Source organism: Wolffia australiana, chromosome 5 (genome assembly GCF_029677425.1).
Source record: "Wolffia australiana isolate 7733 chromosome 5, ASM2967742v1".
Taxonomy (NCBI): Eukaryota; Viridiplantae; Streptophyta; class Magnoliopsida; order Alismatales; family Araceae; genus Wolffia; species Wolffia australiana.
Genome location: NC_135839.1, coordinates 1,887,209 through 1,945,534, shown reverse-complemented (window position 1 = coordinate 1,945,534; position 58,326 = coordinate 1,887,209). Strand labels below are relative to the sequence as shown.

Below are 58,326 nucleotides of genomic sequence, written 5' to 3'. Positions count from 1 at the left end.
GGCCACCTCAGGCTGCCCGCCCAGGGCTGCCCAAGGGCGGCCCAGGCCGCCCGCCCAGGACCGCCCGCGCAGGGCTGCCCAAGGCCGCCCGCCCATGGCCTCCTAGGGCCGCCCGCCTAGGGCTGCCCCAGGCCGCCCACGTAGGCCGCCAGCCGCCACGCAGGCCGCCAAGGCCGCCCAGGCCGCCCGCCCAAGGTCGCCCTAGGCTGCCCCAGACTGCCCGCCTAGGGCAGCCCTAGGCCACCCCAAGTCGCCTGCCCAGGGATCCCCCCAGGTCGCCCGCCTAGGGTCGCCCTAGGCCATCCGCCCCAAGGCCGCCCGCGCACGCCGCATGCCCATCACCCGCGCTTCTAGACGCCCTTGAAGCTTCTTACTGCGGCGCATACCGTTTAGGTTTCGGGGTGCTGCCCTGAACCCTGCAAGGGGGCGACTCCACCCTTGACCCCTCCCAACTGATCGCGCAATTGGATCTGTGACACCCTGTCGTAGCGCACATCAATTATCCCACCAACGACGCCCCACGCCCACGCACTCTGGCCACTAAAGCACGGAACGTCTCATTGCTAGGGCCGCTCAATGCCCGGAATGTCCAGATCTTCTCGTCCAGTGGGCCGGCCAACCCCCGGAATCGTCCAGTCTCGTCACAAATCAGAATTCCCCGCAGCCTCTTCACGCACTACGGTGCCGAGGTATGCCTGAACTCTTTGGTGTCGCCGTGTTCTTCGTCCAATATTCCGCGAGAATTCTCCACCGCCAACAGATTTGATTTGATTTGGAATTCCCAAAATCTCTCTCCTTCGTGAGTTTTCCTCGTGACGTGAATTCGTGTATTGGATTTGGTGCTTCGGCATCATCGCGGTGGTTGAAGACAGTACTCCCGCCCTCGACGAGGAACGGGGCTGCACCACCAGCATTTCATCGGTATTAAGCTCCGAATTCGATCGTGTGGATTTCTGTGGTCTGTTTTATCCATCCTACCAAACCCCTCAGCACCCTCCTTCCGTCGTTGTCCCATCCCTCCTCAGTCGCCCTTGTTCACCCTAGCTGTCCTGCATCACGCTCTCTATACGCCCATGTGTCGTCCACTCAGTGGACGGTGATGCCTAGCAATCCAATTCCATTCTTTGGAGTCCATGCATCTACGGTGAGTGACACTCGGGCCACATTCTCCCAGAGCTTCCTCACATCATGTTTCATTCGGCCATGCATTTGGATGGTCTACTTTTTTATGACATTTGCACTTGGAGGATCCAAGTCGATAAGCGTCGCGTAACGCCACATATCCTTGAAGGCGACATTGTCAACAATGCTCCAGGGTGAATCAGTCAGGCATACGAATCGTGCAATGAAATTCTTCATCTCATCTAGAGTGTGCTCTATAATCGGCCCACGTCGGCTAGGCTCTCCCTGTTGTTTGCTCTGCATTCTGTTAGCGATGTGTGGCTGGCCAGGGTCTTCAAGGGCTTCGCCCTTCAGTTCCTCCTGATGAGCTGGATGGGAGGATTTGAAATGTCACCAAAATACGTTGGTGCTTTTGTCGGCTTGCCTCTTTATTGGTTTCCTCTTACTGTGCGGGTTCAATTCCCGGCACATTAAGCATGTCTAGTATCCATCTTCCATCTGTTCGAAGTAGTCAATGATGACTGAGCGATTCGAACAAGGCATGAGAAGTTCCCGCCTCCGTACGTTGGGGGCCTACAGCTCCTGACCCAGATCTTTCTTGGGTTGGGTCGTTGCCTCCGGGGGGGTTCATGTTTCTGAAGTCATAATTTAGTAAGCTAAAATTCAGCACAACAGCATCACATGATGCCAAACTGCAATTTAAACTATGAATTACGTAACGGATGCAATGAATACGACAATTTAATAAATAGGGAATCAAAAGAGAATGGAATATATAGATAAAGGAAGAATGATAGACATAAAAGCAAGAATTATTGAGTCAACGAGCATGAGATTGAGGTGCGAGGAAGAATGCAGAATTATAGAATTAAAGAAGGGGGGAGAGAACGTAAGAGATGCTGAGCGAGGGAGGGTGAGAATCCTACTGTACGTTAGAAGGAGAGAGAGAAACGAGATGGGAGATGTAGAGGTAGAGAGTTATAGATGGTGAGAAAAGAGAGAGGGAGAGTTGGAGGTTGGAACCACTAATTAGAGAGCGATGGGTAGAGGAAGAAATTAAAGAAGAAGAAGAAGAGAAAAACAAGGACGAGAGAAATGAAGGGAATAAAAACGTAGAATAGAAAGATAAAGAAGAAGAAGAAGAGAAAAAAAGGGTAGAAGAGGAAGAAGACAAAAAAAACAAAGAAGGGAAAAAAGAGTGAGAGGAAAAAGAAGAGAATAAAACTGTAGAATAGGAAAATGAAGAAGATGAAGAAGAGAAAAAAAAAGGAGAAGAAGAATTTGGAGAAGAAGGGAAGAAAAGGGTGGAGGAAGAGATTAAAGAAGAAGAAGTAGAGAAAAACGATGGAGAGAAAAAAGAAAATAATAATTAGGACGTTGAATAGGAAAATCAAGAAGAAGAGAACGTAAGAGATGCTGAGCGAGGGAGGGTGAGAATCCTACTGTACGTTAGAAGGAGAGAGAGAAACGAGATGGGAGATGTAGAGGTAGAGAGTTATAGATGGTGAGAAAAGAGAGAGGGAGAGTTGGAGGTTGGAACCACTAATTAGAGAGCGATGGGTAGAGGAAGAAATTAAAGAAGAAGAAGAAGAGAAAAACAAGGACGAGAGAAATGAAGGGAATAAAAACGTAGAATAGAAAGATAAAGAAGAAGAAGAAGAGAAAAAAAGGGTAGAAGAGGAAGAAGACAAAAAAAACAAAGAAGGGAAAAAAGAGTGAGAGGAAAAAGAAGAGAATAAAACTGTAGAATAGGAAAATGAAGAAGATGAAGAAGAGAAAAAAAAAGGAGAAGAAGAATTTGGAGAAGAAGGGAAGAAAAGGGTGGAGGAAGAGATTAAAGAAGAAGAAGTAGAGAAAAACGATGGAGAGAAAAAAGAAAATAATAATTAGGACGTTGAATAGGAAAATCAAGAAGAAGAGAACGTAAGAGATGCTGAGCGAGGGAGGGTGAGAATCCTACTGTACGTTAGAAGGAGAGAGAGAAACGAGATGGGAGATGTAGAGGTAGAGAGTTATAGATGGTGAGAAAAGAGAGAGGGAGAGTTGGAGGTTGGAACCACTAATTAGAGAGCGATGGGTAGAGGAAGAAATTAAAGAAGAAGAAGAAGAGAAAAACAAGGACGAGAGAAATGAAGGGAATAAAAACGTAGAATAGAAAGATAAAGAAGAAGAAGAAGAGAAAAAAAGGGTAGAAGAGGAAGAAGACAAAAAAAACAAAGAAGGGAAAAAAGAGTGAGAGGAAAAAGAAGAGAATAAAACTGTAGAATAGGAAAATGAAGAAGATGAAGAAGAGAAAAAAAAAAGGAGAAGAAGAATATGGAGAAGAAGGGAAGAAAAGGGTGGAGGAAGAGATTAAAGAAGAAGAAGAAGAGAAAAACGATGGAGAGAAAAAAGAAAATAATAATTAGGACGTTGAATAGGAAAATAAAGAAGAAGAAGAAGAGAAAAAAACAAAAAAGAAGAAAAAAAAAACAGGCATAAGAGAAAAAAAAGAAGAGAAAGCCGAGGAAGAGAAAGAAGAAGAGAATAAAACGGTAGAATAGGAAATTAAAGAAGAAGAGAAAGAGAAAAAAAGAAGAGGAAGATAAACTAATAGGCATAAGAGAAGAAACAAGAAGAAGAAGAATATGGAGAAGAAGGGAAGGAGACAAAAAAAACAAAGAAGAAAAAAACGAGGAAGAGAAAAGAGAACAGAATAAAAAGGGAGAATAGGAAAATGAAGAAGAAGAAGATGAGAAAAGAAGAAGAAGACGATAAATTAATGGGCATAAGAGAAGAAACAAGAAGAATAGGAAAGTAAATAAGAAGAATACTGGGAAATTGACGGGGTGAGATAGAAGGTGAACAAGATAAAAAGAGAGAAGGATTTAGAGAAACAATCAGAGAGTAAGAGAGACTGGGAGAGGCTCAGAATTAGAGATAAAAAGATAAAAGGAACCGGAGAGTGGGATAATTGCTGGAGAGAAAGAATTCCATTGGAATGGAATGAGAGAAAGAGAGAGTGACAGAGTGAGAGAGAGAGTATGAACGAGTAAAAACTTGGGAGACAGAATTAGGGACTAAGAGAGAATGAAAGAAGAGAGGGACACTTGGAGATAAAAACATGGAAAGAATCAGAGAGTGAGATAGAATCAGGGGAGAGAGGAAGAAATAGAGAAAGAATTCAACTTGAATGGAATGAGAGAAAAGGTGAGTGACAGAGTGAGAGAGAGGGTGGAAGAGAGAGAATTGAGAGAAATAATTAGGGAGTAAGAGAGAATGAGAGAAGGGAGGGAGACTTATAGAGATAGAAATATAAAGAGGAACAGAGAATGCGATATAATTTGACAAGAAAGGGAGAATTAGAGAAAGAATTACACTGGAATTGGATGAGAGAAAGGGAGAGTCACAGAGTGAGAGAAAGATCGACAGAAAGAAAAATGAGAGAAAGAATTAAAGAATTAATCAGAGAGTAGGAGAGATGAGAGAAGAAAGGAAGAGTTGGAGATTAGAAGATAGAAAGAAACAGAGATTGAGATGGAATGAGAGAAGAGGATGAGAATTAGAGAAAGAATTACAGTGAAATGGAATTTGAGAAGGGAGGGTGACATAGTGAGTGAGAGGGTGAACGAGAGAAAAAGGAGAGTAAGAATGAGAGAGTAAGAGAGAATAAGGAAAGAAAAGGAAGAGCTTGAAGTAAAAACATAAAAAGAATCGGAGAGTGAGTTAGAATTAAAGGAGAAAGGAAGAACTTAAAAAAGAAATCCACTGAAATGGAATGAGAGAAAGGGAGACTGGGAAATTGAATATGCATTTGCCATGGTATAAATTCAATATCAATAGCGAAGAAAGAAAAATCAAAAGCAATACAAAGAGACATCTGAGAGACAAGAAAAGCAAGAAAATCAAAAGAACGCAATAAATATCAGAAGAGATAAGAAGACATACCTCTGTAGCCGCAGCTGTCAGTCGCCACAGTCCGCCTCCGCCGTCCTTCGTCGTCCTCCGCCGTCCTCTGCCGTCCTCCGCAGTCTAAGCTCTGAGCCTCTGACCGAATGACCGTGTATTTTCGATTCAAAAATTTTGAATCGAAAGTACACGGTCAACCTAACGAAACTTAGGAAATAGCTCACATCCGATGTGGATATCGATTTTCGATATCCACATCCGATATCCGATACCGGCATCTGCCCCCTTGAGACGGAGACGGATGCCGAATCGGGACGGATATCGGTACCGGATATCGACACTGTAGCAGCCAATATCCGATACCGATATCCAGTATCCGGATATCGGAAAAACCTGATACTGGAAATTGCCTTTCTGGTATCCGGTACAGCATCCGTCCCCATACCGGCATCCGGTACCGGTATCGGGACGGGCGAACACTAGTCATCGATGACCACTAAGTCACGGTAAGAGGGACTTGGGAATGCCACAAGGCTCCTAATGATCCGGACGTTGGGATGAAGGTCAATGGTGCAAGCACGAATATTGCTGCTAGTGCATGCACCCTTGACGGATCCAAGCAAGGATGTACCGACAAAAACCCATCCCTCGGAGCAATAACTCTATCTACTTCTATCCTAGCCTAGACATGGCGACGCAATCAAGAGGTATTGACAAAAATAAAGAACGTGTAAGGTGGGTAACTGTGAAGTAACGATAGGTCAAAACCTGGATGATCGAGTTGAAAGTAGGGGGAAAGCCTAGCAGGCGGCCTGACAGCGTTAAGCGTTGATGGGTGGCGCAACAGCGCTGGCGGTGCGACGATCCAAACAGCCCCTCTACTTCAGCCCACTCAACAAAAAGCCCACAACCAACCACCCACCACACACACTCTCTCTCTCCTCTCTCTCTACTCCATAGCCCTACTATCCATCTCTCTCTCTCTACCTTCTCTCCTCCTCTTCTTAAAAAAACAGCCCCTCTACTTCAGCCCACTCACCAAAATGCCCACAACCCATCACAACCGTCTCTCTCTCTCTCTCTCTCTCTCCTCGCTCTACTCCATAGCCCTAATAGCCATCTCTCTCTCTACCTTCTCTCCTCTTCTTCTTCAAAAGAAAAACAAACCCTAAACTTGAGCCCACTCACCAAAAAGCCCACAACCCATCACACCCCTCTCTCTCTCTCTCTTCCATAGCCCTAATAGCCATCTCTCTCTCTCTACCTTCTCTCCTCTTCTTCTTCAAAAGAAAAACAAACCCTCACCCAAAAAGCCCACAACCCATCACACCCACTTCTCTCTACTCCATAGCCCTAAATAGCCGTCTCTCTCCCCCTCTCGCTACCCCCCTTGTCTCTACCCTTCTCTTCCTCTTCAATCCAGCCGCTTCCCCCATCGTCTTCCTCCCCGACCCAGACCCAGATCGCCCTCCCAAAACCCTAGCGCCGCCGCCCATCGCCATCGCCATCGCCATCGCCATGGCCTTCGAGGTCCGCTCCGTCCCCTTCAACCCGGACGGCTGGGGCCCCCCCGACTCCCCCTCCTCCCTCCCCTTCTCCCCCCCCTTCTCCTCCTCCTCCTTCTCCCGCTTCGACAAGCTCGGCCGCATCGCCGACTGGACCCGCAACCCCCCTCCTTCCTCCTCCCCCTCCCCCCGCCCGGGCTCCCTCTTCGACGACCCCTCCTCCGCCATGGCCGCCGACGACGACCCCTCCTTCCGCCTCGTCGACGCCAAGCCCCCCCCGCGCCCCAAATTCGGCCCCCGCTGGCGCTTCCAGCAGCGCCCCCAACTCCCCCAACGCCGCGACGAAGAGGTCGAAGCCCGCAAGCGCGAGGCCGACAAGGACCGCGCCCGCCGCGACCGCCTCTACCAGCTCTCCCGCTCCTCCGCCTTCCCCCACGGCGGCCCCCTCAACAACCCCCGCCGCGACGGCCCCGCCTTCAAATCCTCGGTCGAAATCCAGCCCGAATGGACCCTCCTCGACCAGATCCCCTTCTCCACCTTCTCCAAGCTCTCCTTCGCCGTCCCCGACACCCCAGAAGACCTCCTCCTCTCCGGCGCCCTCCAATTCTACGATCGCGCCTTCGACCGCCTCAACCCCAAGAGCGAGCGCCGCCTCGAGCGCTTCAAGCCCCGCACCTTCTTCAAGCCCACCACCACAGACGACCCCGTCATCCGCCGACTCGCCAACGCCGACGCCGCCGCCGTCTTCGCCACCGACTCCATCCTCGCCGCCCTCATGTGCGCCCCCCGCAGCGTCTACTCGTGGGACATGGTCGTGCAGCGCGTCGGCAACAAGCTCTTCTTCGACAAGCGCGACGGCTCCCAGCTGGACCTCCCCCCCGTCAACGAGTCGTCGCCGGAGCCGCTGCCGGAGACGAAGGACGACGTCAATTCCGCCGCCTCCCTCGCCCTCGAGGCCGCCCACATCAACCAGTTCTTCGCCCAGCAGGTGCTCGCTCGCGGCGCCGCCGCCGCCCGCGTCGAATTCGACGAGCCGAGCCCGTTCCCGGACGACGCCGCCGCCGCCGTCGCGTACCGGTACCGCCGATGGAAGCTCGCCGACGACCTCTGCCTCGTCGCCCGCTGCGAGGTCCACGCCGCGGCGGAGAGCAAGGGGCAGCGCTCGTTCGTCACGCTCAACGCGCTCAACGAGTTCGACCCGAAGCTCGCCGGCGGCGTCGACTGGCGGCAGAAGCTCGAGACGCAGAGGGGCGCCGTGCTCGCCAACGAGCTCAAGAACAACGCCAACAAGCTGGCCCGGTGGACGGCGCAGGCGCTGCTCGCCGGCGCCGACATGATGAAGCTCGGCTTCGTCTCGAGGGTGCACCCCAGGGACCCCTTCAACCACGCCATCCTCGGCGTCGCCGGGTACAAGCCGAGGGAGTTCGCGGCGCAGATCAATCTCAACACACTCAACATGTGGGGAATTGTCAAGTCAATTGTGGACCTGTGCATGAAGCTGGGGGAGGGCAAGTATGTGCTGGTGAAGGACCCTGTCAAGCCTCAGGTCAGGATCTACGAGGTGCCCCCGGACGCGTTCGAGAACGATTATGCCGAGGAGCCGCTGCCCGAGGACGAGCAGGTCCAGCCCATTGCGGCGGAGGACGCCGCCGCCGCCGCCGCCAAGGAGGACGAAGACGAAGGCTTAACCGCCGCCGCCGAGGTCAAGGACAATGCTGCAATCAAGGACGAAGCCCCCGCCGCCGCCGCGGCCATCTAAGAGTCTGGCTCTTCTCCTTACACCTGATCATAATCATCATCATCATCATCATCATCATCATCATCATCATCTTTATTGTGTTCTTCATCATCAGTACCATCTGCTAATATCATCATCATCATCAGCATCAGCATCTTCATCTTTTGAGAGGTGGAATTGGTAGGTGAATTTGCTTGGGTTTTGATTATTTTGTTTTGTGCATGTTGTGTTCATGGTTTCTGTCTGGGGAGTGAAGAAGGGTTTTTAGTTGTAGTGTTGGGAGGCAAGGATTTGAAGGGTTTCTGTTTGGAACACATCCATATAGATTAAAGAACAATCTATTTTCAGAGTCTCTCATGGAATGGATGTGATTTAGAAATTCACTAGTAGCATGCTGCAGATGGAAGAAAATTTTATTGACAGAGTTGCTCTGGGAATTAATGTGATTTAGGAGAACTTCACATGCAGCAAGCACTGAATGAGAGAAAACATTTAGCTTCAGGGTTGCGGGTGAAATTAATGCGATAGCTGTACATTACATTTAGTGTGATTCTGCTCTTTAAATCATCAAGTATTTACGGGAGAAATTTTGACAATCAGATTTGCGCATGGAATTTTATTGAGTTTTTAAAATTGACAGGCACCAAGGATTCTCAATTTCATGAGGAAAGTATGTACATAGGTATTATTATGTGTAACATAAAAAAACGATTATCAGGGTTGAACATGAAAATAACGATTATCAAGATTTTTATACAAGAAAAGTTGATTGTCGCTGTTAAACATGGAACTAATGAGATTAATCTGGGTTGGAAGAGCATTCTTTAAATTCTCGGCAATGGGAAAGTAGGAAAAAGAAGAAGATAAAATCCTTGTCATTTAATGAGTTACTGAGAAATGTTTTGGACTAACATGCATACTGGTCTGATTCAATCTCCAAAATATCTTAGATGAGATTTGCATTGTACCCTTTGTCCAAGTTTTCTTTCTTAAAGAGCCTATTGCATGAAAATTTCTTTATTTCCATTCGCTTTGTGTAATATTACAATGCTCGAATAAACCAAATTACATAACCTGAAGAAGATTTCATGCTTAACGCATAATCGTGGTTGTTGTTCTTAAAGTTACTTGCTTATATCTTTCTGATGCAGCTGAAATTCAGTTTTATTTTAAAAACTGCATTAGGATTTCCTCAGAGGACCTAAAAAAATATTAGAATCAATTGATTTTTAAGTTTCCTATTTTTAATTTATTAGTAATTATAACTTTCTTTTTTTTGAATGAAGTAACAATAACTTTCTCTTCATCATTAAGAGAATAATTTTGTTCATATTTAGAGTGGTTGATTTGCTTGTTGAGTCTGCTTGGCTTTTAATTTTATTTCATGCTTGGTGTGTTCTTCGTTTCTCATTGGGGAATAAATAAGGGTTTTAACTTGGAGCTAGGGATAAATTATACAGGATTAATGGTTGGGAAAGGAAATATTAAATATGCGAGGGGGTTTATCATGTTCAAGGTGCGAAGAGAATTCACAGATTTCAAGATATTTATGAAAAATATGGAAGTATTTTTGTTCTTACTTACACATTGAAGTAATTTGATTTAGGAATTCACAGGCATCAAGATATTTATGAAAGAAAAACTATTTTCAGAGTTTCAAACATAATTCATGTTATTTAGGAATTCATAGGCATCAAGGTGTATGTTGAAGGTTGATTTATATTTTTTAGAGTTTCCCATGGAATTGGAACAATTCAGATTTAAAGTTGTCTTATATAAAATAAAACTAAATTTCAGAATTGCCAATGGAGTTAATGGCAGCTGAATATTTGCCTCCATCAAGCTAAATAGTTATATCATCAATTTCACATGTAATTTTTGTGATTTAGCTATCTACAGGGATCAATCAATTTGAATAATGGAAAGATACCTCTGACACTTAGACATTAGGTGTAATCATCTATAAATTTTTTATCCACATTATGTGGATACATAGAGAGGATGGACATCCCGACGGCTTACTGATGCAATGAACCAATAAAGCATAGATAGGATCCGTGCACAGGTGATGCGATGTTTGTGGTTTGAAGATCCATCTTGACTTTAGTCCAACCAGGGTAAATCATTAAATGTACAATGAATTTTATTTCAACTATAATTGCTTAAGTTAGAGATCATTGTCTTTATTCCTAGGAAGATAATTGTTTTTTGACAATACACTCAATGGGTCGACCTTTGACTTAGGACATTGAGAAATCAAGACATAAAAAGATTTCATTCGAGCAGCCATATCGTCTGAAAAATAAATTTATCGCTATATATTGTCTACTTTCAGAAAAAAATTAACAAAAATACATAGAGAGAATCACATTTGGTTGATATCACATTTTGTGCGAATTTGGAGGGTTTAAAATTGAAGTAAAATAAATATTTTTCAGATGACTGGTGGAGTTTCAGAGAGAAATCGGTTAAATTCATGGAAACAACCAATACACTGAGATCAATGGCATCAAGGTATATCTTGAAGATTGATTTATATTTTTGTTGAGTTTCCCATGGAATTGGAAGTATTCAAATTTCTAGTCATCTTATGTAAAATAAATCTAGATTTTCAGGATTGTCCATGGGATTAAGTTCTATGGAATTTCACATCCATTAAGCTAAATATTGTGAATTCCATGGAAATTATTGTGGTCTAGGTATCAATAAACATGCATAAGGGGAAATGTATCTCTAATATTTAGTCATTAGATGTAATGTGATTTTCACAGCAACAAATATGAATATTAAAATTTGATGGTTTGGGTTTCTCATGAAATTATTACGACTGGAAATCCTTCTATTTATAACTATTATATGAAGAAAGCACACATATATACATGTTAATAAAATTATATTTTCAGGGTTTAGCATGCATTGAAGTATTTTAGATAGTCATATATGTCAAATTTTATATAGAAGAAAATATTCTGAGGTATTTTAGGAGATTTTAGATTCTCTTGTGAAAAAAATGATAGTTTTTATGAGGTATTTTGGGAGATTTTAGATCCATATGAACCCCTATAAAAATATACTATTATGTGACAAATTTTCATACTTAATTTAAACTTTTAAAAATGAACTATGACTCGAAAGTAAGAGTCAAAATGCCCCGATTTAGCCTGATCGATAGTTCAACGCTTGACAAATGTATAAGATCATGTCTTCCTAATTTATACTTTATGAAACTTAGGACGAAACAAAAAAAACCACATTTTGGAATTATAAATGCCAATTCTGTCATTCTCATAAAGGGTGATATTCCGAATTTTTATCATCTTTTAACTTTGGTAATAATAGCAAATCTACATGTATTTTTTAGTTTCAATGAATAATAACAAAGAAAGTATGCATTTAACTTAAACTTTATCGCCCAAAATGTACATCATTTATGTTTCGTTACCTATTTTGTAAGATAGTTCAGTGAAGGTCTCGTCAATTGTTAATTCAACAAGAATAAGAACATAACATCTATATCATTTTATGACTTACTAAGTATGATATGGAATCACATTCTTTGTGTTCACAATTAATCTCCAAAACAAGAGATGATATGTGTATAGAATATTTTGTTCACAATTAGTGAGTTATATTTTCAAAATCCCACTGTATGAAAAGATGTTACTGTGCATTTGGTTTTTGATATTACTATAATGAACATTTAAAGAGTTTTTCAATTCCATATATTAAAGAGTTCATATGTTAGGCATACACACGATACTAAAGAGTTCATATTTTCCAAACAACCTTAAATTATTTATTTTTTTCAAAAAAACAAACTAAGGAATTAATCTTAATCAACCAAGGAATGCTGGTGATTAATAAATGGGAATTTTGATATTTTAATTAATTATAGATAGAATGTATATGATTGTTGAATATTCTTAATGGAATTTTTGGTAATCACATATATTTTTGGTTTAATTAATTTCTCTTGCAGTCCAATAAATCATGGATAATAAGTCATTTTAGACACCATAACAAAATTTATGTTCTCTAGATAGTTCAGGATCATCTATAATTTTTTCATCCACATCATCTGAGCAACAAATTTATTTGATGAATAATGATCTGAGACCGTATCAACATAACTGAATGATACTTTTTGGACCCGCATAAAATCCTGGCACAATATGACAAATATATTTGGTCAGTTAATCATATACATGTTTATAATATAAGGTGAATTTTTCATGTTCACATTACATGATTGCGACAAAGTACTTTTAAAGGTAGAAAATTTCGTGGCAACTTAATAAAGCATTTTGAGAATCATCTTATACAAGTAGTCCCTTAATACTTTCACCATGAAAAGGACATACATAATAAACTACTCCAATAAATTTGTATCAACATAAGGATAATAACCTTATATTTTCAGTCTAAAAACTGGTTATTAAATGACTAGGTTGCAGCATTAAAATCATAGCAAAGTGAGTTCTGATAAGTACATGGAGTCAAGTATTAAGTGAATTATTTACCTTCCAATGTATTTAAAGTAAGAAATATCACCTTTGAATTTTAAGGCTTTGGTGAGGTTCCACTTGCTCCATTTTATTGCTCATGTGAGATAAGGTCATTCCACCTTGTATCCTTCGGCAGATAAAAGAACTCAAAATTTTACCTTTGAAATAAGTGCCTCAACAATGCTTTATGCTTTTGACTTGTTTGAAAAATAAGTATTTAGTATCCCATATTACTTCACAACATCATTGGTATATATTTGTTGGGTGGGTTGTTGCCTATTCTTTGTCGGATTTAACTTCTCACACAACACGATGTTACATCCAATATATATATTTCTTATAAATCCAAGGAAAGGGATAATTCTTTCTTATGATTTATTTTGAAAAATATTTCAAAATATATTCATGACAAAAACTTACATTCATTAGTCATTACTTGTATTTTTTGCATACCTTGTGTGAATTTTTATTTGTATTCATATTTAATCAAAATTTAAATTTGATCACTACTAATTATATGATTTTATCTGATTCTCTTTGTTAAAAAAGCCTAAAAACAGTTCAGTCAAAAGTCGTGGCGCAAAAAAATGATTCCCTATTTCTGCTTGGAGATGGTCCAGTCTCTTTCCTTTCCGACGTTGATTCTATAAAGAAAAAGACAGAACCTGTACTTCTTTATATCTTTTTAAACTTGTATTTTACATTATAATGTGCTTATTGATACACTCTTTTCCAATTGAAATTACATTTTCTCCAAAATATTTTGGTTTTAATTTTTTGGGTAAAGAAACTCATCATCATTGGCTTTTTGGTTGTTGTCTCCCTTCAAAAATACCATAAAGAGTTGCTAAGGCATATTTTAGTAAATATTTCCCTTTCGAAACTTTGAGAATGGAAAAACATAATGATCTCCCTATCATTAATCGTAGAAATTCCCTCTTGATCTATGTATATGATTTATTGGGAAGGAAGTAGCAAGGTATGATAATTTAATTAATACGGTGTATCAGTTATTATTGTGATAAATTTATTAATTTTATTGAATAAATTATACTAATACTGATGATCTCCAAACAAAGTATAACATCTGATTTTACCTTCATAATTATAATTTAATTAAATAATTAAGAATAAAAAATATAGGTTTGCCATATTTCACCAGTAAATACTAACGTATCTGTAAGATACAGTGATGCCAATATTATTACTATGAAAATGACCATTATTTTATTGAATAAAGTACTAATTAAACTGATGACCTTCATAGAAAATATCACTTCTGCTTTACCTTCATAATTCTATCTTCACTTGAGGTTTACCTTCTGATATTCATTAAGGAATTAAGAATAAGGCATAGAAGTTTGGTATATATCATCAGTAAATGCTAGTGTTTCTGTAAGATAACTTTCCCACTGTAAGTTTCTCTACTATATTCCTTCATAGTGATATTACCCATTTATCCCTCACCCCAAAAATGCTACTTGATTCCTACCTATAAAGCCTAAACTTAGTTCCCCTGTTTGAAATTCCTGCCCTTTTCCATCACACTCACTAAAAACTCCAAAGTGTCAGGGATAGCTTCCTATTTTTGGGCCATATCCAAGAACACCAACACCCAACCTTTCACTGCATGTCAAATAAAAGAACATCATATGCATGCACCATATATTCATATAATTCCCACCCCATCATTCTCTCCTCTCTTTTTAAACCAGCAAGGACAGGGCAAAAAGAAGAACTGAGTGATCAGTAGGAGCTACCAGCATCACATGCAAAGTCAGATAGAGAGGCAAAGGAGTCATGAGATGGTGGTGAGCTGTCATGGACCTCATCTAGCATCTTCGCCACGTCAGCCATCGTCGGCCGCTGCTCCGGCGCCGTCGTCGTGCACGCCATCGCAATCTGGAGCACTGCCACTAGCTCCTCCTCTATATCCTTGTGCTTCATCAGGTCCAAGTCAAACACCTCTGATGTCCACTCCTCCCTCACCACTGACTGCACCCATTGCGGCAGCTCTGGTGATTCTGCCGTCACCAATTTCCCAGTTAGCAGCTCCAGAAGCAGCACTCCAAACGAGAAAACATCGGCCTCGTGAGAAGTCGCCGCCTTTCGGGGTTCAGCCACCGCCAATTCTGGTGCTCTGTAGCCATTGCCCCTGGCAGTGGCTGCGACGACACTACCAATGAGCGCCACCAGGCCAAATTCTGCCACTCGGGCAGCGCCGGAGTCGTCAATGAGGATGTTGGAGGACTTAATGTTGCCATGGGCGAGCTTCGGCGATAGGCATTGCTCATGGATGTAAGCCAGGCCCTTGGCGGCGCCTGTTGCTATTTTTAGCCGTGTAGCCCAGTCCAGTGGCGTCCTCCCCGGAGCTCTGTTCCCTGCTCAAACACAAGTAATAGTTTATTCATAAGTAAATCTGGTCAAGAATAGGGACAGCAGCTTATACTTAACAATGTCTAAATTAATGATTTAAATAAACTCAAAATTGCGGGCATCAGCGTATGATAAACAATGGCACTGGTTATTTTCCAACTGAGGTGTTTTGAGTCTTAAAAGCAATTGGGAGACTACGGGGGACAGTTTGTCAGACAAAGTAAATAAATGTGCCCAACTATAATAACGAGTGGAAATAAAAATGAGAGTTTGTGCCAGGGATATGAACGCAAAATTGTAACATTATGGAACTCAAAAGCCAACACAAGAACCAAAACACTTGTTTCCGAATGAATCAAAAGTGTGCGGGTATGCTCAACGATAGTAGTAATAGGTGATTGGAGAATGTAAGAATGATGGCTTGTAAACAAAAGGGTTGATAGAATGAACAGTGAAATGTAAGCATTTAAATATTACTTAAACGGCACACGCTCCAAATGTCCTAAAATAAAATAAACTAAAACTGGAAAAACTGTAGGAAAGGGAATGAACGAAAACTTCCAGGAAACATAATCGCAAAACAATATCTGGCTAGTTCAGGATAGTATTTGGCATTTCAAACAAATTGAGGTATGATAGGATCCTCGATAGGATCCTAAACCTATCTAGGGGTAGTTTCGTCATTTAGCCCACAGGGGCATTTTAGACATTTGCTATTATGTATTTCCCTTTAAATAGGGATGCCCTCTCTTTAGGAGGGCAGCCAAGAAGAAAGAAGAAGTCGCTTGTCTCCCCTCTCCTCCTCACCGTATCTTCAGCCGGCTCGTCCTCGGCCGATCCCTACCCCCTCTGCTCGGCCGTCCCCCGACCATTCCCGTTACTCTTATCTACCCCGGGAACTTCTACCTTACCTTGTCCTCCAACCTCCTCCCGATACGAACCTAGATCAAGGTTCGTATCAAGGTACTAAAAAAAAATTGCTCATCTCGGTAATTTATAACCAAGTAATTCAGGAAAATGATTCACGAATCCATAAACGAGATCTGGAAGTTAAAGATGAGATCTCAGTCCAACCAAATAAACGTACGGAATTTATAATCACAAGTTTTTTCACAATCAATAAATTTATCAGGAAACGAGATCTGACAGGTTCATCTGCCAGTCCAAAAAAATAAAGATCTGTATTATTGTTCATCTGGATACTTTATTGTAAAAAAATTAGGAAAATAAGTTATTCACGGGGAAATGAGATCTGGATATTTCAGGATTATATTTGTCAGATCAAACAAATTAATCTACATGATCATAATTGTTCATCAACCGATGCGGTCTGCTGAATTTATAAGAAAAAAATTCGGGGGAAAATAAAATTTTATTTGTCTAGTCCAAACCAATGAAGTCACTGAATCATCATAAAAATAAACGAATGCAGGAAATAAATTATTGATCGTGAAACAAACAAATTAAGCAAGGATTTAGTCCGCCAATCCAAACAAATTAAGCGACTAAATCATAATTGTTCATCAGCCAACGCGACTAGGCTAACTAAAATAAATACTAATGTCTTCAGTCTAAATAAAAGCACTTTCAATCCTAATTATGCATCGGGTATCACTGTAATTATAATTTTGGGAAAATGAGTAGAGTAATCAATAACTGAGATCTGGTTTTTTCACGATTAAATTGGTAAGACCAAAAAACCTTTTTACAAAAAAATTGAAAAAAATAAAACATCATAAACTTAACAGGGAAACCGAATAAAATAATCAGATACTGAGATCTGCCTTATCGAAGATTAAATAGGTCAGCTCAAACAAATCAGGAAATCTAAATTCGGGGAAATATTTTAGAAAATCAGATTTTTGTGCGATCTCCCCTGTTTTCCTTCAAAGACAAGTTCCGAAGAAAAATTACAAAAAATTGATAGAAATAAAACTGAATTGGGAAAATGAACAAACTAATCAGCAACTCAGACCAAAATCATTCAAGAACAAATCCATCAGCTCAAACAAATCAGTAACTCCAAATTCCGGAAAAACACTTCATATAACATTGATAAAAATAAATCAACAGACACTGAATTGGGAAAACGAACAAACTAATCAGTAACGGAGATTAGGCTCAATAGAGATTAAACCCATCCGCTCAAAGAAATCAGAAACTCAATATCCGGGAAAATACATTTCGCAAACCTTCAATAAAAATAAATCATCAGAAACTGAATTGGGAAAATGAACAAACAAATTTGAAACTGAAACCTAAATTATTCAAGATCAACTCAAACAAATCAGAAACTCAAAATCCGGGAAAAAACACTTCCATAAAACTTCAATAAAAACAAATCATAACATGCCGAATTGAAAAAATGAACAAACAAAAAAGCAACTTAGCCAAAAATCATTCAAGATCAAACCCATCAACTCAAAAAAATCAGAAACTCTAAATCCGGGGAAAAACGCTTCATAAAACTTGCATAAAAACAAAACATAACAAACCGAATTGGAAAAATGAACAAACAGATCAGCAACTTAACCCAAAATCATTCAGGATCAAACCCACCAACTCAAGCAAATCAGAAACTCAAAATCCGGGGAAAAACACTTCATAAAACTTGCATAAAAACAAATCATAACCAACCGAATAGGAAAAATGAACAAACAAATTAGCAACTTAGCCCAAAATCATTCAAGATCAAACCCACCAACTCAAGCAAATCAGAAAACTCAAATCCAGGAAAGAAAAGCACTTCCATAAAACATCAATAAAAACAATTCATTACAAACCAAATAGGAAAAAAGAACAATCAATCCGGCCACTTAGCCCAAAATCATTCAAGATCAAACCCATCAACTCACTCAAATCAGAAAACCCGAAACCCAGGCAAAAAAAAAACACATCACAAAACGTCACCAATAACAAATAACCACAAACTTCCCCCCCAAAAAAAAGAAAAAAAAAACCGATTCAACTCACCGTGAAGCAGCGAGAAGAGACTGCCCCCAGGCATGTAATCATACACCAGCAACTTCTCGTCACGTGCGCAATAATAAGCCCGCAGACTTACCACGTGCGCATTCCTCACTCTTCCCACCGCCGCCATCACGTGCTCAAATTCCCTTCCGCCGCTGCCGCCGCCGCCGCCAGCGCCGCCAACTGCCGCCTCGCGCAGCCTTTTAACTGCTACGGTGGCATCTTCCATAACGGCCTTGTACGTCGTTCCGTACACCCCCTTGCCCAGCATAACCGCCGACGCCCTCAACAACTCCTCCAGCTCGAACCGCCGCGTCCCCGCCGCCACCACCATCCTGCCGGCGGCGCCGCCACCGTACGGCCCAACGCCGTACGGACTCGACGAGTACACGATCTTCTCCCCTTCTAGAAGCTTCGACCCCGCCGCCGCCTTCCGCCAAAAGCACCAGAACGCCGCCACCGCCGCCGCCGCCGCCGCCAACCCCGCCGCCGCCAGCCACGTCATCCTCCGCCGCCGTACAACCGGGCCCACCCCGGGGGATGACGTCACCGGCGGCGCCGCCGCCACCGCGGCGGCGCAGCGCCGTAGCGGGCCGCCGCAGAGCCCCGGGTTACCCGCGAAGGCCCAAACCCCGAACCGGCCCAGCCCGGGCGGGACCGGCCCAATAAGCCCGTTCAGCGACACGTTGAAGTCGGTCAGACCGGGCGGGTCGAGCCCGGCCAGACCGCCCCCGAGCCGGTTCCGGTCGAGCCGGAGAGTGAGCAGATGCGGTAGCCGGGTCAATCCGACGGCCGGGATCTCCCCGGTGAAGTTGTTGTCAGAGAGATCTAGCCGGTAGATTCTGGGGGGGAGCGCCGCCGGAATCTCGCCGGAGAATCTATTGCCTGATAGGAAGAGGAACTTGAGCGCCGCCAGGCGAGATAGATCCGATACGCCGCCTGAGAGAAGATTCTCTTTCAGGCTGAGGAGGCGGAGCTGGTCGAGCGCCGCCAGAACGGGAAAGGCGGCGCCGGAGAGGGAGAGACGTTCGAGGACGAGACGGATGACGCGGCCGGAGGCGGCGCCGCCGGCGGCGCCGCACTCGACGCCGGGCCAACCGCAGGGCGACACGTCGGAGGCGTTCCACGTGGCGAGATTTCCGGCGAGGTCCGCCGTCGCTTTGAACTGGAGCAGCGCCGCCATATCCGCCGCCGTAGCCGCCGCCGTTAGCGCCGCCGCCAGTAGATACCAGCAGCAGGCCAAATGCCGGCGCTGACCCATCTCTCTTTCTCTCTCTTCTTCTTCTCTCTCTAGATTGAAGCAGAGGAGATGGGTTTGTATGAAAGGTGGCTAACCCTACTTACTGTCTTCTAGGGAGAGGGAGGGGGTATTGCTCATATTTTGGGAATTTCTGGATATTATGAGATTTTTGTTGGTTTCTGTATGTTTCTCTCTCTAGATTGGAGGAGAGGAGAGGGTTTGTTTGAAAGGTGGCGAACCCTACTCTTCTCTGGGAGAAGGGTATTGCTTATATTCGTGGGAATATCTGGATATTTTTGAGATTTCTTTCTCTAGATTGGAGCAGAGGAGATGGGTTTGTATGAAGGTGCCTAACCCTATGTCTTATGGGGAGAGGAGTATTGCTCATTAGTGGCGAGAGTATCTGGATTTTGTTGGTTTCCACTTGTTTCTCTCTCTAGATTGAAGGAGAGGAGATGGGTTTGTATGAAGGTGGCTAACCCTACTTACTGCCATCTGGGGAGAGGGTATTGCTCATATTCGTGGGAATATCTGGATATTATGAGATTTTTGTTGGTTTCTGTATGTTTCTCTCTCTAGATTGAAGGAGAGATGGGTTTGGTTGAAAGGTGGTTAATCCTACTTACTGTGTTCTGGGAAGAGGGGTATTGCTCATATTCGTGGGAATATCTGGATTTTGTTGAGATTTTTACTGGTTTCTAATTGTTTCTCTCTCTAGATTTGTTTGAAAGGGGGCTAACCCAACGGTTCTCTGAGGAGAGGGGTATTGCTCATATTAATGGGAGTATATGGATATTTTTGAGATTCGTATTGCTTTATCCTTTTTTTTCTCTCTAGACTGAGGCAGAGGAGATAGGTTTTTTGAAAGGTGGCTAATGCTGCTGGTCTCTGGAGAGAGGGGTATTAATCATATTCGTGGGAATATCTGGATATTTTTGAGATTTTTGGTGGTTTTGTATGTTTCTCTGTCTAAATTGAAGCAGAGATGGGTTTGTATGAAGGTGGCTAACCCTACTGATCTCTGGGGAGAGGGGTATTGCTCTTATTCGTGGGAATAACTGGATATTTTGAGATTTTTATTGGTTTCTATTTGTTTTTCTCTCTAGATTGAAGGAGAGGAGATGACTTCATTGTCTATTTGAAGTATATTTTGATCGTTCTCATATTATACGTTTTCAAAGCTTCTACAAGTTAAAACGTTTGAGTTATTATTGAAAGTAATGTTTCCAAATAAACGGGAATATATACTTAAGTTTATTTCCAGATCGACGGGCGTTTGTTAAAATGCCAAGAGGATACCTCTGATCGTGTCTAAGATAGTTTCCTTGAGTATATTTGATGTTTTTTGTGAATATTTCAAACTTCGTGAGCTGTACTTTGAAATTGAAATCATAATTCATAGTAAGAGATGAGATATTCAAAACCTAGTGAGTAATCTAAAGTTTATAAACGTATAGCAGGCTTGTCAGTAAAATAAATGTGAATTAATTAAAAATTTGAGAAAATTGTTCCCTAACGTGATTGTGTAGGAAATATTTCCCTAGATGAAAACAGATATTGACTCAAAACTTAGACGTGTTTTTCAAAAAATATTCTTATTTTCTGCGGAATTAAACCATATGACATGCGTATTAAGTGGCAAAGTGTAAAATATAGGAATTATTTGTCCCACATTATTACATACACTTGATGGATATCATATCTCTTACTATGAATTATTCAAAAAAATGAGGCAAAAATTTGTAAAAATATCACAAGCTGGACAAATGGGCGATTCGAGGTTCAATCAGGGACTGAGGATAAAATGTGTAATTTCAAAAATTTAAGGTTGAGACAAGATCTTACGGCTGGGACAGTTCCACGTGGCGGTGTCAGAGAGTCCTAGATTCAAAGGTGGTCCCCACAGAGATTAAGACCGTTCATTTAATGCGCTTTGCGGGTCCACAGATTTAGCGACATGTATGTAAGCTCTTACAGTTAATGAAAAGTAGTTTCCCAGACCTAAAAACATTTGTAAATTGCAAATTTACACTTCTTTTAAGGGAATTGCTTAAAAACCATGTTCTCTCAGCTGTCCGAGAGAGAGAAAAAGAGGAGAGATGAGAGAAGAGGTTGGGAAAGGTAGAGAAGAGAGGGGAGAGAAAGAGACGTAGAGAGGAGAGAGAGAGGCTGGGAGAGGTAGAGAGGAGAGGGGGGAGAGAGAAACACAGAGAGAAGAGAGAGAGAGGTTGGGAGAGGTAGAGAGGAGAGGGGAGAGAGAGAGGTGGAGCGAAGAGAGAGAGAGAGGTCGGGAGAGGTAGAGAGGAAATATGAGAGGGAGGTAGGGAGGGAGAGAGGTAGGGAGAGGTAGAGAGGAGAGATGGGAAAGGAAGAGAGAGGAGAGAGAGAGAGGTAGGGAGAGGTATAGAGGAGAGATGAGGGAAGAAGGAGGAGAGAGAGAGAGGTAGGGAGAGGTAGAGAGGAGAGATGAGGGAGGAAGAGAGAGAGGCAGGAGAGAGGTAGAGAGGAAAGATGAGGGAAGAAGAGAGAGGAGAGAGAGGTAGAGAGGAAAGATGAGAGAAGAAGAGAGAGGAGAGATGAGGGGAGAGAGCGAGGTAGGAAAGAGGTAGAGAGGAGAGACGAGGGAAGAAGAGAGAGGAGAGAGAGGAGAGAGAGGGGTAGGAAAGAGGTAGAGAGGAGAGATGAGGGAAGAAGAGAAAGGAGAGAGGAAGAGAGGAGCGACGAGGGAAGAAGAGAGAGGTAAAGAGGAGAGATGTTGTAGCATCAGCCCTTACTAAAATAACCATTTTAGATCTTACATTCTTATTCTTTTAGTTTCCATATTATTATTGTTTTAACTCATACAATAATTATTGAACTGATTAACACTCAAAAGATGATACGATAGAATAAAATATCGATTATTTCAGTCAACCTGTAGAGAGGTCTGGATAATTGTTGAACTGATTTTCCAGCTTCTGATGGTCATTCTGAGGGATTGTTGAAATAAAATATCGGTTATAGTAGAAAGTGTCAACTAAAATTTTGTGGCATTCTTTTGTGAAAAAACATAAAGATGGCTTGAATTTTTGTGGTGAAGTTAGTTTTTATCATTTTTGTAGTGAAGTTAGTTCTTATCATTTTTGTGTTTAACTTTTGACAAAAAACTTCTAAAAAACCTCTATAATAAAATATTTTATTGGCATGAGAAAATTCGATTATGGAAATAGTCATCACCTCTCTGTCCTTTTTATGGTGCAAAATATTTATGTAGAATTTAATGAAGAGATAAACAAGACTGAGATATACATGCGGCAATGATGATTTTTCAATTTAGAGGCCAACGAAAATAATGAGCTTTCTTCTAACAAACCCAAGAAAAACTGAAGCAGCTTATAAGAATGTGTGAAACGATATTTGTGTGATATGGATACTAAATTTGATATACGTCCTAATTTTGTAACAAGAAAAATATTTATCTACATAACTATCTCAGCGAAGGAGATGGTAAAAGAGCAAGAACTAAGTTCAAAATGATTTGTTGCCTGTTGCAACTAGTCTTGAGTCCTGTTCAAAGGAGTTGGTCCACAATCTTTTTTCTTCACAGCTACTCATTTAGCCACAGTCTTACTTTGGCGCTTGGGTTTATCATCAACATTTGAATTGTTCGGTTTCATGGCACAGCCACAGTTTATCTGCAAATACCTTTAAATTACTCCTGGCTTGAGGGATTTATCTGGAAGTTATTGCATTTTTTGCCCTTTTCTCTTCAAGAAACATTTTCACTTAGTGAGGAACGTCCTTCCTTATGTCCTCACTTAGTTATGTCCATTATATTCTCGTTCATAATTATGAATTAAACTCAGCATGTCATGGAATTGAAACCATCCTTTCAGTACAATTTTTAGTATTGATAAGGTACCTTGATTTCAAAGTGACCAAACAAAGTGATCAACTTTGATTATATCAACTAGCTCTCTGCTTGATAGTTTTCACGTTAGATAGAAATTTAAATATTAAAGGTCAAATGTATTAAAATACATTAAACATTATTGTCGGTTGATACTTAACCCATAAGTGAAATTTAGAAACTAAACTTCACATACAAAATTCACCAATTTTACAGCTGTGAAGCAAGGTAGATGTAAAGGGAGATGTGGAAAAAACTACTTTTGTAACAATTTTGAGGGGAAAAATTGTGTGCGAGTTGAAAATGGAGTCCGACCATAACGCCGGAGAAAATTTAGGGATTAATGGCGCTGTAAAAATCCTGAAGCATAGAAATGATGCAGAAACATAAAATATGTGATTAATATACTGATCTGATGTTTTTTAATGTGTAGTATTATCATAACTCATAAGTTATGAGAATTGGGTGAGTAAGAAAATACTAACCTTTTTGCTTCTGAAAAAAAATGATGGATCAACAACGGATATCAACTTCCTACTGATTTCTTTCTATGGCAGAGCCCTTGATTCATGCTCCATTTTGTCCATCTACAGAACATCAGTTCATGCGCAGTCGGAGAAATAACCATGTCAGTCTCAACAACCATTAAACTAGTAAATATCATACATGTATCCTATTCTCACGAGAATAGATGGCTAGGATTAAATTATAGGATTGCAAATAGATGGATAAGATCAAACTTGTATAGGATTAGATATGATGGTCTTCCTATGGTCCTTCATTTCACCTTAAAATTGTGCCCACCATATGTTGACATCTTATTAGATTGAATGGTGACCAATCAAAAGCAATCACAATGATTGATTGTCTTAGTTTTCGCTTAAAGGTGAAATTATGTCATCACAAATCACAATGCCATAATGCCCCAATCATAGACTAACAGCTTTTCATATTTATTCGCAAGAGAACACGTAGCAAAAGTAAAAAATATGAGATTTCAATTGCAATGAATGTAATTCCAAGACTGAGGGAAAATAATCAAACATATTATATTGAAAATACCAAAGTAATAAATAACAGGACACAATTATCCCTGAACGAAACAAAACAGAGAGGTGACACAGTTATAAAACATGTCTCACTTACAACTAAATAGAAACCTAAAGGAAAGATAAATGGGTAAGATAAATGTAATATAATGTATTAAAAAATGATAAGTTAAAATTAAAACTTCCATGTCTGGTTTTTTATATAACATTTCAATATATTAGGCGGTATTGACCAAGCAATAGACACAATGATCACATGATTTGACTGGTAAAATGAAATTGGTTCATTAAAAAAATTAACCTGGAGTATAATAAAATGGTAAGATTATAATATAAATTTAGTAATTAATAACTTTACTCATTTAAATTATGGTCTAAGATCATATCCTTTCACATATGAACTACTAAATCTTTAAATTACGCACCTAAACTCATCTGTAGAAAATAAATTTTATCGGGGAAAATGATGAAGGTATGAGATGACAGTGTCGATATCAGACAGATATTTGATCAGTCAGACATAAGGACTGAATTTGATATCAGATATCAGTACTGGAGCAATCAAAATATGATATTTCCATCTCAAATCCCGATATTGGTCAAAGTGAATATTGGATTTCTCCCTAAAATCCCAATATCAGTATCCGGACGGGCAAACCACTATTTAAATCACGGCATACAAACCTTCAATCAGCATTGGATGCCTCGGCCTTTGACTTCGCCGTTCACTTCATAGTATGTGCCTGCATGTAATATAAAAACCCCATGAATTCAGAAGCCAGAAAAATGAAGGAGAAAAAACAAAACTATCATCAAACTGGAGAATAAAGTGACAACAAACAACACAAAATTAAGAGGAGAAAAGTTTCGCCACTGATTTTTCTTAGTATACTTCTGTGGACCAAGCACGATGTTTTCTTGCATCTAAAATGTATAATCTTTCACTTATTTTAAGAACAAGGAAGTTTAGGCCAAGCTCGTTTGTAAATCTTATTTAAAAAGTTTCTGATTTTGTAATTTGGATTGCTGACAACAAGAAGCACTTGAAAGAAGAGGAAGAAAATATAGAAAAAAAGAAATTGGGGAAGAGAAAGAGAGGTACAGAATAAATTTATATACTAATAAGAGAGAGAGAGAGAGAGAGAGAGAGAGAGAGAGAGAGAGAGAGAGAGAGAGAGAGAGAGAGAGAGAGAGAGAGAGAGAGAGAGAGAGAGAGAGAGAGAGAGAGAGAGAGACCATGAGAAGAAACGTACAGAGAAACATAGAAAAATGATATACATAGAGAGAGACATATAGAGACAAGATAGATAGATTGATAGACAGAGAGTTACCCAAACGCAGAGGAGGATTGGCCTTCAAACGTTCAAAAGAGAGATATTATATACAGAGAGAGAGAAATAGAGAGAGAGAGACCTATAGAGAGAAGATAGATAAATAGTAGAGTGATAGAGAGAGTTACCCAAATGAAATGGATGATTGGCCTTCAGACGTTCAAAAGAGAGAGAGATAGATATACAGAGAAATAAATAGATAGAGAGATATACAAAGAGAGAGAAACATAGAGAGATAGATAGATAGAGAGATATATAGAGAGAGGAGATATATATAGTAATATATACAGAGAGTGATGCAGGACAACTAGACGAAGGATGCAAACAACTGATGAAATGGGAAAGATGGCGACAAGTGCTGGGACAGGATTGGTTTAGGAATGATAGGGATAAATAAGACCACAAATCCACACGAGCGGTTTCGCAAACTTAAATCCAATGAAATAATGGTGGTGCAGCCCCTTTCCTCGTCGAGGGCGGGAGTACTGTCTTCAACCACCGCAACAATGCCTAAGCACCAAATCCCATACTTTCGAATTCACGTTCCCGGGAAAAACTCATGAAAGACCTAATCCACTAGTCGTTAAAATTCCAAGAAATTCAAAGCAAATCCGATGGCGGTGGAAGAATTCTCGTGGAATACTAGATGAAGAACACACGACACCAAAGAGTTCAGGGGTACCTCTGCACCGGAGTGCGTGTCGAGGCTGCAGGGAATTCTCGGCGTATCGCTGATTGACGAGGGGCGCTTGGCGTTCTGGGCGTTGAGCGTCCCTGGCAATGACTTGGTCAGGTTTGGCCGGGTTGCTCGACGATCCGAAGTGCTCGGGCGAGGCGAGTGCGTGGCGTGCGCAAAGGAACGCGCGCACGCGTGAGACTGGCGGGCGCTGGTGTGCTGATAACTTGCAAATTAACATGATTAATTGATGAATTTTACATTATATTTATGTGTTTTAATGACCATATTTGCATGTTATCATATTAAAATGGAGATAAATGACTTACACTTTTGTTTTACTATTTTTTTTAATTTTTATCATTTTTATATGATATTTAACCTAATTCATTGAAGAATTATTTTTACAGGATTTTAAATGCTTGGCTAAAGGTTGGTAAGGCATTTCCTATTTTTTAAGATTTTTTTCCATATTTTTATATAATTTTCTAACCATTCTATAGCCAAGAAATGATTTTTATTTATTTAAATAATACATATGCTATTTATTTTGCATTTTTTATAATAAAATATAAAGGGGGCATCCACATCATTCGCCTAAAATTTGGGCAAATATGTGGATGCGTCTATATATATATACATATATAGAAAGAGCATTATTAGCTCCTAATGGCTAGACATGTGCGTTATGTTCTGTTCGTTTAATTCGCACAAAAAATTCGCACAAACAAACCGTACAGGGGTCTGTTCTCTATTCTGTTCGTTTGATGTGCAAAAATCAGAACACGCAATTCGCACAATTCGCACAGATTCACACAATTCGCACAATTCGCACAAAAGGAACAAATTTGCACAGAAGCACAAATTCGCACAGAAGCACGAATTCGCACAAACCGCACGAATTCGCACAAACTGCACAAATTCGCACAAACCGAACATAATTCGCACATGAAGTGGAAAAATTGGATATTTTGGTTATAAATTGCATAAAATTGGGTAGAGTTGGGACAACATAAAATCTATGTAGGATAGTATACTGAACTAATAATATTCTAAGTGATAATATATATTCCAGATGACAAGTGCGAATATAAATTTAATTAAAATTTACAATTAGAAGAATAGAAATTTTAGTGGTAAAAGAATTATTAATGTATAAGTTAGTGATTAATTTTTTTTTAAAATATTGAGAGTGATGAAGAAACTAACCCTACTAAACTATCTTACTAATCTACCACACTTGTTTAATTGTTAAAAGTAAATGTGGCATTTTTGAGGCTTAATTTTTGAGGTCAAAGTAGTTTTGTTCTGAGTTGTTATTATTCGCTGGAAGTTACAATGAAAAAATGAATGAGTCCACACACAACGACAATTACTACTTAAAAGATGTCCAAGTGCATTTAGGAAATGGTTACATATGGAAAAGTCCAAGTTCATTTAGGAAAGGTAAAAGATGTCCTGCCAAGTGCCAAATTAGTTGATAGAACATCAAAGTTGGGAGGCGAAACGACAGATGTGCTTCTTGATAACATCAATCATTGCGAGAGTGAAGTTGTAACACTCCCAAAATTCGCTGTCATCCCATTCAGTATTCAAAACTCTTTCGACATTTGTCGCAGGGTTGAAGTCTTTTGTCACGAAAGAAACAATTTCTGTAAGCATGCGTTGATAGCCGATCATAATGAATTGCTCTTGAATTGGGGAAAACTGTTCGAGGATTTCACCATCTGTATTGTTTCTGCGCGTGTTGACATCATCACCGTCCGGTTCGGAGTCCAAGTTGATGACAGTAACATTCGGGTCTTGGGGTTGCTTTTGCAGTCGTCGTCGTAGAAGCCCCACACTTCTCCGTGGGGCGCCCCTACATCTGGTTCCTGCACCCTCCATTGCAATGGATATACCTGCATTTTTGGGAGACGTCATAATATGTATGTGATGGATGATGACATGCATAAATAATTGTGCTTGAAACCAATAGGGAGTCAAACAGAGAGCGGACCACACTTTATCAGACAAACATGATAGTCAAGGAGCATTTTAAAGGAGAAATAAACGAGGATATATGAAAACTCTCAACTGTAAGAGCAATAATTTTTGTGGACCATTATGTGCTTGAATATTAATAGGCAACATATCAGTGACGTTCATAGTTGAGATCGTGGCATATTTTCTGTTAGAGGGTAGTTGACGAGTAAGAAGCACTGACCTTGTTGTTCTACGATGCGTCGACACGAATGTCGATTGGCCCATCATCTTCATCACCATCTTCGTCCTCATCCGCTCTCAAATCTTCGTTGCTGTACCATGACTTCAACATCATTAGGACTTCTACGCTCTCTGCTGTGAGTCGCGATCGCCTATAGTTGATTACACGGCGGCCTTCTGAGAATAGACGCTCACATGCTGCACTCGTCGATTGCACAACTAGGAACTCCTTTGCAACCAACGCTAACGTTGGGTAAGAAATCTGACCTGTTATGAGAGAAAAGTTAATCATATACGCAATAAGGTCTATGAAAAATGTAAATTTAATATTACCTGTCGTCTTCCACCAATGCAACACCTCTGTGCCAAAAGCTAGGGGGGCCGTCGCATACACGTCGAGCTCCTCAATTAGATCAACTCTTTGCGGTAGTTCAGAGGGATCTAGTAGTTCTTCTAGCTCCATTTGTATGAAGTCACTCGTCGTTGATAGAGCAGATCGTTTGGTGGATCGACTCCCATCATTCCTGGATACCGAATGGGACTACATGATATTGCGAACAGTAGACTGTACATCATTCTTCGCATGTGGATCAATCAAGCGAAGCTTCATGGATGGGTCCAGTAGAGAGGCAATAGTGAACGCCTCATTTTGTGTTAGTAAGGAGACATATTTCTCTAACTTCGCCCGCATACCTGAACAAACATTAGATAAGGCGTTCCGTTGCCTGGCAGACATAGCGTGTCCAACAGGAAGCATGGAGGACTCCGTAATTCCCACTCTAATACGCTCAAGGTGCCTCATCAGACCCTTAATAATGACTATACCCTCATTTAACGTCGGTGCCTTGCTCCGAATTGCGACAGAGGTACCTTGTTGCAGTGGTTTCAGTAAGTCAACAAATTTTTCAATGAGGTCCCACTCCGCGTCAAGTAAAGAACGTTTGTGAAGCACATTTGATAGCAGCATATCGATGACGAATTTCTTCTCAATGCATCCACGGAGCATTTTGAAAGTTGAGCTCCACCTTGTAGGGCAATCTATCGGGATCCTCCTCGTGTTTGACATATTCACCTTGTAGTGAGGTCGACTTCGTCAATGAAGGTTGCCTCTGGGCCTTCGTCGACGACATCGAGCGCCTTCAGTCCGGCCTGCATAACTAAATTGATCACGTGCGCAATACACAACACATGTCTCTTTGCAGTAAAACGGGGGTTCACAGAGCACAACTCTCATTCCAATGTCGCCATCATTGTTATATTATTCGATGCATTGTCCGTCGTCACCGCGCAGACCTTTGTGCTCAAGTTAAAATCGACAAGAACCTCCAGCACAATCTCGCTCAAGCACTCCCCACTATGCGAGCCTTCCAACTGACGTATAGCGAGGACACACACACACATCTTCCATTTTGCATCAACCCAATGCACGGTGAGTCCTAAAAATGAGATTCGATTGGCAGACGTCCAACAATCTAAAGTAATGGCCACTTTTTCAACACCCTCTAGTCGGTCGCGAATACCACTCTTCAACTCAGTGTAAAGCTTGAAAGCCTTTTCCTTCACAGCCCTTGTCGATGGGATCGAGATCTCCTCTTGTGCGATGTAGCGCAGTAGTCGTATGAAGTATTTCTTGCAGACAATGTTCCACGGTGCGGCTGCCTGGCATATAAACCGTACAAGCTCCTCTTTTGTCGTCTCTGACGTGCGCCCAGTGAAGTACGATTTTCCTGTACTTTGTCGATCAAAGATGCTCGCCACAGAGAGATGGTTGGAAGAGCTCCCTTCATGAGCCTTCAGTGCGTTATACTCTTTACGGTGCACATTTTGTAAATGTCGCCATAGCACTGTACTACAACTATACTTGTTCTGCTCTACTGTCACTGCACGACCCCTAGTCCGAGCAGCACATAAATTGCATGTGAAAACCCTAGGCGCCACCTCTGTGTAGTGTTCCCGGGCAGCGCATTCGTTCTTTCTCCTCTTCTTTTGGCCTTGGCCAACACTCCGCTCTGTTGATGCAGAGCTCTCGGATGAAGCAGATGTATGCGATTGATGTGTTCTAGGCATCTTAGGCTACAAGTTCAATCCTAAATTACGACAAAGATAAATACATCAATTGGGAGGCTAAGATTGACACAGATAACTACAATACGACAAAGTTCACTCTTTGTGTCATAGTTCTAGCTCAAATACCATGGTTATGAATTTTAAATAAAGGGTAGCAGCCATTCATTGTGATGTCGTCTCAGACATCAGTACTGAATGAATTCAAGACGGCAATAGAGACAGAAAAATTTAAATTTTGGACTATTAAAACTTTCGGATGAATGTGTCTTATTAAGTAATGAATAATACAACCAGAAAATTTGACGAACATAGAGTGATGGCGAGGACGCCAATGCATCAGCCTGGGACACATCACCGCAGGCAGTCGGGGTCAACACAGACGTTACGGATCCAAAGATGAAGTCAACAGAAGTCAACCCACCTCGGTCAACAGGAGTCAACGAAGAAGTCAACACGCCACAACCGCGCCCGCCACGTCACCACCCGCGACGCGTCCACGCGCGTCATGACACGACGCCAAAGGCAGATCCACAACTGCCCTTTGGCGTGACGTGATGCACGCTTTCTTGCGTCTTATTTTCTAGTTATTTTCTTTCCTCCAAGGCCTATATAAGGTCATTTGTTTCAAGAACTCATTAGGCAATCATAATTCAAGAATTGAGTTTTCTTTCTAACTCTTCTTGGAGGATTGCCCTACCCTCATCTTGCCCTAACCTTCCCGCCGCCGCCGCTGCCGTCGTCATCACCGTCGCCGCCGCCGCCACCACCGCCCGCTGCCGCCGTCGTCATCACCGCGCGCGCAGCCGCGCGTCACACGCCGCGACCGCGACGCCACCGCTGCCATCCTCGCGCGCGCGCCCGCGCGCTCCGCGCTGTCGCGGCGCTGCGCGCCGTCGGCGCGCCTCAAGCGCGCTCGCGCTGGTGCGCTCGCGGCACTCCGCGCGCGCGCAGGCGCTCCGCGCGCTCCGCACTCCGGCGCTGCGTGCCTCCGCGCTCCGCGCGCGCTGCTCCGTGCTGCTCCGTGCGCTCCGCGCACCCTTCGCGCGCTTCGCGCGCGCGGGAGTTCGTCGCGCCCGACCCGGCGTCCCCGCTTCATAACGTCCACCAGGGCCGGACAACGCCCGGAGCGCCCGTTCCAGTATCACGCCGCCTTCGTCGCCACGAGCAGAATTACCTGCAGCCTCTACACGCACCACGGTGCTGAGGTATACCTGAACCCTGTGGTGTCGACGTGTTCTCCGCTCAGTATTTTCTCGGGAAGTTTCCACCGCCGTCAGAATTAGACTTGGATTTCCTCTTCTTCTCTCCTTTTCTCGAGTGTTTCTTCGCGACGTGAATTCGAGGTATTGATTTCGGTGCTTAGGCATCGTCGCGGTGGGGGAAGACAGTACTCCCGCCCTCGATAAGGGTCGGAGCTGCACCACCAGATTTCATCGGTTTTAAGTCCGAGAATCGACCGTGATTTCTGTGGATTGTTTTATCCCTTAACCCATTCCTACCCATAGCCTCGTCATCCGCCCTAAATCGTCCATCCCATAGTCGTCCTACGTCATAGAGAGTGCCTCACAACAACGTAAAGAGGAGGGAATTGTTTGGAAAACCCAAGAAAAACAGCACAAAACATAATAAAATTAAAGAAGTAAAATGTACCAGAAACTAAGAAACCAGCTTTCCACAGGACTTCAGAAATGCTCCCTATGCTCAGCCTAATCCTTGCCGAAGCAGAAATATTGTCGGATGCTAACAAAAACCATACAAATAGTGAGAGTTTCGATAACCTAACGACCAACAGTATAGACAGAGCATTGAATAAGGAGAGGGAGAGGGAGAGGGAGAGGAAGAGGAATAGCAATTGAATGAGGGAAACAGAGAATTGGAGAAGAAGAGGGAGAGGGGGAGTGATTGAGAGAGGGAGAGTGTAAGAACTCGAGAAGAAGAGGGAGAGGGGGAGTGATAGGGAGAGAGACAGAATCGGAGAAGAGGGAGAGGGAGAGGAACAGGAAGAGGAATAGCAATTGAGAGAGGGGGAGACAGAGAATAAGAGGAGAAGAGGGAGAGGGGAGTGATTGAGAGAGGGGAGACAGAGAATCGGAGAAGAGGGAGAGGGAGAGGTGAGGAAGAGGAATAGTAATTGAGAGGGGAGACAGAGAATTGGTTAGGAAGGGGAGAGGGGAGTGATTAAGAGAGGGGAGACAGAGAATCGGAAAAGAGGGAGAGGGAGAGGGAGAGGAAGAGGAATAGTAATTGAGAGGGGGAGACAGAGAATTGGTAAGGAAGGGGGAGAGGGGGAGGGATTAAGAGAGGGGGAGACAGAGAATCGGAGAAGAGGGAGAGGGAGAGGGTGAGGAAGAGGAATAGTAATTGAGAGGGGAAGACAGAGAATTGGTAAGGAAGAGGGAGAGGAGGAGTGATTAAGAGAGGGGGAGACAGAGAATCGGAAAAGAGGGAGAGGGAGAGGGGGACGAAGAGGAATAGTAATTGAGAGGGGGAGCCGGAGAATTGGTAAGGAAGAGGGAGAGGGGGAGTGATTAAGAGAGGGGGAGACAGAGAATCGGAGAAGAGGGAGAGGGAGAGGGAGAGGAAGAGGAATAGCAATTGAATGAGGGAGACAGAGAATAATAGGAGAAGAGGGAGAGGAAGAGGGAAGGGAGAGGGAGGAGACTGAGAACTTGCTGAAGAGGGAGAGGGAGAGGGGGAGGAAGAGTGATTCAGAGACGGGGGAAAGAGAATTGGAGGAGAAGAGGGAGAGGGAGAGGAAGAGTGATTCAGAGACGGGGGAGAGAGAATTGGAGGAGAAGAGGGAGAGGGAGAGGAAAAGGAATAGCAATTGATAGAGGGGGAGACAGAGAATAAGAGGAGAAGAGGGAGAGGAAGAGGGAAGGGAGAGAGAGGAGACTAAGAACTCGCTGAAGAGGGAGAGGGAGAGGGGGAGGAAGAGTGATTCAGAGACGGGGGAGAGAGAATTAGATGAGAAGAGGGAGAGGGACAGGAAGAGTGATTCAGAGACCGGGGAGAGAGAATTGGAGGAGAAGAGGGAGAGGGAGAGGAAAAGGAATAGCAATTGATAGAGGGGGAGACAGAGAATAAGAGGAGAAGAGGGAGAGGAAGAGGAAGGGAGAGAGAGAGACTAAGAACTCGCTGAAGAGGGAGAGGGAGAGGGGGAGGAAGAGGGATTCAGAGACGGGGGAGAGAGAGGTAGAGGAGAAGAGGGAGAGGGACAGGAAGAGTGATTCAGAGACCGGGGAGAGAGAATTGGAGGAGAAGAGGGAGAGGGAGAGGAAGAGGAATAGCAATTGAGAGAGGGGGAGACAGAGAATAAGAGGAGAAGAGGGAGAGGAAGAGGGAAGGGAGAGGGAGAATGAATGAGAGATGGGGTCGGGGGTAGAATTTGAGATGAATATACGCCGTGAAAGGGAGAGAGATTGGCGATGGGAGAGGGAGAAACAGAGGAAGAGTGATTGACAGAACGGACAACGCAGAATTGGAGAAAAAGAGGAAGATGGACAGAGAGAGACATAGACATGGAGACAGATAGAGAGAGGATGAGAGATTGAGAGAGGAGGGTGGCACAGAGTATTTCTGAAGAAGAGAGATCGTGAGAGGGGGAGACATGGATATGGAGAGGGAGAGGGAGAGGGGCAGGAAGAATGAATGAGAGACAGTGAGGGGCAGAGAATTGGAGATGAATATACACCGTGACATTGGCAAGGGAGAGGGAGAGGCCTAGAGGGGAGAGTAAGAGGGAATGTGGGAGATCGAAAAGTGGAGAAGAATAGGGGCAGTGAGAGCGTGAGGAAGAGTCAGTGAACGAGAGAAGAATAAGGAGAGGGAGAGGGAGAGGGGGAGTGATTGAGAGAGGGGGAGACAGAGAATCGGAGAAGAAGAGGGAGAGGGAGAGGAAGAGAACGGGTGAGTCCTTACCTCGCAGAGGTTGATCCGACAGCAAGGAGGGCGGAGAGCGACGGCAAGGAGGGCAGATCGAGGGTTGAGGAAGACCTAGAGGAGGGCGGACTGACGAGAAGGAGGGCGGCAAGGAGGAGGACGGAGGGAGTGGGGAGGGAGTGAGGACAGAGGGCGGCAAGGAGGAGGACCTAAAACGCTTTTTTCTCTCTCTTTTTTTTAAATCACACAATTCGCACAAACAAACCGCACAGGGGTCTGTGCGAAGTGCGGTTCGTTTTAGAGTTTGTCTGTTCGGAAATCCGAACAGAACGCACAAATCGCACAGATTCGCGCAAAGCGAACCGCACGACCATATCTATTCATGGCATCGCAAATCGCGATGCCATATGAGCATATTATTAGGTGAAAAGTCAACAAAATCGGCGTATCGGCGGAAATAAAAAAAGGTATGTTTTGATATTTTTTCTTTTTTTATATATCTACCACGTCGGTTAGCCATGTGCATTAAATGCACGCGCTAACTGACACACGTGAATACGTGCATGCGGCGTCGATTCGCCGCGTGCATTAAATGCACGCGAAATCGACGACGCATGTGGGTCAAAAATTACGGCTGAAAAAAATAAAAAAAATATATAGAAAGAAGCCTTTTGTCCTTTTCTTTTTTTTAATTAATTTAGGGTGACGTGGAGCGTTTCTAGCCATTTAAACGTCGGAATCATTTGCAAGTGATTGCGCGCTGTGGACACACACAACGACGTGTCAGCGTGCGATCCGAGAAGGCAGAAAACGAGAAAAAATATGCAGACCAATAGAAAAATGCCAATTCCTACCTTCTTGGAGGAGAGATAAATAAATCCAACGACCTAGATTAATCCTCACTAAAACCTTGATATCTTGAGATCTAGACGTCCGATTGACCTGAAATTTTGAGGGTAGGTTCATCTTTTCTCCCTCTACAATCCAGATGGTTGGATCTTTAAATAGAGGTCTGGAAAAGGGTGAAAATCACTTTTTGAAGCTCTCTCCAAGGATTTGGCTAGGAAGGACACAAGGGATTCTTTGGAAGTCGACATTTCTTGATTCTGCACTCAAGGTTGTAAGTTTCTGATTTGTATTTCAATATTCTTCTTGAACGATTATAAAACGCCAAGGCATGGCCGAAATGTACATGCCCTAGAAGTTGGTTTTGAATGAAATTAGCACTGCATTTTGATTCTGATTCAAGATCTGATTTTTGATCTTTAATTCTATATCAATTTAGAACATTTCTGCATTGTTAGATTTTTAATTTAGGGCCTGATTTCATCTTTCCCCCAAATTCTTCACTTTATCTCTCTAGGTTAATTTCTCTAGTTTCTCTCTCTATATTTTGATTTTTATTGCTTAGGAATTTAATTTAATATATAAAAAACCTAAAAATAAAATTTGAATTGAAAATTCATCCATCAAGTCCAATTTAAAAATCCCTTTCTTGATTATTTAATTCCCAATTTTAATTCATAAAAATTTTCTTAAAATTTTATAATTATTGGGAAATTAATAATCTGAATTTATCTGATCTTAAAATTCAAATATTTCTATCTTGAGCTTTCTGACCGAAATATTTAAAATCAAAATTAAGTCTTACTTGATTTTGATTAATTAAAAAATATTATTAAGCATAATTAAGATTTATTAATTGTAAAATTAATTCATTGAAATAGGATAAAAATTCTTGTTTGTTGCCTCCCTGTGGTTTGACCCCTTGCTTGCTCTATATTTAATGATTAAGGGAAATCATGATTTTTATTGTATAAGTCTAAACGCCAAATCAATGACATATTTACACACGTTTTTAGGATTATCATGTGCGGGGGCGCTGGCGGACGCTGGTGTGTGCGGGTACCGGCATGCATGTGGGTGGCGAGGAGAGATGTCTCTTCGTCGATGGCGGGAGCAGAAGAGACGAAGATTCAACAGGGTTAGGGTTGGGCCAAGTCTTCCAAGAAGATAACTCAATTCTTGAAAATAACTTGCCTAAAAGTTTCTTACAGCTTTTGCCTTCATATAGGCCTTGGAAGAAAGAGAAAATATGGGAAATGACATAAAAATAAAACTTTTAGTCATTTCACGTTTAATAATTTCACGTCAAAGGGCAGTTCTGGATTGGTCGTTGACGACGTGTCATGATGCAGGACGTCTCGGGAGGTGGTGCTGGCATGTCCAAAGTCTTGATGTTATTTGGTTGATGTCGATGACGAGTCTACATGCTCGGCGTGTCAGATGACGTTGGTGGCGCATCCGGTGTCGATGCGTTGACGTACGGTGTTGATGCGTTGACGTCGTCGCCACCAGAGAGGGATATTATATACAGAGAGAGAAAAAAATAGAGATAGATAGATAGAGAGATGTACAGAGAGAGAGAGAAACATAGAGATATATACAGAAAGAGGAGATGTATGTATAGAAATATATACAGAGAGGGATATTATATACAGAGAGAGAGAAATAGAGAGAGAGACATATGAGAAGATAGATAGATAGATAGATCAATAGATAGATAGACTGATAGAGAGAGAGATAGAGTTACCCAAATGCAGTGGAGGATTGGCCTTCAAACGTTCAAAAGAGAGAGATAAATATATGGAGGGAGAAATAGATAAAGAGATACACAGAGATAGAGAAACATAGAGAGATAGATAGAGAGATATACAAAGAGAGGAGAGAGGTATATATAGAGAGAAGAAAGAGATATATGCACAGAGATAGGCATCGGTGGTCGGCTCGGATTGTTCGATCTTGATCGAAAGATTCGAACGAACAATTGCCGATTCCAACTGATCTGTTTGAATCTTTCGATCGAACAGACCCTTTGTTTGTGTTCGATTGAAAGTTTCGAACGAAAAATTTGGTTCGTTAGTGTTCGATCGGCCATTTGTTCAAACTGTTTGACCGATTCAAACAACGTGTTCGAATCGAATCGAGCTTGAACATTCGATCCGAACATCCATCTTGTTCGAACAATCCGATCTAAACCAGATGCGCATATCAGGTTGAGGTCCGATCTGAATAGACGTATCGGTGTTCGGATTTGATCGTTCAAATAACCGATCCGATTGAAATTCGAACGACCCGTTCGAATCCCCCATGCCTACACACAGAGAGAGAAATAGAGAGAGATATACAGACAGAGAAAGAAACATAGAGAGAGAATCACAGAGAGAAGGTAGATTGATGATATAGAGAGTTACCGGCGGAGGCCCTTCAATCTTTAGAGAGAGACATAAACATAGAGAAAGAGAGAGATAAACATAGAAAAAGAGGGATAGAGAGAGATAAACATAGAGAAAGAGAGGTAGAGAGAGAGAGATAAACATAGATAAAGAGAGATAGAGAGAGATAAACATAGAGAAAGAGAGATAGAGAGATAAACATAGAGAAAGAGAGATAGAAAGATAAACATAGAGAAAGAGAGATAGAGAGATAAACATAGCAAAAGAGAGATAGAGAGAGAGAGAGATAAACACCCATAGATAGATACACCGAGAAGGTCGACAGATAGAAAGTTACCCTATGGATAGAGAGATAATCCGGCGGCAGCGCGGCGGTAACAAGCGAGGGCAGAGTTAAATTGCCCTTCAATATTTAGAGAGAGAGAGTGAGAAGAGAGAGAAACATAGAGAGAGATATATGGCGACGAGATAGATAGATCGATCTAAAGATAGAGAGAGATAGAGATGAGACTTGCCCAAATACTTGGGTGGCGGTGGAGAGAGGAGAGAGAAAGCAAAGTCTCTAATTAACTACGTTATTATTATTTTGTTTTCCTTGGTAAAACCAATCGATTCGACCCATTCGACCCGAACCAACATGACCCTGACCCCTTAAGAGACCAAACTGTAACCGTCCCATTCTGGGGCCATGGGCGGGACGATTGCTTCATCCATGAACGAAGTAACCGTGTGTTCTGGGCCCTGGGACGAGACGATTGCTTCGTCCATGGACGAAATAACCATCCCGTTCTGGGGCCTTGGACAGGACGATTGCTTTGTCCATGGAAGAAATAACCGTCCCATTCTGGGGCCTTGGAGGGGACGATTGCTTCGTCTATGGATGAAATAACCGCCCCGTTCAGGGGCCTTGGACGGGACGATTTCTTTCTCCATGAATGAAATAACCATCCCATTCTGGGGCCTTGGACAGGATGATTTAGACGAAACTCTAAAAATTGAGACGTGAAACGCGATAAACTTCATCCCGTAGCATCCGTCATCCACGTCTCGGACAAGCCGTAACTATAACCCTAACCTCGTCTCTTGGAATTGGGTCATTAATCAATTGGTTCAACCACTTACAGATTAGTATGTTGAGAACAGGCCTGTATACTCCTCTGCCAATTCCTGAACATCCGTGGACAGATATATCCATGGACTTTGTGTTGGGATTACCCCGCACACAACGAGGTAACATGTATTGATATTGATTTTAGATACCATGTTTTGAACTGCCGGCTGAAGTAGACTGAGGCAAAAACATTTTAGAGAACATCTTGTGGTTTCCCTTCCAATTTCAGGACTCAAAAGTATTTTAAATGGATATTAAAGAGAATTAGAGGGGTCCGGAACTCTTCACGACACAAATGGCGGTTTTTCTATAGTGGGGACCGAATTCAGTAAAATGTACATTTAAACACTATTAATTTGTCAATGCATTGGAAGTAGTGTGCAATAATTTTCAAGTTAGCTTAGAACATTGGCGCATATTACACAAATATATGTGTTATGTTTGCATGGTATCATAATTAAACGGACATAATTACAGAAATGTCCATATTTGCATGTTATCATAATTAAACGGACATAAATAGCTTGCACAATGGTTTCAATCTGAGGGCTGATGTTAATTGAGGGTTAAATGGGGATATCTTAAGATCCAACAGTCCGAATGTGCCAAAATTTGGAGGGTAGGTTAGTCTTTTTACCCTCTACAATCTAACAAAGTACATCATTATTCATTCTCAAAATTAAATGTGGTTTGACCCCTTTCTCATCCTATATTTTTCAATTCTAATTAATTGTAAACATTACAAATTAATTGTATAAGCCTAATTCTAACTACACTATTAATTGAATTTGATTAATAAATTTTAGGCTTATCAGTGTGGAATATTATAAACTAGATATTTGATCTTGGCTTGAAACCATGTATGAACAGTGTATATGGTGCCATATATTCATTTAGGCTCTAACGACCCATTGTTACACACCGCCATTACTAAAACTAACACACCTTTGCTGCCACTACCACCAACGAACCTCTCTTGAGTTCTATGGGCTTCGCTTGGATGAAATAAAAGCAACTTGGGCAATCGAACATTTTAGAAAGAAGTGAAATGGTATTCATAAAACATGGATCTATTAGCCTACGCCTATGTCAAATTTGTAATTTTTTGGCTCCTTGAGTCTGCTGTGTTGAGATTTTCATCATCCTATATAGGTTTTCAAATTGATCGCCAATATCATCATATTGTTCAATTAATGATGCATAATTTAATTGAATGGGTACGTAGAGTCTCCACCCCATGGGTTGCCAAGTTACTGCTCATGCTCCATAACAAAGAAAAGAGTATACTGAATTACTCATTAAATCCTTATACGTATATTCTACCAACCGTTGGAGACCAGAGTTTTGAATACGGTTATCAATTTGGAAGACCTCTTCTTGAATGCTCCACTAACTTTTTACTGAACATTGCCTTGGTAATCATGAGAAAGACATACCTAAACTAAGCCAACCATGTCGATCAACTCACAGGTCACAATAATACCACCACAAATAGGCGTCGCCACAATGTTCAGAATAGTTTGACTTCATAATTACATCTCTTCTCAATTCTTACACTCATGGGAAATGCAGAGAGGGCGATAGAGCCAAAGGATAAAACTGGGCATCAGAAGACGGTGCGGGCTTGAAAATTCTGAGATGGACGACCGAGGGCGTGCTTATGCGGAGGGCTTGTAGGCGATGAAGCTGACGCACTGGACTTGGCGCTTGTTGTCGAAGCCGATGATTCTGACGAAGTAGTTGGGGTAGGCCTTCTTCGCCTCCTCCACCTCCGCGATCACCTGGCTCGCGTCGGTGCACCCGAACATGGGCAGCTTCCACATGGTCCAGTACCGCCCGTCGTAGTACCCGGGCGACGCGTGGTACTCACGGTAGACGAACCCTTCCTGAAAAACACCCCACCATACTCCAACTTTAATCGCAACACCCCATCTGTATAGTTGGAGGAGAAGGGCAGAGGGAGAGAAAGATACAGCGAGAGAGAAAGAAAGACTCTTTATTTATTTACCTTGGAGAACTCATGCAGGGAATCCAGATACAGATACAGATACAGATACAGATACAGATACAGATATAGCCAGAGAGAGAGAAAGACTCTTTATTTGTTTACCTTGGAGAACTCGATGCATGGAATCCAGATACAGATATAGATACAGATACAGATATAGCCATAGAGAGAGAAATACTCTTTATTTGTTTACCTTGGATAGCTCGATGCATGGAATCCAGATACAGATATAGATACAGATACAGATACAGATATAGCCATAGAGAGAGAAAGACTCTTTATTTGTTTACCTTGGAGAACTCGATGCATGGAATCCAGATACAGATATAGATACAGATACAGATATAGCCAGAGAGAGAGAAAGACTATTTATTTACCTTGGAGAACTCGATGCAGGGAATCCAGCCGTTGCGGAGGAGGTACTCGACCTCCTTGGCGAGGGCCTCGGTGGAGAGGGGAGGCAAGTAAGAGAGGGTCTCGAACTTCTTCAGACCCTCCGGGGGCCACACCTGCATGCAGCGGGCCTTGCCGCCATTGCTGGGCAGCGTCGAAAGGTCCGCGCCGTTGTTGGCCTTGCGGGTCGCCGGGAAAGCCACGGAGGAGCGCAGCCCAGAGAAGGGCGCAGCGAGGCGTGACTGCACCGGGCCGGCGCGAGCCACGGCAGCCGTGGAGACCATGGAGGCTGAAGCCATTTTTAGACCCTCTTCTTAATGAGTGTACCGTCGCTTCAGTTGCCTGGTTTTGGACTTCTTCTTGATTTCCCTTTATAGCGAAGTCGGAGAGTTCACCGATGGTGGCTCATCGGCCAATCTTCTTCGATCATTCACCAACCATCCGTTCATTTTGGAATCATGCCGTGATGGACCCACTGTTACCCAAAGTTTCCACCACAAATCCGAAGCCTTTATCGACACTGCACCGCAGTTTGCCACCGTCCAATTACAAAGACTAGCGATAAGCGGTGGATCGTAAGAAATCATGAAAATGAACGTACGTAATCATTACTTTAGGTTAATTCAGATTTCTTATTGGAATAGACGAAGACATGAGGCTTCCAAAGGCACGCACAACTGACATGAGTTTTCTTGCAAGGCAGAAGTCAAAAAATAAAATCAGTGAACACCCACTGAAGTTTTTGTGGCTCCGATCTACCTCTTATCCGTCACCCAAATCCAATCAAGATCACTGATATTATATTTTGATGTCTCATTTATATTCTAAAACATAAGTTCTTTGTATGTATATATACACAGTTCCTCCGAAAACATGGCGTTTACTCATCTCTGTCAATTATATGTTCCTCCGAAAAGCGTTGAGATTCGTCAGCCACGCATTAGTTGCTGAGGCCATGTGACTGTTTATCTGAGCTGCACATCCTGGGTGGGAAGATCCAGATGGTCGGTTTCTGCCACGGATTTTACGATTACTTTACTTCAGAATCAGTCAAAAAGATAAGTTCTAGCCCTTGGGATTGGGATAATAATCTAAAACGATAATGTTTTTGGATTCTCTGGGTATAGTGTTTTATTTTATCTTCTGAAGATTTCGGAAAACGACAGCACGAGGTTATTGTCCATCCACTGACGGAGAGACGCGACGGTAATGTTAAGCCTTCGATGAAAATTACCGTGATGTAATTCTGGCTTTGTGACGCAAAAATGGCTTCGAACTTCTACGAAAGAACGAATATTATCGGCGCAAAAACTGGCAATATCTTAGTGGCTGGTTTTGAGAAAATAATTTAACACGTTTTCTCAAAACATCGAAAAAACTGTAGACAAAAACATCAAAATACTTAAACCCCTATTTCACGTCTTTCCCGCCAGATTCAAAGATTTTGGCCACCATTAAGGGACCCATATTTGGCTATATAACAATCATGCTCATGAATATAAATATTATCCTGCATCTAAAGTGGCAGGATTCAACCATATCCGATTCTGGCCAAACGTTCCCACTTATGTGCAATGACGCTGACGTAAGGTTGTGGGATGATACGAGTTCGTACATTATCTGCCATCGTTACGTAATTTAAAAACGATTCAGAGTCATATGGCGGTTACTCAACCCCCGGCCCTTCTTTCTATCAAGGTGTTGAAGTGACTGTTTAAAGTGTTGAGTTTTCCTCGCGGTGTCAGCACAACGTCAGCACAAGCCAGCCAATAAGACTATTTATAAGATACGTATAGATTTCTTACTTGACAAATCTTATACTCTGCCTCGAGATCATCGGAGGCGGGGACGGCGTTGAGCTTTCAAAAGTGGTTCGGTAAGCATCTCAGCCAGTTTTTGAGGAGTTTTGCTCACCGTCTCAGAACCATGTCAGCACAAGCCAACCAATTGGACTTATTATATGATTGGTCGAGGAAGAAATCAGCACATATTGTATAATCTCTAAAGAGATCTTGTGGTTAGGATGAAATATAGAACATATATGGATATGATTAAACATAGTTAGGAAAAGATAGATAGATAGGATTAAATCCACGTATAAAAACATAGACAGATTTTTAATATGCTACATACAACGATCTTAACCACTTGTTGACTCTCTCTCTCTCTCTCTCTCGTGTTCTAATTATTTCATCTCTCTTGTGTTCTACTTCTTTTATCTCTCTCTCGTGTTATTCTTGGAGCTCCAACCAATACTCAATATGGTATCTGAGCTTTTGATCTTGTAACCAATCTATAGTGAATTTTTAGTTTATGTTAATTCAAATCCTTATCATCTGAAATTCGAAGAAATTGTAACCAATCTCAAGGCGCAGGAGGCTTATCTCACTGATCAAGAAAGAGCAAATGTAAGTTTTTTTCCACCCATTGCAAACAATAGTTAACTGCAAGGACATTCATCTCCCAATCACGCATTACGAACGGATAACTATTAACCAAGGAGCTCTCATCAAACTTGTGGACCTGAAAGAGGGAAGACTAACAGGTTTCATCCAACATGCCTGTTATGCCCCTAGTTTGGTCATAGAGCTACATAGTACTAGGAGTTTACCAGTAATCATCAAAATTGGCAACAGACCAGACAAGACAATTATGAGAACTCTCCACAGGCGTACTCATCAACTAAGAAAATTATGCATCGTTTCTAGATAGTGGTGAAACGCATCCATCGGAACAACACATCACGTGAAATCCAACAAATTATCAAGGAACTGAACATCTATAGCTGAGTAATGGTGCATGTTTGAAATTTCTATGAATTGGTTCTTCTTAAATGTCTATTTAGGATAAAAATATCGTTCTTAATAATAAACTGTATGAGCAGCATGCAAGAGACCGGCACATACGGTTTTTGGGGGATATGGCCAAAACACAGGTCGGTGCCTACCCGACTTGAGGAATTCAGAAATGAATAGAGCATAAAAGTTATCGTCAAGGTTTACCTTGTTTTGATCATTTAGAGGGTTATTGCGGAGTCAGCGAATGAAGTCCTTCGTTCATTTTGAAGGTTCAACATCAAAACAAAGGGGATATGACTAAGCAACAGACGGAATATGGCAATGACAAGAACAGGTCATCGATGGAGATAACTACTGGAGCTAGAAACCCACTAAGACTCACGTATCACTAACTACATCCTCGAGCGGCTGTCAAACAGGGGTACAAAAAAGTTCGTGTCTACTGACAAACTAACCTTAGATAATAATGTTTTCATCAAGTTTCATCTATCTTCATGTGTTGTGAAGGACAAGAAGACCAATTCCACCCTGCTCAAGGAAAAAAATTAAGGATCTGACCCGCTGACAAAATGAAGGAAAAAAAATCAACATCTACTGACAAAATTAAGAAAAAAATTCCACTCTACAATGTGAAGCCACAACAAAGCCAACCCGCTGCCAAGGTTGGAGAAAAGAGATCATCAGATACTTAACATTGTCCCTTTATTCATCCTCAGGTTCAAAATTTAAAACTACTTATTCAAAATTACGGAACAACACGTCCAATATGTGATGGCTCGGATATTGCAAAACTGATGATGAGTGGTGATGGACCAGAGCGTGATATGGAGTTCATCAAGTCTCCCATTCTGTCATGCACCCTAGGATTTTGTAAATTGCATCTCATTTTCAACACTTGACCCTAGAATCATCGTCCTGCCTTCATCCCATCACAAGACGGCATCTCCATCCCAAGTAATGAAAGGACATATCTATAAATAAAAATTCTATTTTTTTATTTTTTTCACATTTTTGATGTCTCTCTCTTGGGCTTGCTTTTTTTGTTTGTCTCCCTCTCTCTCTTGTGGACTTCCTCTATCCCTCTCCATTTCCCTCTCCCTTTGTTGTACTCTCTCTCTCTGTCTGTATCCCTCCTCTCTCTCTCAATCTAACTTCCTCTCTCCTAGACTCCCTCTCTCTCTCGCTCTTCGTGGAGCTTCCTCTTTCCCAGACTCCCCGTCTCATTCTCTCTTAAACTTCCTCTCTCAACAAAGCAGACGTAATTAAGCTGAAATGAAAGAAAGAGATAAAGGGAATGACCTGCAGGTTCCAATGGAATATGCAGGAGGATCGTAGTTGTCAAAGATGAACATGATATCTCCCTGCCGAGAAGACGATCTTCTGGTACATGAAAGGCAGTCATTGAGGACGTTGAATTAGTGCATTAGTTATGCTTCGACGACAATTATAGGACTGTCGATATCAATCTTCGGACAGAGGTGTCGAACAGGAGATGTTGGGTCCAAACGTAGCAGCCCGACTTAAGATTTGCTTGAAGACTACAACAGAAATAATGTTGGATACACAGAACTAGAGGCGAGGTCAAGGATAAGCCGGTACACGAGGAGTGAGCCTTCAAAACAAAAGAATACAAAGGGGCATGAAACGTTCCAAGACAACACGAATGCCGCTTCTCAAACCTAATAGTGGAAATGTGGGTTCTTCACGTCAGCTCTAACTCCATGATGTGGCTGGTGACGGGTCTGGACACGTTGGACTGAATGGTCTTCCATCATGCGTGCCAATCCCACTCCATTAAAGACGTCTTTAGAGCCGCCATCATTATTGTCATCGACGGCCCCACCAGTTCGCGTCCAGCCAAACCGAGAAGCCGAGGCGAAGGTGAAGCACCCAGGTTTAAATACCTCATGGAAAGAACATCCGTGTATCTGACCATTTTGATTTTCGTGAACACGTGCTTTTTGTGTCTGATGTTTTCCCATGTTCATGTTTGTGTTCGTCATGTTTGTGTTTATTGTGTCATGTTTATATCGTCGTGTGTCCTGTTGTTTTGTGTCGTCGAATGTGCGTCAGATAAATGGATTTAGTTTTGTGTTAAGAAGAGAGGGTTCATATGTATAAGACACCCCCACTTGATAAGGGCAATAGGGTCCTTACCAAAGGATCATGTGCCATTAGTAAGGGCCATCGTGCCCCGATATAAAGCGGCATGATGGTGCCCTAGTTTCTCAGTCCAGGAATTATCAGATAGTGTTATTTTTGTTCTACTCTTGGTCTGTACACTCCTCTGCCAATTCCTGAACATCCGTGGACAGATATATCCATGGACTTTGTGTTGGGATTATCCCGCACACAACGAGGTGCAGACTCTATTTTTATTCTGGTTGACAGGTTCTCCAAGATGGCTCACTTCCTACCATGCAAGAAGACAAATGACACTATACGATATTCAAGTGGCCAATCTGTTCTTCAAAGAGATTGTACGCCTTGACGGAGTGCCAGAATTGATCACCTCAGGTCAAGATTCCAAGTTTCTATCTCACTTTGGGTGACACTTTGGCGTCGGTTCACCACCATTTTGAAGTTTAGCTCAACATGTCACCCTCAGACAGATGGCCAATCAGAATTTGTCAACAGAACACTGGGAAACCTTATCCGATGTCTTTCTGGAGACAAGCCAAAGCCACAAGAAGTGCAGGGACCCTAGTGAAAGATAGAGAGAGAGATAAACACCCAGAGATAGATACACCGAGAAGGTTGATAGACAGAAAGTTACCCGGTGGATAGAGAGATAATCCGGCGGCGGCGCGGCGGTGACGAGCGGCAGCGGAGATAATTGCCCTTCAATATTTAGAGAGAGAGAGAAGAGAGAGAAACATAGAGAGAGAGATAGAGAGAGAGATATATGGCGACGAGATAGATAGATCGATCTAAAGATAGAGAGAGATAGAGATGAGACTTGCCCAAATACTTGGGTGGCGGTGGAGAGAGGAGAGAGAAAGCAAAGTCTCTAATTAACTACGTTATTATTATTTTGTTTTCCTTGGTAAAACCAATCGATTCGACCCATTCGACCCGAACCAACATGACCCTGACCCCTTAAGAGACCAAACTGTAACCGTCCCATTCTGGGGCCATGGGCGGGACGATTGCTTCATCCATGAACGAAGTAACCGTGTGTTCTGGGCCCTGGGACGAGACGATTGCTTCGTCCATGGACGAAATAACCATCCCGTTCTGGGGCCTTGGACAGGACGATTGCTTTGTCCATGGAAGAAATAACCGTCCCATTCTGGGGCCTTGGAGGGGACGATTGCTTCGTCTATGGATGAAATAACCGCCCCGTTCAGGGGCCTTGGACGGGACGATTTCTTTCTCCATGAATGAAATAACCATCCCATTCTGGGGCCTTGGACAGGATGATTTAGACGAAACTCTAAAAATTGAGACGTGAAACGCGATAAACTTCATCCCGTAGCATCCGTCATCCACGTCTCGGACAAGCCGTAACTATAACCCTAACCTCGTCTCTTGGAATTGGGTCATTAATCAATTGGTTCAACCACTTACAGATTAGTATGTTGAGAAATTGTGTAATTAATGAATTTAAAGTTTTTAAAATTAGAGCTGATAACACATACAATAAAATGTTGATTTATTTTGATAAATAAATGAAATTATGATTAAGACATTTGATGGTTACTTTGACAGTTTCTTATTTTGATTATTTGGAGATGGATGTAGAATCATGTATTGTTGTGTCATGATTAGTTGAATGAAAATTTTGATAGAATATTTGTTAGAGGAAGTTTAAATAGGAGTAATATCATCAGTCGTTAAATAAATTTTTTGAATATTGAGTATAAAAATTGAGATGCATTAGAAAAACGGTCTTCGGGTAAATATTTGTCCATAAATTTGAATATAATGGAAGCATTATAATAAACTGTGTTTAAAACCTATCATAAAGAATTAACAATCATTGACAACACTACCTAGATCTTGGTTAAGATACTTGGAGGTTACTCAAAGACCATAGTCATACCTTAAATTAACTACACACATGTCAAAGAATACCCTTGGCCACAAACTTATAGGAGCATAATACAAGTTTTTAGTGAAGTATAACTTGATTCAAATTTAATATGAAATCACTAGTAAAATTATAATATGAAAATTTTCCAAATTTGATAAAATAAACATTTATAAAAAATTGAAATTTATCAGCATAAAAATGTCACATTTTACACTATACCTAGAGATAACTTTTATTAGATATAAACTGGTATACACAGCCTATTGAATTAATGCCTTATCAAGATGAATATATAGTACATTTACAGATACTTCAAAACACGAAATACGGCACTATACATTCATGATTTAGTGTTTCAAGTCAAATGCACAGGAATAAAGTGGATGATATGCATACTTTTATGCAGGTTAGATCTATTCCCTTTATCTTTTCTTTGGAATACATTGGCCTGGACAGAGATACATAAGTCTGTTAAACAATTTTTCAGCTCCCCACGCCAAAAATTGACTCGTAAACAAGACATAGAAATAGGATATTCTTAGAAATAAAATGCACAAAGCGACCCCTATCGTTCTTGACTCTCAAACCCTCCTCAGACTAACTGAGCATCACTCTCCCCTAGCCAGTACCCTAATCCTTACAAGATAATTATCAATAAATGCGATATGATTTAAGCCAAACATATAGATAAATGGTATGTGAAGCACAGAAAGTCTACCTGAAGTTTGAATTAGTCCAACCGGGTATTTTCCGTCGGTCCAAAGAAACTCAATGTCAATATTTTACCTTAAGATATATAATGGATGATTTCTATAAAACAATTCAAAATACACTTGAAAATTTTCCTCAAGATATATCTAAATTGTTGTCAAATAAATTATTCTGATGATGTCCTTGACCTCTTTATCTCACTAAATTTCTGATGGATGATATTAAAACAACTACCAAATTATGAAATCGGAGCATTCCGAAATGCCTCTTGTTCTACATGTCATCCTATAGTATTCTACACCTTCCTTTCGATTACCTCTTTCTTGAGTGTTTCTGAAAAAAGATATGATTCTGAATCATATTCATTTGGATTATGTTCATTGAAAATGCGAAAATACCACATAGAGATCTTCATAAGATTATAATTTTCAAAGATAAAAATCCATAAAATAATAATAACTTCTGACTTAGATAACCTGGTTTAATTCAAACTCAAAATATTATTTAATTCACACCTAAAACATCATACAGAGATATCGCAGACATATTTTTTCTTGGATACTTGTGGCGATGAGATAGGATTCAAAATATTAAAATAGAATTTGCGTTATCTCTATTTTTGAAGAATTGAATTCGTTATTGAGAATTGAGAGTTGCTCCCTTCTCTATTCTTACCCTATTATCTCCTTTTCATTGATGTTCCATTTTTTTTAACTTTTAAAAGTAATGGATCCATTGTATGGATGATACAAATCAAATCCAATTCTATTTATACGTAAGAGAAAAATTTCACTGTGATAATATCAGATTATGAAAATAAAAAGGTGTGTATAAATTATTCACTTTTCAATATAATATGACGGAGCCTAACAAAAAAACAAAACAAAAGATAAATAACTTGTGAAATATTTTTTAACTCAAACTATTTATAAAATAAAATTAAGGGAATTGACTAATTGATTGAAGGAATTCAATTTTATCAAACATTTTTTAAAAATCATCTGCCCCTTTTTGTTTGTTCACTAATTCTTATTAATTTAGTTTTTTCGTCTATCTAGTAAGATACACATTTCGAGAAAATAGAGATAGTTAAAGGAAAAGTTCATTAAATGAGATATAGATAAATTGAAAAAATATTTAAAAATTTTAAATATAAATTCTGATTTTAAATTTTTTCAATTCATTTGAAAAACATATTAAATAGAATGAGTAGCTGCAAATTTTTCATGAATTTGCCTCTGAAAAATTCTTGAAAATATGGCTAAATAATATATAATCTACCGTCATTAAAAATGATAAATAAAACTCATTTCTCCCTGTTTGGTTTTTATATAAATCTTTTCAATATATAAAATGGTATTGATCGACCAAGAGACATGGTGGCCACATGATTCAGCTGATAAAATGAAACCGGTTCAATATAAAAATGAAAACAGGAATATAATAAATGGTAATAATATAATTTATGCCAAAGTCACCTAGACAGGTGATCAGAAGAACCTCTCCTGCCGCTATCATCATCTAAGAACAAATTAGGGTCTTCAAAACAACAACATGATGGTGGAGTGAGGGCTGAACAATTTAAAGTATGCGGTCTCCTTACATTGGTGGTCCAATAGCCAACTATTCTCATGTGTGAGATCATAAGTGGCCACTCATGTGAGCCAGTAAAACTCATTAATTCTCATCTGTGAGAATAATTGGCTAGCAAAATAACAAACAACAAGATGAGACACTCCCTGAACGGAACGGAACGGAGAGGTGAGCCACTTATATAATGTGGCTCATTTACAATGAAATAATAACCAAAATTAATGATAACGGAAGCTAGCTAAATGCCCCTAAAATCTGGTTGTGGATGTTAGCCATACCCAGTTTGAACATCAATTTCTCAAACTGGAGTCCGTAGGAGTCCCTTTGCGAAGATGTGGCAGTCTTTTCCTCATATCCCACAAATCGACAATGGAATAATGGCTCCACTATCTATATTCTCCATAATAAAGCCCTGACTGCAACTTGCTTGGTACATTCAAGTTGAATTGGATTATGAGCAAAGGTAGCGCAGGCTGATTAACATAGTAAACAAATTATTATCCTATAGGGCCCTTTGAATCAATACTTTCTCACAGATGCCCCAAAAAAATGACTAGAATTCATCGTTGGCTCTCAAAAGTGTAACAACCGTGTACTTTTGAATTCTCCAAGGCATTAAAATGCCTCCAATGTTAGTACAATATCTAGATGTAAACTCCCAATCCAGCATAAAACTGGTATAACCAGCATCGATTAAATACCTCTTCTCATAGTCTACACTCCATGCATAAATGGGGTCTTGTCCGATTGTGTGCTTCAAAAGCCATGACCATGTATTCCCCTTGAAGATGATGCTCATAGGCCTCACTCATGAATTGTCTCACAGTACTCACTACAAATGAGGTGTCTGGACGTGTGCGACTTAAGTATATCAATTGTCCAATGAGTCTCTAAAAGTGCTCCTTCTAACGTCACCACCTTCGACCTTTTAAAATTCACATCTACATCAATTAGGGCATGAATTAGTTTGCAACCCAACATAAAGGTTTCTTTCAACAAATCCATAATGCACTTATGTTGTGAGATGAATGCAATGTCAAATTAGTATCTTACTTCAATGTCTATGAAGTACTTCAGTTTTCCAAGTGATCTGATATCAAACTTTAGTGGAAGTTGACTGCGTAGATATTTTATCTCTAGATTTTCATTCCTTGTCTCTAGGATGTCACTAATGTAGCCAATAAGGACACACAACCCACATCTCGGACTATTCCTGAAGAATTGTACTGTCCCCATTATAATGCATATATCCAAGACTTCTCATAACAAGAATGAATTGCCCAAACTAGGCCTTCGGGAATAGACTAAGACCCTATAGTGCCTTCTTTAGCTTACACACCATAATGGACGGACCACTGAGGTGATAACCAATGGAAGGTGACATGTACACATATTCCTCTGAATCTTCATGCAAGAACTCACTCTTGACATAAAAGTCTAAAATTTTCCATCCACACTTTGCTTCAATAACAATAAGAATCCTTGTGGTATTCAAATTAGGAACTAAGGTAAGCATCCCAAAGTAGTCAGCACCATAAGACTACGTATCCTTTAGTAATCATCCTGGCCTTGTACCTCTCCCGCATGTCATCAACATTGATTTTCGACACACCCATCGACAACTAATAACATTTATTCCTAACGGGAGTGATGAACTCCCCGTTTGATTTCACTTTGGGGGATCCATCTTCTCATTCATCACATGTTTATAATCGTTGATGCCAAGTGCCTCCTTTTTATTTCTTGGGACAGGAGGACCCCAAAGCGTACTCAAGAAACTTCTATATTGTGGATTTAGTCTCTCCTTTGGGACATACTTACGGATGGGATATTTGAGTTTATGTCCACAACCACCCTCCACTTATGGGATTATCTTTGTTATATTCAAAGCGTAATCCAGAGGAAGACAATCGCTGATCGACCACCACCACCGCCACTAGTTCATCAACGCGAAGATGATACTGCGGCCAAAAGAACATCCCCGTCGATGTTGCCGTCGACGACTTCTCCGTGATGTAATACGAAGGGCGCCGGGACCGAACGGCTCGTATTACATCACAACACTATGAAGGTTGAGTTTAATAAATCCTTTTAGATGTAATGTATGTCGATAAGAAAACCCTGATTGAGCAATAAGAGACGACTAAGAAGGAGGGTTGACGATCGATGACGTCCACTTAGAGAGATATTGATCAGATTAAACTCCCAATGACCCTTAGGACCAATTAAGCCGTCTACGGTGTAAGGGGCATTCAACGGCCCTGATGTGTTCCAAGCCTAAGGGTTAACGAGTAATCGTTTACCGCAAAGAAATCCTATCTCTCGACAAGTGGCTAGTCCTATAGCAGTTATCGTCGTAAGCCTAGACAGAGGAATCGATAGTGGGAGACGACACTGCAACAGGTAATAATATTGATAATTGACAGAAGAGTGACGAGTAGGTACCTTGTTGATGATAGTCCACCGCACGATGTAGATCACGACGCGAGCAAAATGTCATCGGGTGTCGTCGAGGAAGGATAGGCACCATACGGGGTTGGGCGAGCCGAGGGCGGGCGACCACGACAGGCGCGCGCAGGATAACAGCCGCGTGTTGGCAGCGCGCGGGCGTGAGGCCGCGCGTGCGCGGCGCGCGGGCAGAGGCCGTGGGCAGGCGGCACATGGGCGGAGACCGCTGGCGGTGGTGGTTGTGCGTGGGCAGCCGCGGATGCGCGCGGCACGTGGGCAGAGGCCGCCGGCAGGCGGCGCGTGTGAGCGGGCGGCCGCGGGCGGGCAACACGCAGGGAGGCTGCTGGCTGGCGGCGCGTGTGAGCGGGCGGCCGCGGATGCGCACGGCACGTGTGAATGAGCGGCCGCGGGCAGCAGGTGCATGCGGGCGTGCAGCCGCAGGCGGACGGCGCGTAGGGATGGGTTTGCGGACGAGCGGCACACGTGCGGTGGCTGTTGGCGGGCGGTGCGCATGAGTGGGCGGCCGCGGACGCGGGCGGCGTGCAGGCGTACAGCTGCAGGCGTGCAGCAACGGGCGGGCGTCGCTTCTTGAAACGTCTTTGGAGACGTTACAGAACTCCAAGAACTCCAAGAAGGAACTTGATGGCGCAGCGTGGGCAGCGACACTAGAAACGTCTTTGGAGACGTCACCGTCGTCCCCGATGGCACCAGCCCCAGCCCCTGATACGTCTTCGGAGACGTCACCGGCGTCCTCGACAGCATCGGCCGTCCGCGTTCAACCGGCTCGGCAAGTCAAGGTGACGGTACGCACACCCGGATTCAAGTATTCCAGGTAATGGACACCGTATCGTTATCTTTACGTCATTTTACTTTGAGTCTTCGTCATTCGTCATTTTTCCGAATCATAAGGTCGCGTGTAAGGAGGGAGGTTCATCCTATAAGGATCTCCCTCCCCCCTGCTATCGCTCCTTTGGTTTCCCCTCATTGATTTCGTTCCTAGAAGTCGTAGGTTGTTTGCTTTAGTTTTCTTATTTTATTTTGTGTTTTGGGTTAATGGGCCAAACCCCACTTCCCCTATATAAGGGAAGCAAGGATGCCCTAAACAGCAGACATTTTGCATCCTTGAATTTGAATTTGTTGTTTTGAGAAAATGGCTCCAGCACGCTGAAGAATTAGGTCACGCTTGGAAGAAGAAGAAGGCTGGAAGAGAAGGGGAGGAAGAAGGGGAGGAGAGGAGGAGAAGAGACCATACCAATCGCCGCCACCGCTCAGGCCTGCTGCAGCCCAGTCGCTGCCACCAAGGGGCGTTCACCCCTTCGTAAGGCCCCGCGACCTCTGTGCGAGTCACCCTCTGTGCTGCCGCCAACGCGCGCGCGACCACGGCGCTGATTCACGCCACGGCCGTGACTGCACTGCACGGCTAGCCTACCTCCCGGTCGGCCCTGCCTGGGCGATACTGGTCTGACGACCCTTGTTGGCTCCTTTGTGACCAGCCCCTCAGCTCACCCGGTGTGCCGTGCTCCGGACTCGCCCTCCGCCCAGCCGGCGCGCTGCGTCACCGCTGCGTTGCACCCGTCGCGGGCGTTCGACTAGCGACGCTCCTGCCGACTTCGCCCGCACTGGCCCGGACCACGCTGAGGGCGTCTTTCTTGCACCCCGCGGCACGCCCCTGCCACCGCCGGGTTGCACCACGCATGACGCGCCGGCCCGTACGCAGGACAGCCCGCTGCCGTGCCCACGTCCCATCGTGCCCGCGCCTCCGGTGCTCTCCTTCGCCCGACAGGCACTTGACTGCGGCGCCCCACTGCCGACCCACCTCGCGGCATTAGACCGAACGCGCGAGCTGCCCAGGCCCGCGCCCCGCGTGCACGAGAAATTGCCTGCCGCTCTCACCTGTCAGCGGAGCTCTCCCGCCAAGTGGTGGGTCTGCTGCACCCGGGACGTCCTACGCCCATCCTCCCGGTGCTCTGAGCAGTCTTCTCGCGCCGCTCTTGTCCAACGATCGGCACCCATCGAGCTCCCTGATCGACTGCCGAAAACGCCCCCCCAACGCCGATATTGCACCCAGCGAGCTTCTTTGATGCGAGGACGATCCTCTCGTACTCCGACGAGGTAAGCCGTTCGCTCACGTCTTTTATTTTCTGCAGTGCATTTTTGGTTGCCTCCACCGGGCTCAGGCTAGACGTAGGTGAGTGTGTGAGGTCGAGTGAAAACTACGTATACTTGAGTGTCTCACCTGGTTTGGTGCGAGTCGGGTTCGCCCGTCACGTGCAAGCACTACCCGGCGAGGTATACCCCGTTCGGCACCGTAGCAACCTTGTCCCTCCGGACGAGGGTCAGGAGGCTTACCTATCCTTCTCCGGGCGACTCCGTCAAGTCCCAGACGTCGGCACCCCCTCTGCTTGTCGGCAGCTGCACGTACAACACCTCCTACCCGACTTTTTCATTGTAGGTCATCCTCGTAGGAGACCCGTGCCCAACGAACCCCTAGAGAATTGTCGCGCCCCGACGCTATCGACACCGAGTACGAACCCTCGGTGACGGCTGGATCTCGTCCTTGACGTGGTCCTGCATCAGAACTGGTAATGGCTGGAATCTTGGGAGTTCTTGCGGTGCGACGTCGGCTGACACCGTAGATGGATCATTGATGGCGGCGGTGGGAGGCAGAAATTTCCCGGAATAGTCTCGACGAAGAAACGATGCGACCAGCAGCCTCCAAGAACTATGGATCTTGATTTCTCAAGAAACGTCCCATAGTATTCTCGACGGGACGAATGATGACGTGAAGTCGTGTGGCGGTAACCCACGGAGTAGTCTCGACGTGGGGTCGGGAACGGCCACGTTCCCTCTACACTCTAAACTATATCTATCTCTACCTCTCTAACACTAAGATAGAAGGAACACAACTTTTCAATTCTCAAAAGCCTTCTTCCACTTGGGCATGCTATCCCCTTATATAGTGAGGATAGGTGCCAAGTGACGTCGGGTAGAGGATGAACCGTCGCGAGACGTGGTTCAACGGTTACAAAATAAAAGGAAAACAACATGGACGACGCCCAAACACTGGCCCAGTCCGTAAGATCCATGAACGAAAATTACAAACACACAAGACAAAATAAAATGCGAAAATGGGAAGATACTTACGCGGAGTATTTAAACCCCAGATGGCGAGCGTCGGCACGAGGAGCCCGGTGTGGTTGGACTCGTCCCGTCCCGGCGTCAACTGGATGGCCCCTCATCACTCTGTCTGTCACCAGTTGTCGAGTACACCCATGCACCCCCAGAAAATGTGAAAGATAATCAAATTTTCATCAAAAGAAGTCCATAATGATCTTAGGGCACACCATTGCTCAAATAGGTAAGGGTGGTTGCCCTAATGGGATAACTTAGGGGAAATGTATAAAGAAAGACATTCCAATAATGGTACACAAGAGAAAAAACAATGGAGCCCAAAACATGGGGCCCCATAAATCCATAAAGACAAAATGCAAAAGTGAACAAACTACCGGGACCGATCCTCAAGCTGTATACTTGAAACTCAGCTTCTTCGGGTAGGCTCAGGCTCTGCGACGTTGCTGCTGGCATGCTGGGGCTTGGTCTTCCCGATGGTCCTCCATTTTTTAACCTTAAAATTGTGCCCACCATATGTTGACATATTATTTGATTGAATGGTAACCAATAAAAAGGCAATCTCAATGATTAATTGAGTTAGTTTTTTCTCCACGGTAAATTATGGCATCACAAATCACGAGGTCATACTGCCCCTATCATAGACTAACAGCTTTTCATATTTATTTGCTGGAGAACGTGGACCAAAAATAAAAAGATGAGATTTAAATTGCAATGAATGTGATTTGAAGACTGAGGGAAAATAATTTAAAATTTTATATTAAAAATACCAAAATAATAAATAGCAGGACACAGTTCTCCCTGAACGAAACAAAAAGAGAGGTGACCCACTTATAAAACATGGCTCACTTACAAATAAATATCAACCTAAAGTAAAGATAAATGGGTAACATATATATAATGTAATGTATTAAAATAATGATAATTTAAAATTCAAATTTCCATGTCTGGTTTTTGATAAAGCGTCTCAATATATTAAACAATATTGACCACGAAATAGACATAGTGACCACATATTTTGACTGGTAAAATGAAATTGATTCATTAAAAAAATTAACCTGGAGTCTAGTGAAGTGGTAAAATTATAATTTAAATTTAATAATTGATAATTTTAATCATTTAACATATTCTTTCACATATGTGAACGTATGAACTACTAAATCATTAAATTACGTACCTAAAATTCATATGTGGAAGATGAATTTTATCAACAAATCTATTTATTTATAAATGCATAGAAGAAACATGTAAAAATATGATAATGATGATGCTAGAGTGAATTGAATAATGGTACAGAGGGGATATGGCAATGTAATTTTAAGTCAAGAGTAGATCAAATAAGTACCTAACCTATTCTGTGGAAGATAAAATTAGTGTCCGATGATAAAAAGTCATCTCTCTTCGGATTAGTTCCTGAGGAAGTATAAATGGAAAAAAAGACTTCCTAAAGAAATATAAAAATTAGAATATATGGCTTCAAGAAATTTAACCCTGATCATAAATGCTCATTCAGAATATTTCAAGAATATATAGATATACGATAAATGAGATACAACAATGGAAGTATGGGAGTAATATAGTTTGAATGATGTATTTTCAATAACAATTCTCGTTTTACATGATGACTGCCATCTCCTCCAGCTCACTCTTTAACGATAGCTCAAAATTAAATTCTGATAATCGACGTATGACATGAAAAAAGGTAGGTGGTTGATAATCTCAATTTTAGTAGTTTCATTTGTTGAAGGTAATTGAGATTATTCAATCATATATTTAATTGTGCTTAATAATACTTGGTTAGTGATGAGTACAGATCGTCTCCGCAGGGAAAGATGATTAAGGAATTAACTTTTTATAATAGTGATGATCAGAGGATATATGTAGACAAGACTTGAGGATATGAGCGAGTAAGATCGAGTACAAATAGGTAAGTTATATGTTAACGTGACTTAAAGAAAAGAGCAAGTGAAGGTGACGTACATGATGATGGACAATGGTATGAACGAGGATAGTGGTTGGATGTGTATTGCTTAGAACCTTGCGCTCCTCAAGGATCATGATGATTTATGAGTTCCGGTAGATCAGAGGGTATGTTTGAAGTCTAGCCAATCCCAGCCCTTGATTTCATTCTCTCTCCTCATCAATGTCATCATTTTTTGTGCCCATTGAGAAGTCAAAGCACCCTATATTATGCACTTTTTTGTATTTCGTGTGACAGTCTTCATATTCTGCACCGCGTGATGCAGGACATCGTCTCAAATGGTGTCCAGTAGGTATTGAGACAGTTCTCCAATACCTAATTAATGTAGTCTGAGATTGTCAGTGACGTCGTCTGACGGATGAATTCCCTACGGAAATGTAACTACATAATGATGCATCCTACATGGAAGTACGTGCACGCCCCGACTCATGGAGGTTTT

General features: G+C 42.3%; 3 protein-coding genes across 3 annotated transcripts; 1 reads left to right on the top strand and 2 right to left on the bottom strand.

The window, feature by feature from the left end:
- The first annotated feature begins 6,361 nt into the window (after positions 1 to 6,361).
- LOC144702917 (eukaryotic translation initiation factor 3 subunit D-like) lies at positions 6,362 to 8,484 on the top strand. Its single transcript, XM_078574940.1, has one exon. The coding sequence runs from the start codon at positions 6,529 to 6,531 to the stop codon at positions 8,272 to 8,274; it is 1,746 nt and encodes a 581-aa protein (XP_078431066.1). The 5' UTR covers positions 6,362 to 6,528; the 3' UTR covers positions 8,275 to 8,484.
- Positions 8,485 to 14,391: 5,907 nt separating this feature from the next.
- On the bottom strand, positions 14,392 to 19,431 carry LOC144703313 (leucine-rich repeat transmembrane protein kinase family protein). Its single transcript, XM_078575461.1, has 2 exons — positions 18,108 to 19,431; positions 14,392 to 15,139 (listed from the first exon to the last, which is right to left on the bottom strand). Exons 1-2 carry the CDS (start codon positions 19,363 to 19,365, stop codon positions 14,505 to 14,507), a joined length of 1,893 nt encoding a protein of 630 aa, XP_078431587.1. The 5' UTR covers positions 19,366 to 19,431; the 3' UTR covers positions 14,392 to 14,504.
- Positions 19,432 to 40,261: 20,830 nt separating this feature from the next.
- Positions 40,262 to 41,549, bottom strand: LOC144702904 (ribulose bisphosphate carboxylase small subunit, chloroplastic 5-like). Its single transcript, XM_078574917.1, has 2 exons — positions 41,176 to 41,549; positions 40,262 to 40,676 (listed from the first exon to the last, which is right to left on the bottom strand). Exons 1-2 carry the CDS (start codon positions 41,488 to 41,490, stop codon positions 40,449 to 40,451), a joined length of 543 nt encoding a protein of 180 aa, XP_078431043.1. The 5' UTR covers positions 41,491 to 41,549; the 3' UTR covers positions 40,262 to 40,448.
- Positions 41,550 to 58,326: the final 16,777 nt, after the last annotated feature.

Bases quoted from the DNA above. Each gene is read 5' to 3' on its own strand.
- LOC144702917 (XM_078574940.1), top strand. From the start codon at position 6,529: ATGGCCTTCGAGGTCCGCTCCGTCCCCTTCAACCCGGACGGCTGGGGC.
- LOC144702904 (XM_078574917.1), bottom strand. From the start codon at position 41,490: ATGGCTTCAGCCTCCATGGTCTCCACGGCTGCCGTGGCTCGCGCCGGC. The intron at 40,677-41,175 runs GTAAATAAATAG...GGTGTTTTTCAG, and splicing joins CCTGCATCGAGTTCTCCAAG to GAAGGGTTCGTCTACCGTGA.
- LOC144703313 (XM_078575461.1), bottom strand. From the start codon at position 19,365: ATGGGTCAGCGCCGGCATTTGGCCTGCTGCTGGTATCTACTGGCGGCG. The intron at 15,140-18,107 runs GTGAGTTGAATC...GTGTTTGAGCAG, and splicing joins TCTCTTCTCGCTGCTTCACG to GGAACAGAGCTCCGGGGAGG.